This window comes from Taurulus bubalis (assembly GCF_910589615.1).
Source record: "Taurulus bubalis genome assembly, chromosome: 17".
Taxonomy (NCBI): domain Eukaryota; kingdom Metazoa; phylum Chordata; class Actinopteri; order Perciformes; family Cottidae; genus Taurulus; species Taurulus bubalis.
In genome coordinates this window covers 14,680,389-14,749,616 of record NC_136605.1, presented here as the reverse complement: position 1 = coordinate 14,749,616, position 69,228 = coordinate 14,680,389, and the positions used below count along the sequence as shown (strand labels likewise).

General features: G+C 41.9%; 10 protein-coding genes across 11 annotated transcripts; 7 read left to right on the top strand and 3 right to left on the bottom strand.

Moving 5' to 3' along the window:
• Positions 1–204: 204 nt before the first annotated feature.
• drc3 (dynein regulatory complex subunit 3) lies at positions 205–3,569 on the top strand (the record flags this gene model as incomplete). The annotated part of the gene is made up of 12 exons (XM_079233632.1): positions 205–328; positions 404–520; positions 664–830; positions 976–1,122; positions 1,292–1,372; positions 1,499–1,614; positions 1,654–1,855; positions 1,952–2,083; positions 2,402–2,487; positions 2,741–2,867; positions 3,233–3,364; positions 3,474–3,569. 12 exons carry the CDS (start codon positions 205–207, stop codon positions 3,567–3,569), a joined length of 1,527 nt encoding a protein of 508 aa, XP_079089758.1.
• Positions 3,570–5,502: 1,933 nt separating this feature from the next.
• gid4 (GID complex subunit 4 homolog) lies at positions 5,503–7,890 on the top strand (the record flags this gene model as incomplete). The annotated part of the gene is made up of 6 exons (XM_079233342.1): positions 5,503–5,727; positions 6,238–6,297; positions 6,966–7,073; positions 7,388–7,489; positions 7,592–7,722; positions 7,827–7,890. 6 exons carry the CDS (start codon positions 5,503–5,505, stop codon positions 7,888–7,890), a joined length of 690 nt encoding a protein of 229 aa, XP_079089468.1.
• Positions 7,891–12,422: 4,532 nt separating this feature from the next.
• noxo1a (NADPH oxidase organizer 1a) lies at positions 12,423–15,560 on the top strand. Its single transcript, XM_079233355.1, has 8 exons — positions 12,423–12,539; positions 12,657–12,737; positions 12,824–12,896; positions 12,995–13,178; positions 13,564–13,754; positions 13,856–13,978; positions 14,144–14,261; positions 14,367–15,560. Exons 1-8 carry the CDS (start codon positions 12,480–12,482, stop codon positions 15,118–15,120), a joined length of 1,584 nt encoding a protein of 527 aa, XP_079089481.1. The 5' UTR covers positions 12,423–12,479; the 3' UTR covers positions 15,121–15,560.
• A 111-nt stretch (positions 15,561–15,671) lies between these two features.
• Positions 15,672–31,626, bottom strand: tbl3 (transducin beta like 3). Its single transcript, XM_079232786.1, has 23 exons — positions 31,517–31,626; positions 31,340–31,391; positions 31,055–31,150; positions 30,590–30,637; positions 30,303–30,444; positions 30,107–30,191; positions 29,308–29,478; positions 29,104–29,179; positions 28,876–28,972; positions 28,539–28,738; positions 28,238–28,379; positions 27,546–27,604; positions 25,949–26,055; positions 25,696–25,831; positions 21,883–22,122; positions 21,564–21,634; positions 20,917–21,073; positions 20,432–20,490; positions 19,462–19,565; positions 18,500–18,571; positions 18,207–18,365; positions 17,648–17,741; positions 15,672–17,010 (listed from the first exon to the last, which is right to left on the bottom strand). The coding sequence occupies exons 1-23, from the start codon at positions 31,546–31,548 to the stop codon at positions 16,635–16,637; spliced, it is 2,775 nt and encodes a 924-aa protein (XP_079088912.1). The 5' UTR covers positions 31,549–31,626; the 3' UTR covers positions 15,672–16,634.
• Positions 31,627–31,651: 25 nt separating this feature from the next.
• LOC306750234 (RING finger protein 151-like) lies at positions 31,652–34,279 on the top strand (the record flags this gene model as incomplete). The annotated part of the gene is given in 5 exon segments (XM_079233629.1): positions 31,652–31,684; positions 32,752–32,921; positions 33,036–33,132; positions 33,813–34,256; positions 34,259–34,279. Coding segments are annotated over 5 exon segments (765 nt in total).
• A 637-nt stretch (positions 34,280–34,916) lies between these two features.
• On the top strand, positions 34,917–37,106 carry rps2 (ribosomal protein S2). The gene is made up of 6 exons (XM_079232672.1): positions 34,917–34,928; positions 35,217–35,375; positions 35,486–35,575; positions 36,065–36,172; positions 36,276–36,609; positions 36,874–37,106. The coding sequence occupies exons 2-6, from the start codon at positions 35,220–35,222 to the stop codon at positions 37,044–37,046; spliced, it is 861 nt and encodes a 286-aa protein (XP_079088798.1). The 5' UTR covers positions 34,917–34,928; positions 35,217–35,219; the 3' UTR covers positions 37,047–37,106.
• Positions 37,107–37,971: 865 nt separating this feature from the next.
• Positions 37,972–40,006, bottom strand: ndufb10 (NADH:ubiquinone oxidoreductase subunit B10). The gene is made up of 4 exons (XM_079233516.1): positions 39,800–40,006; positions 39,336–39,474; positions 38,314–38,453; positions 37,972–38,112 (listed from the first exon to the last, which is right to left on the bottom strand). Exons 1-4 carry the CDS (start codon positions 39,945–39,947, stop codon positions 38,024–38,026), a joined length of 516 nt encoding a protein of 171 aa, XP_079089642.1. The 5' UTR covers positions 39,948–40,006; the 3' UTR covers positions 37,972–38,023.
• A 765-nt stretch (positions 40,007–40,771) lies between these two features.
• On the top strand, positions 40,772–44,489 carry LOC306749772 (large ribosomal subunit protein uL3-like). The gene is made up of 10 exons (XM_079233100.1): positions 40,772–40,792; positions 41,373–41,565; positions 41,861–42,029; positions 42,130–42,265; positions 42,821–43,007; positions 43,109–43,269; positions 43,415–43,516; positions 43,823–43,918; positions 44,080–44,199; positions 44,321–44,489. Exons 1-10 carry the CDS (start codon positions 40,790–40,792, stop codon positions 44,378–44,380), a joined length of 1,227 nt encoding a protein of 408 aa, XP_079089226.1. The 5' UTR covers positions 40,772–40,789; the 3' UTR covers positions 44,381–44,489.
• A 113-nt stretch (positions 44,490–44,602) lies between these two features.
• On the bottom strand, positions 44,603–51,564 carry LOC306749771 (testis-expressed protein 2-like; the record flags this gene model as incomplete). The annotated part of the gene is made up of 11 exons (XM_079233099.1): positions 44,603–45,298; positions 45,457–45,577; positions 45,667–45,876; positions 46,221–46,358; positions 46,467–46,599; positions 47,101–47,200; positions 47,871–48,071; positions 48,586–48,773; positions 48,976–49,255; positions 49,665–49,865; positions 50,365–51,564. The coding sequence occupies 11 exons, from the start codon at positions 51,562–51,564 to the stop codon at positions 45,152–45,154; spliced, it is 2,919 nt and encodes a 972-aa protein (XP_079089225.1). The 3' UTR covers positions 44,603–45,151.
• A 9,479-nt stretch (positions 51,565–61,043) lies between these two features.
• LOC306749905 (methionine-R-sulfoxide reductase B1-A-like) lies at positions 61,044–65,144 on the top strand. 2 transcript variants are annotated; one of them, XM_079233262.1, is made up of 4 exons: positions 61,044–61,183; positions 62,655–62,797; positions 63,057–63,171; positions 64,474–65,144. In XM_079233262.1, the coding sequence occupies exons 1-4, from the start codon at positions 61,168–61,170 to the stop codon at positions 64,491–64,493; spliced, it is 294 nt and encodes a 97-aa protein (XP_079089388.1). In that variant the 5' UTR covers positions 61,044–61,167; the 3' UTR covers positions 64,494–65,144. The 2 variants fall into 2 exon arrangements, with proteins under 2 accessions (XP_079089388.1, XP_079089387.1); XM_079233261.1 differs by lacking the exon at positions 61,044–61,183 and adding an exon at positions 61,785–61,878.
• Positions 65,145–69,228: the final 4,084 nt, after the last annotated feature.

The window sequence follows — 69,228 nt, the reverse complement described above, 5'->3', positions numbered from 1 at the left end:
ATTTTGTGATTGTCGGAGGTAAATTTAGTTAGTTAATGTTTGTCTGGTAAACTCATTCATTCATTCTGTTAAAAATCATCTAGTTAAAATAATCTTAGCTGTTACACCATCAAATGTGTTTTCTTGTTGTTTAGCATCATCAAATAAGATAAAAAATCACAATATATAATCTGTTTATTCATTTAGATGGAAAAGGAGAATGTGATGGATGAGAAGATGCTACAGAAGGCGATAGTGGAGCAAGCTGCTCAGGATCAGGTTGGACTTATTGTCAAGGCGGAAGGAATCCACTTCAATGAAATACTTAAACTACGACTGGAATACAGAAGTGAGAAGGAAATAAAAATTTAAAAAATGAATGTCTATGTGTATGGGTTCATGTATAAATGTTGTTTGTTTACAGACATCCTGATGATTGACCACTTATGGGAATTCACATCTTTGGCCAGACTGGATTTGAACAGCAACCTCATAGAGAAGATCGAGGGCCTGGACCGTCTGATTAATCTAACATGGCTTAGTAAGATGAAGCGTCTTATGTATATTCGGCTCATGCTTTCAGCAATAATGGTGCATGTATTGGCAAAGATGTAGAGAACATCTTTAAATATGAGTGCAGACACCACCATTCATAATTACAGTCATTCTGAATGTGTCTTTCAGATCTGTCATTCAACAGCATTGAGAAAATCGAGGGTCTGCGGTCTCTGCGGAAGCTTGAAGTGCTCAATTTGTCCAACAACAGAATCTCTGTCATTGAAAACATGGACACACTTGAGAAACTCACTCATTTCTTCATCGCAAACAACCTAATTGGACAGTTGGACAATGTAACAAGAGTTTTTTGCATAGATCTTTCACACATTGTGTCATTTCATGCTGTACTGCAAGTATTATGCAACATTTGTGTTTTGCATTCTCAGAATATAACATTACATAATGTTGACATGATCTAATACACCCTGCATTTTAAAGGTGCTCTATCTCAGGAAGTTCAAGAACATGTTCACCGTCAACCTATATGGAAATCCTGTCTCTCAGGTAGACGATTACAAACTTTCCATCGCAGCATACTTTCCAAATTTGCCATGCCTGGACTACAGATTACTTGACGAGAAAACCGTAAGTATAGAGTGTGTTTGCAATCTAGTGTCTTTCCCTTTTAAGCATTTTTTATAAATCCTTTTCTTTTAAAACATGACAATGACCGTTCGTTTTGGAAATCCCACACAGCTATTTACAATTTGCAGAGTTGATACTGCATCACTGAATCGCATGTGTCTCTGTACAGAAAAATGAAGCATCTATAAAATACAGCTATGTCCTCGACAAGATCAAACGTGAGGAGCTGCACAAGAAACAAGCTGAGGAGGTTAAGCAAAACCAGGAAGCTCAAATCAGATTATACACGGTAGTAGAATCCTCAACATTATTTTCTACTGTGCACTCAGAATTTTGAATACAGACTGTGTGTGAGTTCTGTTATTCTTCCCCACAGGATGCCTTTGTGGAGGCCCTGAATGGCTCCGACCTGTTTAAGAGCATGCTCAAAGACGACCCAGAGGCTCTGCACAGTGTGCCTGAAGCGGCTCATCTGCTTCAAACATATCCTGTGTAGTCTTCACTTTTTAATCTATGCGGGTGAATTAGTAGTAATATGTTCCTTAATCCTACACTTACATTGGAATGCCAAATGGTGGAGCTGTGTATGCAGTTATTTGAAACAGGTTTGGCAGAACATAAGCGAAGAGAGACAGAAGTGAACTCCTTCTTCAGTGGTCAGAAGGAGGCTGTGACGCACTACCAGCAGAAAGCATCGCACATATTGACAGATTTTGAGCAGCGACGCAAAGTGGTGAGCCGTTTGAACCATAATGTTTTCAAAAGACCTGCAGTAAACCTGCTTTTTGCGATTAGTATGAGGATGTCTCTTGTGTTCCCACCTTTCTAGAGGATGGTGGAGCTGCAGCAGTCATCAGCCCCGGACCTCCTGAAGGTCAACATCAACCACTGCAAGGAGGAAATCAACCAACTCTGTAACAGCCTCATGGCACTGGAGTTTCAGCTGGTCAGCCAGCTGGAGGTCAGTGTGTGTGTGTGTGTGTGTGTGTGTGTGTGTGTGTGTGTGTGTGTGTGTGTGTGTGTGTGTGTGTGTGTGTGTGTGTGTGTGTGTGTGTGTGTGTGTACACCTTCTCCACTTGGTGAAACACCTCCAATCTGGTTACAAAGAATATTCAGAGAAAATGCGGTGTGGCATTTCATTTAAGCCACTTCTCAATTCTCTTATTTAAAATAATGTTGCATAGTTTATTATAGATTCCATTGCTACAGATTGAATACATTCCCTGACATCTACATGTCAAAAACAGTGTTCCTTTTTTCCCTTTCTGTTTTATTTCAGGATAACATCAAAAAGTTGGACATCAACATCTCAGACATGATTGGCAACTTCAGTGAAACTGCTCAGGGCATATATCCTTTCTCATTGTGCATCATCTGAAGAGCTTTCAATCATTTCCATTAACACTGGTTCATTGCTGTTCTCGGGGTAAAGCTACTGCACTTCCTCATTTGGTGATGCAACTTGCTCCCAATCCAATTTGAATGTAATAAAGTCTGCTTTGAGTGGTCACTAATCGAGTCATGTGGAGACGTCATCGTCTGAGATGTCACAGTGACACACACACAGAGTTTGAGTGCAAAATTAGTGATAATTTAGTTTAGACTTTCCATAACACAGTGGTACATTTGCACAATGTCGGGATCTGGAGGATAATTATCATGAGAATGTGCAAGTGATGGCAGCAACTCTGGAGAATGTGGCTAAGGACAACCGGGAGGAGGACAGGCCAGATCATGATCAAATGGTGAGTGTTATCCCCTTTAGACCAAACCGGCATATCTCCTAAATATAGGATAGAATAGTTAAACTGTTATTAAAATACTATCAACGACTTCTCTCTCAGTTCTGATCTATTTAATCTCAGAGATAACTGAACTGTGACCAAAATTAAGAAATTAAACCCACCCAAAACAATGAGTGTCTCCACATCCTGCTAGTGTAACATATGTAATGAAGTATATACTGTATATTATTGCAGATATAGCAGAATAATAAGAGATTAGCCTGACATGAGATGACGGAGATTAACCTGAACAGGTCAGACGAGGTTGGGACATGGTTAATTACCATTGTCAGTGTCCTCAGCTGTTCACTGTTGTCTCTGTGTAGCTTCTTGTGGACAAAGACATTGTGATGGATGCACTGGCCACAAGCCACGACAACCACCTGCTGAAAATCCATGACCGAGAGACACAGCTGATGATACGTGCCGATGCCTGGAAGGTTGCTCTCGTTAAAGGGGTAGAGAGCTGAAGTTACCCAATTTATATTTTTATATGGATGACGCAATTCTCTCCTGTATTTTACAGTCTTGATATCGTTTGCTTTTTGTCTTTACGGGTAATTACAGATTGAAGAGAAAGAACTTAAGCGGAATCGCATGCGAATCTCAGACATCCACAGATACGCGGACCATTTGTTGGAGCAGTTGGAAGATTCACAGTAGCATCATCTGTTAAACATTTTACCCCGCAAAGTTTGTCTATGTATTTGGTTTAATAAAATGGAACAAGACATGTATTCAACCCGACTGAACAACTTTACCAAATTAAAGTAAAACATATTTGTCTTTTAGAATTTCATTTGTACACAATAAAAACATAATAATTATAATTGTTTATCTGTTTCTTGCGGCATATTTTTTAGGTTGAAAAATGTTTTTCAATGATCTTTATATTGTTTCAGTGTCTTCCCTTGTTCCCCTGCTTCCACATGCTTAGGATCAATGTGGTACACCTATAGTAAGAATAACATCAAAAGCAACTCTGCACAGAGTGCAGACCAAAAGCCGAAAATAAAAATATACAATATGTGTTTTTGGAAATTAAATGATAAAAATTAAATGATAAAATAAGCTAATTAAGTCTCTCCTTCCACCATGAAGCTGATCAGCTGTTTCCTTGGTTCACAGACATTTTCAACACCCTTACTGGAGACATGCCACATACCAGCTTGCTTCAAGGCCTCCACCCACAACCCTGTCCCCAAAAAAAACAAGGATCACAGGATTTTATCCCTACAGGCCTGTCGCCCTAACTCATGGTGATGAAGTCTTTGTAGCGCCTTGTTCTGTCCCACCTCAAAACCCTCATAGCCCACTCTTGAACCCTTCTGCCTACAGAGCCAACAGGTCTGTAGACACAGGACCTCCACTTCATACTCCAGCATCTGGACTCCTCAGGAAGCTATGCCAGGATTCTGTTTGTGGATTCTGTTGCAGCTCCGCCTTTAACACCATCATCCCGTCTCTGCTGCAGGACAAGCTCTCCCAGCTGCCTTCGCTCGTTACTGTTAGTGTAATTAAACATTTGCAAGTAAAAAGCAGATATTTGATTAATACATTTGTTTAACAATTAAATTGGCTTTGTCCGCAGTCCCTTATCCACCACCGCTATGTTTACACAAGCACAACAAGAAAACTTGCCATTTTTCTGTTCTGAGAGTATTTGGTTTTAGAATTCTATATGTGTTTTTAAAAGCAGTTATTTGATAAGTATTGATAGGAGTCGCTCATTGTAGTAATAACATCATAGAGATACCTATATATTGACCAGAGGGCCACCATAGTTCTCTGACACTTTTGGAAAGGGAGGGATGAATGGAGGGGTTTGTTGTTGCTTGCAATCTGCAACCTCACTGCTAAATGTCCCTAAATCTCACTCTGTTCCTTTAAACAAGGGAACTTTGGCCTAAAATATGTCAACAAGGCAGGTAACTGACAGGCTCTTACAGTTTTAAAAAATCTGTTTTAATAAATTATTGTAAATTGAGTACTATTTATGCTTGCAATCTGCAACCTCACTGCTAAATGTCCCTAAATCTCACTCTGTTCCTTTAAACAAGGGAACTTTGGCCTAAAATATGTCAACAAGGCAGGTAACTGACAAGCTCTTACAGTTTAAAAAAATCTGTTTTAATAAATTATTGTAAATTGACTACTATTTATCCAAAATCTCAATTCAGTCTCGACAGAATTGTACCAATAATCACACAAGCAAATTACTAGTACTGCTACTTCCTGGAACTAGCTGAAGTCTTCGTGAGTCACGTGACAATCGTTCAGCGTTTTGAACTTTTGACGTTGACGCGGTCCTCCCCTCGGCACGGCTCTGGTTGTGCTGTGAATACAACTCCCAGAATGCACTCGGAGTACATTAACCAATACGAGCGTAGCTCAGGCCAAGCACCAGTTTCCAGCCAATGCACTCCACGGTAGTTGGAGTCTGAAGTGAAACGTTGCAGAGTGAGTCCCTCCTCGGCAGTCGGTCCATGGACAGCTTACACGATTGGGCAAAGTTTTGGGGCGCTCGGGGGATTTGATAGACCCTCCGTCAGGACCCGTCCTCTGTCCAGCGCTGGTGCTCTGAGCCATAAAGTTAATGACGGTCGCTGACGGCGACACGTTAGCGCTCATCATGCCTGTCCGAGCAGAGTGCCTCAGTACCACCGGCGCGGCCTGCCCATCCTCGGCCTCGCTTGTTCCCCCTGCCCCGATCAACACCCTCCAGCCGGGGGTAGCCAGCTCGCTGCTATACAGCGGCTCACAGTTTCGGGGTTATCAGAAGAGCAAAGGCAACTCCTACGACGTGGAGGTTGTTTTGCAGGTAAATCGTTATTGACGTTCACTTGTCCGTTAACGTCAGTTTGTTACATACATTGCAAAGTCAGCATATGTGTAGCAGTAGTTGCTAACTTAGCTGACGTTAGCTCGTGAAAATGTTTTTATGGTTGTCATTCAGTCCGCGGACCCAATTTATTACTAATTGACTGTTTCTACTGTGACATCATTTTGACCTAATTTAATCCATTAACGTTATAGTCTATTCTGCAGTGACGCTCCACATACCAGCCAAACCTACACGTTAGCATCTTGTGCAACTAGCAGCATAAATGAGTGGAATTAATCTAGTAGAATTGACTTTGACAGCAATGTCAGCTGCCTTACTGACAGAACATGTCATGTCTGACTGCAAACCCACTTTGTACGGGCTGTCTCTCTTCGACCCCTCTTGCGCTTTAAAAAAAAAAATCATTAAAAAGAATAACTATTTTTGTACCTGTGGTTTCAGGCCACTTGAGATGCATGACGATATTTTCCCTCAATGTGTTTGCAGCATGTGACTGTGGCGGACTCGTATTTGTGTGGATACCTGAAGATCAAAGGTTTGACTGAGGTGAGCTTTGAAACTAGTTCACAGGTAGTAAGACTGACCTTTTATTCTGAGCACTGACTGGTTTTTACATTTAAGCGAGTGGGAACTGGTTTCTGCTTGCTTTATGCAGGCTGACTGTAAACAAAAAAAAGTTTAGAGGTATTGTGGTCCGACTAGAATTAACCTCATTTCAGGTTTGCACTATAGTTGGTAGTTTAAGTGTGTCAACTGTATACTCATTACATCATACACTATATTGAGGGCAAAAGGTCAGCAGGTTCCAGTAGTGAGTTTTTTTTTTACTTTCTGTGGCATTGTAAAGTAAACGAGTGGCAAGAAGTCATATTTAAACTTGCAAGTTGTTTGAGAGAAAATTGTAAGTCAACATGCATAATGATGAAGAGTCTCCACAATGTGTGACTTGTAGCACAGTATAAGTTTATTTTAAAATCTAGATATTTAAAACGTGGGAAAACCGCTATTAAATCTGTAAAACTGTTGCATCCCTTAGTGTAATTTCTTAGTTCAAAGTCTCGTAAAATTCAGAAAATTTAAATTATCCTCATGTTGCACAGTGATGGACGAAGCACCTTGAAAGGATTTCAAAAAATATGGTTTGTAGGCATAGACTTTTGAAGCAATGCTGAACCACAATAAATGTGTCCACTTTCTCTTTCCTGTCTTGATAGGAGTATCCGACTCTCACGACGTTTTTTGCTGGTGAAATTATCAGTCTAAAAAGGCCTTTTTTAACCAGGAAGTGGGACGCAGATGAGGACGTGGACCGAAAGCACTGGGTATGTCCGGTTTGACTTGTATTTAGGTTGATTACTAACCAATTGAGCCGACTGTTCTTCATCTAACCAGTTCACTGACACTTTGTATTCTTACGTCTTCCAGAAAAGACCATTAATTGTAAAAAATATTATGTTTCGTCTTTTCAATTTTGTTTGGCTGTCTCTCGACGAACAATAGATGGAGTTTATGTTAAGAAACAACGGACATCTCTGTATATTTATAAGCATATAGTCATGATAACCGAAAAGTAGTTGTCTTGTCATCCTCTCCGTAGTTTCTATTTTCTTATCAGTATTTTATGAACTCTTACCAGGGCAAGTTCCAGCCTTTTTACAAATATGCCAAAAGCTTCAACTCGGACGACTTTGACTACGAAATGTTGGACAACAGTGATTATGTCTTCATGAGGTGGAAGGTTTGTACATCCTCTTACAAAATCTCTCTTTCTGTCCTTGTTTTGGCTTACAGCTCTAACCTTCACTCTTTTTCTTTTCTTTTTTTTGTTCTGCACCCTCAGGAGCAGTTTTTAGTCCCAGACCACACAATCAAAGACATTAGCGGTGCCTCCTTCGCTGGCTTCTATTACATCTGTTTCCAGAAGTCCACCGCCACTATTGAGGGCTATTATTACCATCGGAGCTCAGAATGGTAACGACCAAACATTACAAACTGAGACAATCTCTTTTGCCACATTAGTGTCCGTTTCTTTTGCCGACATGACTCTCAATCCTCTTTTCTACTTGCCTCCGTAGGTACCAGTCTTTAAACCTAAACCACGTTCGAGAGCACAGTATGCCTATTTATGAGTTTCGGTGACAAACGCACACCGGAGTACCGAGTCGAGGAGGGGACAGTTCATGCGGCTCTGTGGTTCAACGGGACGGGAACAACAGAGAGTCCTTTAGTGCCGAGATCGGAGCGGACCCGGTTCCCTTCCTGCAGGAACAGAAAACGCTGTCAGACTCTCCTGTGGTGGACTGACGGAACGAAGGCACAGAGAAGGACGAGAGAAAGATCAGTGGAGGACGGCCGGTTCTTGCGGTCACTGTAGAGCCTCATGTTTACCTCAGATTTCTTTTTTTTTTTATGGTATTTTGGTCTGTCTTTTAATTTGTGCCACCTGATTTATTTGCGCTCGTAAAGGATCTGTCTTCCTGTTGTCGGACATCGAAATATGTTCCTGTTTTCCTTCAGTGGAGAATCACAATTGCCTTTTAGCGAGGAGTGACAAAAGAAATGAGTATAAAGGGTGTGTGTTTGTTCAGTAAAGCTTAATTTAAATCATCTAACATCACTTTGACACCCCTGCAGTGTTTAGTGCAGAGTATGATAGTTGTGTTTTTTTGTTTTTTTTGCCAAACGGTTGTAGAGAGTAGCAATGATGAGCAGTGGTCTACTTTTTATGCAAGGTCTTTAAGACTGTAAGTTGTGGATCAGGCGTTCAGGGATGGCGTTTTTTGGGCAATACGTGTTGAAACCAACGAGTTTGGATCACAGCGACGATGACCTCCAACAGGTTAATAACCAACAACCATTCATTTCCAAGCTGCTGCTTTTTCAAACGCAACATGAAGTCTTCAAGTGGCTTCATGTCAACGTTTCTCTATGCAAGCCAAAGGTCATCAATAGGTCGGCTTTCTAAGAGCGCATGACTTGTTTTTATTTCCAGACAATTTAGCTTCCTTCTATTTATAGTAGAACTGCAGAAGAAAAACAAGACTGATAAAAAGATTTAATAATAGTAACCAGCATTTGAAGCTCAGATATGTGACCGTACATTCCAACTCTGTTAGTTTAAAAAATGAATAAATTGTATCTTAGGTATCGACAAATGTGGCACATGTGGAGTTAGACTGACTGAACTGACTGAAAATGTTAAGATGTGATGACAAAACAATGCTGTGATTTGAATGTTAATCTTCAATACAGTCTGTGGATAAAATCTTAGTTGTCTTTAGTTCTGGTCACATTCATCCTTTTAAAAATTATTTCCATCTTTAGAAGCGGTTAAACGTGGCTGAATGAGGAAGACGCAACAGTTGAACGTAACAAAAAAAGCTCCACACAACATGCCCATCTCCAATGTGTTACCGTTCCGTCCTCAGTGAAAAATATTCTGTCAAAAAGCACTTTTTGTGACTCATGGAGAAAAGTAAAGTAGGAAGATTATCAACTCCTTTGATGCTTAAGGGAAGAAAAAAAACCTGCTGCCTTAAAATTTTAAATGTCCATAAATCTTTTTTATTTCAAAAAGACAAATGATTAGGTTAGTCATGTTTTATTTGGAGAGAAAAAATCGTGAAAGTATATTTCCGTGTTTGAGAAGTTTGTATCCACCGCCTGAGGATCGTGGAAGGGGTCGCATCAAAGCGTGCATGTACTCCGCCTGCCTGTGTTGCTTTTAGGCTTTCAGCTGGCTCGGTCGCTGCTGCATGACCAGGGGATTCGATGGGCTGTGGGAATAATCCTTTTTTTTGTATTTTTGTGGATTGAAAGTGTTGCAATCCGATTTAAAAAATAATTGCTGTTTTTTTTTATCAATCATTTAACAGAATGAAAATGTGCAATGTAAGAAACAGATGTTTATTTGTGAGTGTGTTATTACAAGTCTTGACTGAATACACTTGATTTAAAGATGTATGATAAATCAGCCTCATTGCGTGAGGGGAAATAAAGAGTGAATTATTTCATACCTCGTCGTATGTAATTTTATTGTATTTATTTATTACTATAATTCATTTGACAGTGCAGAAGGAGTCGGGAAACATTTGGGAGAGAGATAATAATACTTTAATTGCATATAGTGCTATATATATATATATATATATATATATATATATTCCTTTTAATTCATACTCATAGGTCCATAAGCAAAAAAACACACAAATACAACAACAATATATGAAATACTATACAATACAATATGAGGACACGGGTAGAATCATTGCAGTTAAAAATACCTCGTATCACTCTGTGTTGGCTCAGTTAAGGCTTTTATGATTTCATTTTCTGAGTCATTTAATCTACATGTAAATTTGTAAAGCACAGCATGGAAAATGGGAACATTACGGGTCACAAACATGACTTTCACTGGTCCATCTGGGAAGCTTGAGTAAGATTCTGAAAGCATCATTAAATGCCACCTGAATTTTTGTTATTTTTGCCTTACTATAGCATACAGGGGCTGTATAGAGAGGGGTACAGTAGGCTCTAAAGAGAGCAGTTTTAACATCCTCTGTACACATGTGAAATTTACGTGCCAACATATTGGCTTGTGCATAAAGTTTGAAACACTGCCGCTGCCCATCGTCATCATCGCTTAGGTCATTCCTGATGATGTGACCCAAGTATCTGACTTTGTATGACAGAGACAAACATAACAAAGCAAAAAATAGACAATGGAGCAAACAAAAAAAACAGAAAAAATGTTGATAAAAAAGAAACTGGAGAAGCTGCAACGGAATGAGTCCTATAGTGGAGGGTCGACCTTGCAGTCGTGTGGTGATGTGTGCATTTGACCTTGAGGCTCAAAGTTTAGTTTAACTAGCAGAACAGGAGTTCAGACCACGGAGGTCACAGCAGCCGGCACTAGATGTCAGTAGTGGACAACTAACGGGTTTGAGTCCTTCTCTCTCTCTCTCAAGCACTCCTCAGGCTCTGAACTTTCCAAACATCTCAGCCTTCTGCAGCAGTTAAGGTCACATGATGCGTGGCCAACTTTGTATTGTCTGACACAGTGGCGGTGCAAATAAGTAAATCAACAAGTGGTGTGAAAGAAAGCATCGGGCAGCCCGTTGCCTGCATACGGAGTCAGTGAATAGATCAAAGCTCTGAAGTTTAATCTCCATAAACCATCAGTCACCTTCATTCCTTTATGATCAGGTTGAATTCACACAAAATAGTTTTGTGTGCAGCGTTGTTCCAAAAATACTTATATGAGAAACAATACATGGTTTTGTTTTCTAAAGGTGAAGAGTATGTTTTGTTTTGGGAGTTCCTTTGCATGGTTACCGTCAGGCTGATGATTACTCACCATTAAGAAAAAAAAGTCAATGCTCCGTAAAAGTGACTCATGTTTGGTGTACGTGCTGCAGGAAACATAGAGGGAAGGAAACAGGTTTTAGAAAGAAATGTGAAAAAAAACATGATATGGGCAATAACTTCCTCATCTGGCTTTAACAATGCTGGCTTGGTAATCACTATCATAGACTTAATGAAATGGGATACAGACGTGTGTACGTGTGTGTGTGTGTGTGTGTGTGTGTGTGTGTGTGTGTGTGTGTGTGTGTGTGTGTGTGTGTGTGTGTGTGTGTGTGTGTGTGTTAGAGTTAGATGAGTGCTGTTCAGATACAGGGGTCAACAAGAATATTTATTTAATTTTGAAAAGGAAGAAATATGCCCTTCTCAATGTGTGTCCGATGTTTCATATAAAGCATATATGAGAAGGGCAATAAAGAAAAGTAGAATTAAATGATGTAGACAAAGAAAAAAGTGATTTATTTTTACTGACTTTATCCTTCTACCATGACACAACATAAACAGTAACATAGAGATATTTATTATACACAGAAAGAAGCACCAATAAATAGCGCAAGAGCACAGGTTGAACGGACTGAAGATCTTTTTCAGAGAATGAGTCCAGGAATCCTAAAATAAAAGATAAAGGCTTAACCTGTTTGTGACACCCCTGTTGTTGTGAGACGTTGAACTTTCCAGCATATTGTGTGTGATTGTGTGTGTGTGTGTGTGTGTGTGTGTGTGTGTGTGTGTGTGTGTGTGTGTGTGTGTGTGTGTGTGTGTGTGTGTGTGTGTGTCTGAGAGACGGAAAGAATCCTCACTAAAGTGATGTATCTTTCTGAGTAAGGACTAAATAATCCGATCAAAAGTATACTGCAATTCTTCATAATATATGCATGTACGCTGGCATTTTAAAAAGGATAAGATATACTGAAACTTTGTTACAATATTATAAATCAGCAAATGGTGCAATTATGAAGTTATTTATTGACGCAGTATTATAATTTGCATTGTATATAACATAGAACTGTTTTTACATCGAATAAGTAACCGAGTTATAGCTTTCTGCAGTAACCTGCATGTGTGTGTGCGTGCGTGTGTGTGTGTGTGTGTGTGTGTGTGTGTGTGTGTGTGTGTGTGTGTGTGTGTGTGTGTGTGTGTGTGTGTGTGTGTGTGTGTGTGTGTGTGCGCGCGCGAGTGCGTGTGCGTCTTTTGGATTGTCCCAGTGACGAGGACGTATCGTCTACGCGTCTGACGCAACACCCGCAACTCCGGTGGAGGCGCAGATATAAACACACCTGCAGAGCGTCTCTGCTTCAGTCACCAAACCAGAGCGAGGCTGAGAGGATTCATACCGCTTCCAACACACACGTCTCTGTCGACTCATCATGGAGCGCTATCCCTTCAGCGTCAGTTTAATCGGAGTGCTGCACAAGGAGAAGTGCAAAGTAAGCGCATATGGAGATGTTTCTTCTTTTTTTTTCCACATTTTTAAGGAGGTGCCACATTCAAAATCTGCTTTTCTCAGTGTGATTAATTTACCATAATTCTTTTTTTCCCCCCAGATGTATATGACCTCCGTGCTTTGGTCGGACCAGAACGAGATTGTAGTTTACAGGACTTATGCGGATTTCAAGAAAGTGCACGTAAGTGTAAAATGCTACAGCTCCTCTGTGCGTTTGTGCGGTTGTTGGTTAGTAATAACAGTTGTGTTACCAATTTATTCTGACAGAAACAACTGAAGAAAGCATTCCCAACGGCAAACAACATGAAAAAATCCGACAGAATCCTTCCCAAGTTTCGAGGTACGTGTTGGTGAATTACAGCTGCAGCTTGTGCGAGTTACAAAGTGCATTACAGGCTGTTTGGATTCTGACTTCCTGAGCGTCCCGTGTGCTTTCAGACAAAAGGGTGACTGCTGGCACGGCGAATAAAGGTCCAACCAAGTCCCTACAGCGCCTCAAGTTCTTGCAGAAATATTGCAATGAACTTCTGAGCTGCAACCCGCAGGTCTGTCAGTCTGCAGACCTCATCCAGTTCTTCCACCCCAAAGATGAGGACCTGCAGCCGGAGTTTGCCAAGAACAGGTAGGCTGAGGATATGTATAGTACATTAAAATACATCATTTTGTGTGGGAATGCACTTTTGTCTTTTTGAGGCCATTGAGCCCAGAGCAAACACTAAACACTAAATTATCCATTAAAGCAAATTCTATCAAACATGCATGAAAATAAGGAAACAATTATTTGTAAATGTACTTCTTATTCTTCCTGGTTTTCCTTAACACTGGTAGTACAAGATTACTGCATATTATTTTTTGCATAAACATGTAAAAGGATTGGGAAAAAAGACAATGTGAGTTTCTCTGCAATCTCTGCAAAACCGAGTTGGGATTAGATTTGGGCATGAGCTCCTCTGTGTTTTTCTGAAGAGAAATGTATCTCTAAATTAACCCGCGACCGTCCTCCTCAGCATCATGATCTTGCCATCAGACGATGAAGTCAGCCCCATTGCCGGAGAGGTCAAAGGTGGAAACGTGACCCAGCCGTTCGTCACGGAGACGTACAGATGCGTGGCCCCTTACGAGACCAAGGACACCAAGAACAAACCTTTCAAAGTGGCGTTGGACGAAAAAGTAGACGTGCTCATCAAAGACCAAGCAGGTGAGCGAGCTTCGGTGCTCCCAGTGTCCCGTTACGGGTTTGACCTCATCGACCCAATGGCGCCGATGCATGTTGTGTAACATGTGGTTGTGTTGGTTCAGGGTGGTGGCTTGTGGAAAACGAAGACAAGAAGATGGCCTGGTTCCCTGCCCCCTACCTGGAGAGCCTTGATGATGATGAAGATGATGAAGATGAAGATGACATAGATGGGATGCCTGAACGAGGTATGTGCACAGATGCCGGTTCACTTACTTAATGCTCAAGATATTAGGTAATTAACGCTGGGCTTATTTATATAAACAATGCACGCCCGTTTCAAATTCCTCAGTGGATTAATGTCAGTCACGATGCTACGATGTTATGTATTAAAGCCCCCGCCTTTCCCTCAGGAGCGCTGTACACTGCAGTCAAGAACTACAAGGCCACCAAGGACGACGAGATAACCGTGGCCATCGGTTCAGTGGTTGAGATCCTGCAGAAGTCTGCCAACGGCTGGTGGCTCATCAGGTATTTAACACTGAGGCTTAATCTTGTAAAGAACATTCCAGCGGCACAAAAGCTCGCATGTCGCAACAACATTCCTACAGCCTTCTCGTCTTTGTCGTTTAACAGGTACAACAGCAAAGCAGGCTACATCCCCGCCATGTACCTGCAGCCTTACAACAACCCTCATGTCCGCATGACAGCCAACCATCAGGCTCGCCGGTCCTCCTCCCCAAACCCCTCTCCAAACCAAATTCCTTCCCCAACCTTGGGGCTGCAGTCCAATCAGCTCAGCCTGTCGCAAGGAACCCTGCTGCAGCTACCCATCAGGTCTTCAACACCTAACCTGCTCCCACAGAAAAAGCGATCTCACTCTTTCAACAGCCAGTCTGAACAACGTCCCTCTCGGCCTGCAGCTCACACCGTTGCCACTGCTGCCAACGTTGCCACCTCGCCCACAAAGTCCGACCCTCCACCCACGATCATGGTGGAGATGGACGGAGAAGAGGAGCTGCGTGGCATGAGCTCGAGACAAGATAGCCAGGGAAGCTTTTCGAGCGACAGCGACTTCAGCGATGACCTTAATTCTTCCTGGACGAGCTCCGTGTCCTTCAACCTGAGCAAAAGCTACAACGAGGACCAGCTGCGTCTCAGCCGTACGCCTCCTCCTGTGCAGAGCAACCGCTTGAGCCCGACGAGCATCACAGAGGGGAGAATGATCCCCAGTGTCTCCGACCCCAACCTCTACAAGGGCCCGGCGGCACCAAAGGTGCCACCCAGACCGAAGGCTCGGGAGATCCTCACCCGGTGCACCACCGTCACCCGCAAGAACGCAACCAAAGACAGAATGTCACCCACTCAAACAGAGATAATTAGCTGCTGAAGTGAACACTGATGGGCAGTTTTATCTTCATTATCAAGGATCTTTATCTCTGCTGTGGCTCAAGGATGTAGTTCTGCTAATCACAATGCAATTGGGAAATGAAACTGCAGAAATTGAACTAATGAGTTGCAGAGTAGTCAAGTAACATATAAACAAGCTTAATCACTAAACTCACCATCTTTTTCGAATGCTCATTTATTTTCCATACTGGAAACCTAGTGTTGTGCCTTATATGCATTTTGACTGTCTTTGTGAGGGCAGCAAAAGTAAATGTTTGTCTAAACGAGCATGCAGGTTGTTTCAGTTCCGGCTAAAGCCTGTGAAAAGCAAACTCAACTCGACAAATGGGATGTGGGTAAATCTCACTAAGTATACACTACAAAGTCTGTCCATGTAAATTCTATGTATTCACATGTTACTGAAGTAAATAAAACATTTTTTCCCCCAACTTTATTTCATCATCAAATGTCTTGATTTTAATTGTTGTTTTCAGTCGCATCACAAGTTAGATGTTGGGACATTTAATTTAAGATTCATTTTGTTGATGGATTAACTGTTTCACCTCTACAGTAGTGCTCAGTTAAGAGCAGATTAATGGTTACAACTAGTAGAACATTGTCAGTTTGTCTTGTAGTAATCTTTATATACATTATCCAAACTTGTTAAAAAACATTTAGAAAGGCTGGACAACAAACACATCAAATACATGTTTTGCTAATTGGAATCTAATCACGTCTCAGATTACATTTGCGTCTTGGTAAAGGTTTGGATAATGGGCCATTAAGTCATTCACTAGTCTCAACTGTTTACTCCAAAGCATGCATACCTTTGTTTGATTGGGGCAAAAATATCTTCCTAACCAGCCCCACCTGAGCTTTACTGAGCTACGCTCCCACGAAAGCCCAAACCTCAACAAACAGAGTTCCACTCAGCACTAACGTTTACCTTTCATGAATAATATGGTGCATTACATTAAACACTTGTTAAATCACAGAGAACAGATTTGATTCATTTATTAAACATTTGTAGTCATTGAATATAAAAAAAAACCCTATGCTTGTAATGTAAAGCCACCTGTGTTGTGGTTGAACCGGTAGATCAGGACGACTCGCATGGCAGAAGGAGACAAAGGATGCAGCTGGTGTCTACAGTGGGGGAAGAGAACCACGGCCTGAATGTTCATGCAGCTCAGTCTCTCTTCATTCACTCCTGTTTCCCTCCAAAATGTCCACTTTGTTTGAGGAAATCAGGTTGGTTAAGTTTATTTTTTTATTTTTGCTCAAACTCAAAACTGACACACAATCAAATTACTGGCAAAAACAACCTGAAACTGTTTACGAGCTGCGGAGACGGGGAATGTACAAAGAGGCCTATTATCTGTTTCATTATCATCATCACTCCACACCTGTCTCGCCTGTCACTGCCACACAGTCAGCGTATCACTCCACTTAATGATCTGTGCTAGGACAACCCTTTAGGGAGTGAGCCGCCCGTTAAGAGCTCAGAGATCCCCGTCAGCTGGCGAAAGTCTGGCCTTGTAGAACGGAGGAAACCGGGAGACATTTCATCACTCTCACCGTTTGATCTTCTTCCAGGTCTTCCTCATCTGAGCTCTCCTCACTTTCAGAGTGGTGGTTACCATTTGTTTTGGTGCTCCCTCCGTTTTCTACTAGCCCGTCGTTGGTGGAGGCTTTCTTTGAGGCACTGACTTCATCGTCCTCCTTCTCCTCTTTTTCTTTAACTGGGCAATTTGGATCGTCACCTTTTTCGCAATCACTCTCATTGCCATCTTGTTTCTCCTCATCGCCACATTCCATTCCTTTCTCCTTTTCAATCATAAAGAAAGGCTGTGCAAGAGGAGTGGTATCCATTTCTTCATCTTGGCCCATGCTAGAAAGGATATAACAACAATAATTAGAGTCATAAGCTGCATGAATGCTTTCATAACTTTTCCATTTGCCTCTATCATTTCCACTCAGTATCACTGAATTAGTTTCACCTTTCACTGAACTCAACTTGGATATACTCGATAGAGAATGCTGCTCTGCAACCTTTCCCTCTTCTGTATTCATGCGAGACAGAAACAAGACATCGGACATTGTGTTTGTTGGAGACCTTGACTAGCTCAACCACATACATGTCATATTGGACACACATGGTGACACTATTTAGTTACCGAACAGAGGTAACAGAGTTTTGCAGAACTGATTGCTCTTTTTGCTGTACTCAGTGGAGAAGGCTAAGGAAGTTACTGAGCGCCAGTCTGTGAGAAAGAGGTTCAATAAAGCGTGTGAGGCTCTAAATAGAGACCGTCTGTCAGTGCACAGAGGGTGTCAAAGCACAGCGCTCTAGCAAAAAAAACACTGGTCTCATTGTATAAACGGCTGCACAGTGTTCGAGCGTCAGAAAGGCCTTTTGGTGAAATAATCTGTTACTCCAACTTCGCATCTTAATGTCTCACCGGTACCAGAAACAACATGGCCCCCATTAGCGCAGCCCCGAGCGCCGCTTTCGCCTTCAACCTCACCTGGATGGTGCTCCGGCCACTCTCATCTTCTGCCACATGTAGTTCAAGAACATGGACGCCTGCAGTAGATTGCCAATCCTCTGCATGTGTCTCTCTGTGGGGGAACGAGTAAACAGCCATTCATTTCAGCTCACATGTGAATTTAGGAACCGGAGCTTTAACAGCAATGACGAGATGGGTATCAGGGAAATTAGGCTTGATCGCTTCTATACAACACTTTCATGTTTACATCACTAATGATGCTAATAAACTATAATGTACTCGGTGTATCTTGTGTAGGTGTGCCTAATAATGACACACCTATCTAATAAAGGAGGGTCAGGCAGGTTTGTAAGTAAGATGATTGCATCATTTGAGTATTTAAATTATTATTTGAAATCACCTTGGCACGGAGAGTTATTTAGTTCAGTTTAGCTTTTGTCTCATGATGTCTGGAGAGGAACCGTGTTCACGTACACTTCCATACTGTGTGTCTTTTACAATCAGTTTGTCTCAATTAGACGCACGCACGCACGCGCACGCGCACACGCACACGCACACGCGCGCACACACAGCTGACCTGTGTATGGGATGAGTCCCTCGAGGTGGGCTCGGGCGCCCTGGTATTTCAGCAGCTCCTCAGGCGGCAGGTGTGTGAGGAGCACCTGTAGGACGGCCTGGGCATCCTGACAGTTTCTGGCGTTGGTGTTCCACACAGCACAGTAGCGCAGGAGCGACTCTGAGTGAGGTTGAAGTCAGACTTCATTAGTTTTACTCTTTTTTAACTTCTTCTTCTTCTTCAAAACATTTATTTCCCTTTGTCGTTTATGTATTCCATCATAAGAAGGTTTACGGACATCATTCATCCTTTACCTTTCTGATCAACTCGTAGTTTCAGGACGGTCTTCTCCAACAGCTCGTGGCTATTCTCCACCTGACGGATCGCTAGAAGCAAGAGAGAACAACATGTCAGAGACATCAAACAGTCAGCTTTTGGGGCATATTTGTTCATCATATTTAATGTCCACATATGTATTGTGTCACATTATGAATGGTGCCCATGTAAAATGAATGAAGAAAGTCTAAATGAAAGATTTGTGTGGCTATATTTTTGTTCTTTAGTTTGTTTACGGAGTTTTTTCACTGAAAACATAAAGCATTTAAGAGCCTTTGGATTAGCAATGGCACATCTTCCTTTTCAAAAGATAAACATCTCACATTTATTTATTATATATAATTATAAAATTAACATTGGTGGGTGGAAACTGTGACACATACTTTCAGGAAAATCCACATGTGCACAGCTGAGATTGGCTGAACTCATATTCTTTCATAACTAGGTGTGATGCCACTTTGGATTATTCTAGAGAACTAGGAATGTGTCTGCCTTTTGTTTGGCATCTACTGAATGACATGCTTACTGATCCGCCCTCTCCAGGACTGCACATGATTGATGTCTGTCCTCCACTTGTAGCGTAACGTCAAGTGTTATTATTGCTTGTATCTCTCATTAATATGTAAAGGTATAAAAAAAAAAAGGGAAGATTCTGGATTCATGGTAAAATGTTTCCTACTATAATGCGATTTAAACTGCATTTCACTTTCCAATGCTAAAGTGTCAACAATAAAAATAAGTTATGCAACACTAATTGTAATAATGAATCCGGTTTGTGATACATCCAGGGAACTAGTTGTTCTTGTGTCATCTACCATTGTGTTGATGACAAAATATCACGACAGTTTCGGTAGGTTTGCGGAAGGTTTAAAGCATCAATCTTTCCTTCAGTACTGAAGTGTCACCATAATTGCGCAAAAAGAGTTGTAGCACAAAGTACCTTTAATCACAGTAAGCACAGTGCGGGGCTGGTCCAGTGAGATAGCGAGACCCAGGGCCTTCAGGTACTTCTTCTCATGGAGCAGGTTGGACAACTCCTGCTGCCTTCAGACACAAGAAGCACACAAACACACAGTTTCATAAATAAGCACATACTAAAATGTTTGTTCCTCAATGTTCACGGCAAATTAGCTCAATGGTAAATGTCCCCGGAAATGAAACACAACTAAACTAAAATGTAGTTCCTCGACTGTGGACCGAAAGTCTATACTAACATTTAAAAGGTTTGACAGACGAGATATAAAATCGCATTACCTGGATGTTCAAGCCCTTTGTGTGGATTCAACTTTAACATGAAATACACTAAAGTGAAATGTACGAAAAAAACATTTACTTTTCACATAAAAATGTCTTGACGAAATCGACTTCTTTCACTACAATAACAAAGCATTCCAAAATATTTTACTACAAGAAATCCTGCCTGATAATAATCGATTTGTTTCCCATGATGGAGTCAACGTGAACACTTATGTCTGAGTCCATCTGTAAGTCAACATATACATTCATTAAAAACATATTTTTGGAGGGATTCTTTTCCTGAGGTGAGGATGTCGTATGTGTACAGATTGTAAAGCCCTCTGAGGCAAATTTGTAATTTTGGGCTAGACAAAATGCATTGAATTGTATTGAAATTGAACATAATCAATTGTCTGAGACCTGAAGTTTCCTCCTTCTATATAGAACATAAACACACAAAGCCACGCCTGACCTGTGACCCAGTGAGGGTTACGTCCACCTATCACAGTCTGTTTAATTATCAGGCGACATGATGTCACAACAAGGCGGACCAAAGATGACCAGACTTTGTTTGTGCACCACTTCAGTTTGTGTGTTCAGTCAGAGGATGTAGTGCCGAATGACATCAGCCGATGCTGTTGCCTCTGATCAAATGTATGTTGTGTGTAGCGTACTTAAGTATCTGATCCTCCTGCTTGGCCTGCTCCTCCGCCAGCTCCACCTCAGTCACATCCTAGCAGTTGACAAAAGACAACATTTTTGTGGATATACATTGATTCCTGCAGCGGAAATTCCCCCATGTTCCCTCCCCGAGAAAGATCACAGTTAAGAGTTAAAGGTCAGCTAAAAATAACCAACTAGCTAAGATGTGGACAAAATATTTAGCAAAAGGTTGCCGCAGAAGGTGAGATACACAAAGACCCAAATATATAGCTGATGTCACCTCCGTTCTAGCTGGATGCAAATACTGACCGAACGAGCCAGAGTGCCCTGTCGAGTGATTAAAGGTCATTGTTTTGTCTTGCTTATATTTAGTGATTTATCAGTATTATTAGGATAGTTTTGAATGAAGACGAGAACAACTATTTTTTAACTGCTAATCGATGCAGCTTCATTCTCTCTACGTTCGCGTTCAGGTGATCAATCGCGTCACACTTACCACCCACACGGTGATGTTGGAGTCGGCTGAACCAGTCACCATCTTGTCATCTTTGCGGTTGGCGTGGAGACCCCACACTTTGTCCTGGTGGGCGTCCAGCGTCTTTACACACTCGTTGGTCTTTATGGTCCACAGCTTCACTAAACCATCCGAGCCACTGAGGACAGAACGCCAGTTGGGAGAGTTGAGTTATTATATTATATACTCCATATATTATATATATTATACTCCATATTTATACTCTTCTAATGAGGATGTTGGTTTCTTGTAAACTAAATGCAATAACGGTCTACAATAAAGATTATTCAATAATAATCATAATGTGTGGGAATTGGACACAGTTACAGTTTACGTGTTGTGTTTTCCTATTTAATATAATTTTCAAAAATCACAAAAAATTATTAATATGAACAGTCCACTTGAGCCTAAAGCTAGTTTTTGTTCAGGAAGTCAGAGAAATAGAAAAATCAGATCAAACATAAGCACACATGAAGGTTTGGAGCTCACTTTTCCAGATGCACAGCACAAAGTGAGGCTCAAAGTGAGGGTTAAAATGAATTGACACGGCAAAGTGTTTCCAAAACAAACCTGTTAATGCAATGAAAAAGGGAAAAAAAAGGAAAAGAAACTTTTTGCATGAAGGTTACCCGGTGAGCAGCTGAGTGCCTCGGCTCACAAAGACGACCTTCAAAACCGATGCATCGTGACCCTCAAACGTCTAAAATAAAAATCAGAGAAACAAACAACAAATCACATCATTTTTACTTTACAGCCACACAAATATCCCAATTACAATCAGGTATGGAAAAATAACTAATTCACAACTCAACAACAAAGAGAAAATCACCTGTGATGTATTTGCATTATAATGACACTGACAAGGAAGGGCACATACTGCACAGTCTGTACAGTATGTACAGAATGTAAATGGCACCCTGTGGCAGATGCACACTTCTCGTGGCTCACCTTAAGGCAGGTGAAGTCTTGCAGGCTCCACAGTTTGGTCGCGCCGTCTGCGGAGGACGAGGCCAGCACTTGGTCGATAGGAGAGAAGCAGACGGCCCAGACGCCGCGACGGTGGCCCCTAAACACGCCCAGCATGCCCACGTTCCCGTCCCCCGCCAGCGACCACAGCTTGGCCGTGCGGTCCTGGGACCCCGAAGCCAGCAGCTTGTCGTTGGGAGACACCGCCACGCTGTTTACATCCTGGAGGAAGCAAGGGCAGGAGATGAGGATGAACCTTTTCAAGTTAATGAGATTTTAGTAAATGAAAGTTTGAGAGAAGTAACTTTATTGGACATGAGAAGTTTTCCTTCAGGGCTTTCTACCAGAAATCTTCTTTGGTTTAGGCAACAAAGATAATATCATGTTGGGTCGAAAGGCAAAATTGTCTATTTGCAAATGTTTTCAAAAAGGAGCCTTGCTGAGAAACAAGATGGAAAAAAAATATATATATTCTTTCCAACACGGTAAAGGCATAAAATAAAATACAAATCTCACAAATCTGTCCTTTCATGACACTGCCTGAATGTGTTACATGACAACAAAAGACTAGTAAAGTAACACAGTCCTGCTGATGGACAGATTGTTGTATCTTACACCGTTGCTGTGTCTACGGTGTATAGAGCAAAAATGTAAGTCGCTTTGGATAAAAGAGTCAGCTAAATGAAATGTAATGTATTGTAGCTTTTCTGCTCCACATATCTGGAACAAGGTCCCTGAGAGCTGCAGGTCTGCTGAGACCCTCAGCTCCTTTAAGTCCACATTGAAGACTTTTCTGTTTGCTGCTGCCTTTAATTGAACCAGATTCAATTACTGCATCTCATTACTGCATTTTATTTCTTAAACTGCACTGCAACTTTTATTCAACTTTTATTTTGCTTTTTCAACTTTTATTTTTTATTTTGCTTTTTGACTGTTTTAATGTTTTCTTAACTGTTTTTAAATCTGCATTATGTTTTGATGCTTTTAAGGGTTTTATGTGAAGCACTTTGAATCGCCTTGTTGTTGAAATGTGCTCTACAAATAAACTTGCTTTGCCTTGCCTAATGATGTACCAGGAAATCATAGCGTGTGAAAACTTGACATTCCAGCAACTAATATCTTCAGAACTTCCTTAAGTTAAGTGTCACCTTGCATGGCAGGCGACTCTTAACTTGAACAAAGACCTGGCTGAAGACCGAGTGTGTGTGTGTGTGTGTGTGTGTGTGTGTGTGTGTGTGTGTGTGTGTGTGTGTGTGTGTGTGTGAGTGAGTGAGAGAGACACGGAAATAATCCTCACTAAAGTTATATATCTTTCTGCGCAAGGACTAAATAGTCTGATCAAAAGTATACTGCTATTTTTAATAATATATGCATGTACACTGGCATTTAAAAAAAAGGACAAGATCTACCTGCTGAACAATCAGACTATCTGTGAAAATCTGACACATTTGCACTGGGAGGAAAGACTTTGCACTCTCAGTCATGCATCCAAATTCCAGCCGTAACCTGATGGGCTCTTGTTCCGTGAGTAAATGTTAACAATGACTTTCCTCCACTATATCCGAGAAAAAAAGGCTTAGCAGTACGTCAGTACATGAGACGACAGAAAGACCTGATGACAATGCCGGGACGTGTCAAAACTCTTTCTTCAGCGCATGCATTATGCAGAAAACAGGAAATACAAAATAAAAATTGTAAAGAAAATGTATTCTCAAACTTCCGCTGGTTTTGATTGAACAAGGACGCAAGGTTTGAACATCCAATTCATTGTTGTCACCTCTGACGCGAAAGTCAACCGTTTGCAAATCTAAGCAATGCGTGCTGCGGTTCTAAAACCACATCATGAATGCACAAATTTTGACATTTTGTCAATCATACGTCATTTATTAAATGGGTAGACACACCCAAATACACCTTATTTGTGTACTTAGTTTAACCTCTCAGGATTTGATTTTAATTATCATTATTATCGCTGCCAGGACATTATGTATTTGGTCATGTGTGCCTGAGTGTGTGAGCATCTCCGCTAGGGCTGCAACTAACGATTATTTTAATAATCGATTAATCGGTTGATTATTTTTTTGATTAATCGGATAAAAAAATGTTTTTATTAAAAAAAGCGTTCATTTTCAACCCTTTATTTAAAAACAGAAGTGACAGTGCAAAACATCTTCAGAAAGTGCACAAACAGGTTGCTCCTTGAACATCCCTGAGCTGTTAATTAAAACAACAAAATGGACTAACACTAAAAACATACACATCTATGCTTTACATCTGCCAAATGTGAGCCCTTTTTACTGTAATTGATCCCTCCAGAGGCTGCATTTACATACCCTGCGTTATCAATATGTATGAAATACTGGGACAGAGGGAAGCTGTGCTGCTCCATATAGAGCGTCCTCTTCCTTAAACTCTTTCATTCTGGGTCTCTTATGACCACGACGTCACGTTGTTGGCTAAGCCCAACTACGTGATTTGCTTCATTCTACTTTGAGTAAAAAAATTTAAAAAAACCTGCAGCCAGATCCGCCGGTGTGCCGGTTTAACGTTAACGAGTGACATCGTGAACTGAACCAGACCGGGGGGTGACGGCATGTTTCATCACGTTACGTTTTTTTACAAGCAAGACTGAACTGTAACGGAACATAACGTAACTTTAACGACAATACACAACACAAACACGTTAGCTAACGCGATAGCAAGCTGACTAGCTTCCATTAAAAACAAGTTTGAGCAACATGAAGACGCTGATTGGCCAAGACTCGACTTGTCAAAGATCTTCTATTTTTGAGAACAGCACAACCTCAGCTTTTCTCGTGTCTCACTCCAATCTCAGAAACGCTGGCCGGCCAGTTGCTCTGCTGCGCTCTTTTTTTTCTTCTCCGCAACTTATTGCCCGGCGTAATAATCGCGCGACACACTGAATCGATAATGAAATTCGTTGCCAACACTTTTGATAATCGATTTTTATCGATTTTATCGGTTCGTTGCTGCAGCCCTAATCTCTGCGTCCGCCTGCCTGTCCTCAGAAACTTGGATAGTATCATGCAAGGTTTTGTATGTGAATGTAAATAAGCTCAAGGACCTCTTGTGGTTGCAGTGATTCACATTGTTGAACATTTTTTGGGGACCGTCATTGAATGACGACTGCTTACGACTCTTAACTGGCTGGTAGAGGGAGGCTGAATAACACTGAGCAGCAGAGTCCTGCAGTGTGTTTGATTAACAGAGATAACAAATAATACAGGTAACAGAGCCAACAGACTGACAGTTTCTGTTCATTGGAAGTGTTAAACATTCACTATGACGCATTATACAATGAACAGCAGTTTAACTGTACAGAGCCGAGAAAATGAGAGCTGTGTGTCAGTCGTGTACGACATGTCTGATGTAATGTGGTCATTGCTGACACATCTGGACACCTGAGCTCTACTAAGTGCACTTTTCTACTTTTATTTGCGGCCAACTGAAAGTGTGGCTGTTTTTACTTCTATCCAGTTCACAAAGAAAAACGTCAATTTCCGCACACACTCATCATCTCGGGATTCAACTCATCAGGCACAAGGACCTTTCTCAAGACCGAAACATCGACCCCATTTTAATAAATCAATGGAGAAGTGATGAGGGTGCTATAATTTACTTTTATCTTTGGAATTAGATAATCAGGGGACTTGCTCAAATGTATTCTAATGACATCTAATGAATGATAAATGCATTGGAAATAATATTGAGCAGGATGTTTAAACGTTGCTCCTTTCTTCTTCCTGAACTGTGTGTAGAGTTTTGCGCTCGTACCTTGTCATGAGCCTTCTCTGTGGCGCGGGGACTCAGCTGATGTATGTCCGCTCCTGTTGTAGACAAGTCTTCCGGTAGATCCCACACCTTCAGGGTACAGTCCTGACTGCCAGACACTATGAAAGAAGCTTTCATCCTGGACACAAAGATGGAGAATCATTATCGTCACACAGACTCATTAATGTCCTTCAGTTTACGACCAATTCCTGCCGGCACGTGACAAGAAACACGTGCGTGTTTGCAGGAGTATTACCTGGAGCAGGTGATGGAGCCCACAGCATTAGTGTGGTTGGAGCCCTGAGCCACACAGTGCACCTGCCCACTGTCACTGTCCATCTGCCACACACGCACTGACCTGTCCTAAAGACAGAGACACAACACACACTTTACCTAACATTTAAACATAAACTGATAATCATGAGAAATCATACTACCTCATCTCAGGCACTACTTTTACAAACTAAAAAACATTTGGTTGCTGATTTCTAACTAATTTGCTCATTCGCTAACCGTGGCTAGAGGTGGAAGCTGAAACGCTGATGAATGTACAATGTCCCAGGTAAATCAATAAATGTTATTGTTGGCTTAAGTGTCTTTCAATAGTGCCAAGTGTGTCACAGATCCACAGTGACCTTCAGGAAGTAAAAAAGGCTGTATTGTTTTGGGGCTACTCTAGAAACATAGTGGTGTAACATGGTGGACAACAATTCATAGTTTCATGTCATTATGAAGTAGGGCTGCAACAACGAATCGATAAAATCAATGAAAATCGATTATCAAAAGTGTTGGCAACGAATTTCATTATCGATTTGTTGTGTCGCGCGATTATTACGCCGGGCAATAAGTCGCGGAGAAGAAAAAAAAGAGCGGAGCAGAGCAACTGGCCGGCTAGCGTTTCTGCGATTGGAGTGAGACACGAGAAAAGCTGAGGTTGTGATGTTCTCAAAAAGAGAAGATCTTTGACGAGTCGAGTCTTGGCCAATCAGCGTCTTCATGTTCCTCAAACTTGTTTTTAATGGAAGCTAGTCAGCTTGATATCACGTTAGCTAACGTGTTTGGTTGTGTATTGTCGTTAAAGTTACGTTATGCTCCGTTACAGTTCAGTCTTGCTTGTAAAAAAACGTAACGTGATGAAACATGCCGTCACCCCCCGGTCTGGTTCAGTTCACGATGTCACTTGTTCACGTTAAACCGGCACACCAGCGGATCTGGCTGCAGGTTTTTTTTTTTTTTTACTCAAAGTAGAATGAAGCAAATCACGTAGTCGGGCTTAGCCAACAACGTGACGTCGTGGTCATAAGAGACCCAAAATGAAAGAGTTTAAGGAAGAGGACGCTCTATATGGAGCAGTACAGCTTCCCTCTGTCCCAGTATTTCATACATATTGATAAAGCAGGGTATGTAAATGCAGCCTCTGGAGGGATCAATTACAGTAAAAAGGGCTCACATTTGGCAGATGTAAAGCATAGATGTGTATGTTTTTAGTGTTAGTCCATTTTGTTGTTTTAATAAACAGCTCAGGGATGTTCAAGGAGCAACCTGTTTGTGCACTTTCTGAAGATGTTTTGCACTGTCACTTCTGTTTAAAGGGTTGGAAATGAACGCTTTTTTGATAAAAACATTTTTTTATCCGATTCATCGATTAATCGAAAAAATAATCAACCGATTAATCGATTACTAAAATAATCGTTAGTTGCAGCCCTATTATTATTATTATTTTGTAATGTAAACACAGTTATGAATATTAAATTACACATCTGCCAATAAACTTCTTCCTACACACTGCTCCTTTCACAGAGTTCTTTGTGAACAATAGTTGAGGGCAGGAAGATGTTTAGATGTATGCTCACCTTCGCACAGCTCGCAAAGAGAACGCCCTTTTTGAACACGTCCAGTGAGAGGACAGTATCTGTGAACAATAAACAGAAATAGCAGTGACTGTTAGAGCCGATCATCTTCTCTGCAACCTGCTCAGCAAGTCACTTGCTGATACCATGAAATGGCGATAAGGTGATTATGTCAGATTCTTGGATTCTAGTTCCTCTTATGACAACCCAAATTTTCACTAGACCTGCTATGGTTTTAGAGCCTGCGTGCTTAAATGTTGCATTATTCCTTATTTATGTCTTTTGAGTTGAATTTTCTACAGCATGTAAAGCTCTTCACATAAAAGGTTATTCATATTTATTTGATAATATCAATATAGTTCAGCCTCAATACAAAGCAAACTTATTTTTCTTTGAGACTAACCATTATTCCCAGGGTGGTAATATATCTGCAACTGTTGCAAGATTTTCATTCCCAGTCATCCACATCAAGACAGGAAAAACTTAGACTGACGAATAACTGTTTTTCTTACATGTATTGTTCTTAAAGTTTCTAACACAGGAAGATTGGTGTGGAAAAAGACAGATAAATGAATAATATTAATACATTTAAAAAAAATTGGAGACTTTCTGCCCTCTGGTGATTAAATAAACACACTGCTTTGCGTTTCACATCGGTACTTGTATACACATGCTGCCCTCTGCTGGTTACTGACCTGTGTGTCCGTAGAGGATCTGGCAGCTGTTGGTGAGCAGCTCAAACACCTTCAGCTGGCAGCTGTTGGTGGCAACCACGATGTGGCTGTCACCTTTACCCAAAAACTTCACGTCCAGCACTTCGTCATTGTATCCCACAAACTGGGAGAGAGAACAACAGAAGAGGGCAAGGGTGACCATTAATTATGTATAGATGATAATAAAAGAAGCCCTGAATGGCCGGAGTCTCTAGTTTGATGATCGAGTTGTCTAGAACCATTTGCAAGGTTAAACCCATTCAACCTCCACCTCAGTACACACCTGCTGCTGTGTGGTGAGACCAGGTAGCTGGTAGAGCACAATGTTGTGCTCCGCTGTGACTGTGGCAAGTCTGGAGGAGGCAGGCAGGAAAAGGAGGTACGTAAGGCTGCGGGGGTCGTCGTCCTTCTCTTCCTCTTCCTCAGAGAGGATCTGGGCGTAGACACAACGCGCCGTGCTGGCTTCCCACACTCGCATTACACCTACAGGTGAAGAAGGGAGAGACAGAGACATTTAAAGAAAAGCTCTGAGGAATTCAGTTCACAGGTCAGGTCACACAAAATATGGATTTGTGCACGGCAACACAGATTAGATGTTCAGGAGAACTCAAGAAGCGAACCTTTGCTGCCTGCTGTAATGAAATGCAAGTCTTTGCTCTTCACTCCAATCTGAGACAAGTCCTCATTCTCAGGCAGCAGCACCACACCCTCCACAGCCTGACGACAAAGACAACACATACAGAGAATGAAGATGCCGTATTCTTCCAACATGAAGACTACAAAAATATGTATTCTTTCTTAATCAATTAAGACATGAATATCTCCCAGTTCTCCACATGCTGTCTTACCTCGTAGACCGGCACAGTTCTCTTGGCTTTCCGAGCCTTCAGGTCCCACACTGTACAGATCTTGTCTCTGCCAGAACTACAAATAAAGATTGGCACACAATTACAGCAGAAGAAGAAGAAAGAAAACACTCCCTGTTAGATGCCCCCAAAAGTTGGGATGTTGTGAATAACAGCCCGTCCATTGGGTGGCTGAGTGTACGGTACCTGACCATGGTGTCACCATCGGGACTGAAGCTGAGGGAGGTGACAGCGCTGTAGTGGCTCTGCAGAACACACACACACTGACTGGAGCTCAGGTCCCACAGCCGAATGCCACAGTCCAGAGAGGAGGAGAAGAGCTGCAGCTTGCTGATGTCTGGGTGGAACTGGACCAGGCTGCAAAGACACACACACAAGTATGCTACTGAATTTTCTTATTTGATACTCAATAAGTGTAACTAAACCTAAAACCTGCAACTTTCAAACTTTTTATGGTACTCCACCTAAAAAAATATTTACTATACGTTATTAAAGAAATATTAAAAGTATTTTTCTGATTTGGAATATCTGAAAATCAGATTTTACTGGCCTTCAAATCAACAAAGTACATCAGAATCAGCTTTATTGGCCATGTGTGTGTGCACATGAGAGAGTTTACAGTGTTTTTCGCATCTCTCTGAACAAAAAATTCAATAATAGCTAGAAATAAGGTCAACAAAGACAGGATTGTTATGTACACAAGTAGTTAAAAAGCAGTAATGACCAACCGGGAAAAAAAAAACATGATTTAACTCAAATACATTGCTCAATCCTATTAGTTACTTATACAAATTTATGGCAGATAAAAACAAATATTTCAAGATAATACTTAAAGCAATTCTGATTATTTACTGATTAATTTCTTTGTAAAAAAACATGTTTATGGATCTCAAAATAAGATAAAGGGAGAAAAAAGTAGGACTGACAAACTAACCTTGAGTATACAAGTTTTTAAACGAAGAACTCGAGAGATATTTAAACTTACTGAACAACGCCAGATGAGCCTTTAAGGTTGTGGGTGCAGTACTGCTTTACCACATCCCAAAGCTTTATAGTGCCATCACAGCCACCTGCAAGACAACAGGAAGACAAACACTGAAAACTGTACAATGTCTATGTAGCAGAGATAAGGCAGAAACACGGTACACAAAAGAAACAACTTATTGTCAATAATTGCTGACCTGTGGCCACGAGTGTGGAGGTGGAGTCAAAGGTCATACTGGCCACAGGAACAGTGTGAATGGCCCTCCAGGAGCGAGTGCACTGAGCTTGCCTCCAGTCCCACTGCTTCAGCAGCAGAGCTCTACTAGCTGTTACCAGCATCTGTGGTGGAAAGCAGAACAGAGACATACATGTATACTGAATACTTTCTTACAGACCGAGAGAAGAAACTCCAGCAAAAAACATCCAAATTCACACAATGAAGTCTGACTGACGTGATGACTGGTGCTTTAAGTGTTTGCTTTACCTCATCATCACAGCTGAGTGCAAATGATGTGATGTCCTCTTGATCATCCTGGAAATAACAATATGGACAGACAAGACAGATTGTCAGGATTGTTCAATCAACAATATCGTACAAAACAAATATTTACATTTAAGAAGCTGGTACCAGAACATGTTTGACATGCTTTTTTTTTTTTACAAATGTTGGTCAAATAATTAATCCATCCTTTGAACACGAATTATACTACCAATGCAATACATATTTAATTCATCATAAATAAAATCAATCAAATATGTGATTAGTCTACATAAAGCACATACATTACTTACATTTTGCAATTTTAGGCAGCACAGAAAACATAAGGAACAAGTACTGTATACTCTATTGTGCTGGGCATTATTCTATAGGGCTTCTGCTTTTGCAAATATTAATTTACAAAATATACGGCTCGGTCCTTCAAAAGGTAACCACCCACTCAGTACTCACATGCTCAACACTGTGGACAATCTTCCCTGTGCTGATCTCCAAAACGTTGACGCGAGATTCACAAGTGCAAAAGATGTACTTTTCATCTTTGCTGATCTGGAAAACAATCAAGATAGAGAGGTTAAGGACCATCGTATCTGGGGTCAGATATAGGTCACCAGTCAGTCCCCAACATTTGTCTCACTGCAATAGTCAGTCAGTGGAGTCCTTTGAGATAATTTCAGGCTGTTACAACATGTTAAAAACACTGATTGTGACACTTTTGACACAAAACAGACAACTCACTTGCACTTTTCCTCCTTTGTAAAACGGCTCAATTTTGCTGTCAACGACATAACTGTAAGAGAAAAAAAACATAAATATAACTGTAAGTTGCACACACTAACATGACACTATAGCCTAGCTTGTGCTAGCCAGCTAGCAAGGTCTGCAGCCTGCACGTGCGAGACGTCAAAAACTTACTTCGTCTTGAACTGAAGGTTGGTATTCGCCATCTTGCTCACGTTGAATGCCAACAATTAAATATGTTTGTCCGCTACAGTGAAGTTAATTTGTTATTTCTCACTTCGCACGTTGGCTGAAGTCAACACATTCCGCATGTTGGTGGTTGATACCCGAGTCGCACCCAATGTACGTCATCTGAGCGCACTGAGCTGTGATTGGCCAAATGGTTTTTGCTCATAACACAGCATCTATTTTCAACATGTAAACAAACATTAATTATATTTAAAAAGCGCGTAAACTAATAGTTTTTTTGGATGGGGAAACACGTTTATAAGTAATACGGGTGAAATATATGTGATCATTAGAGAAACAGTGACTTTTATATTTAGTCCCCGAGGCTCTCAACAATAGAGTCAGCTGGCTCATTCATGTCCACAAGGTCCTGTTTGACGTGGAGGCTGAACTTTGGTGCTAGAACAGCAGGGAAAGGACGCGCTCCATAACGAGCGCCATTATCTCCCTTCGTTTTCGTAATTTTCTGTTTCCATTTGTCTCCACAAACTCACACGCGCGGAGTCCCTCCTTCACGTTGTGTCAGGAATGTTCATGTGTGTGTTGTATTGATAACGCGGGTGTGTGTTTCGCGTGTGACATGTGAGTGGACCGATATGGAGTAAACCAGCGCCGGGAATGGAAACACGGTGAAGATTATCATGGTGAGTACACAACCGCTTTTGTTTATGTATGTATTTGTCAGTATAGTACACGATACTTAATCACTATTACACATCGGGTTATATCCTTAATATGGGCACAGAGCTGCTTTCCTAATATCTTCAGTGAATTTGATTTCCCTTTGATGGGTGTCATGTTACTTTCTATTATTAAATAGTATAATTATTAACTAAAAATGCAATTATTTAGATAACGCCAAACATCATGTGTTTGGATTTTATAATCATATTTTTGAAAGATTACAATTGCTTTTTGTTGTCATGTAATCAGTCATATGACTTTCCAGAACAATTTAGTATTGTCTTCACTTGCTTTTATGTTGAAAACATTGTGGATGGGTTATTGGCTGCCATGGAGCCTGTTTTACAGCTGGAGAGAAAATACTCTCCTGTTGGTACATCAGGGGTCACAGTTTTTCCTCAACTGGCACAACTATACCCTTCAAAGTCTCCCTGATAATATGAATACAACATTATGATAACTCAGAATGAAGTAGTATTTCTTTTGGCCACATCCAGGCGGACCCAGAGGTGTCAACACAGAGTGGGGGCTATGATGTGGAGCTGTTTGTGGACACTCCAGACTATGATCTGGTCTGCACCATATGCCAGGGGGTCCTCAAGTGTCCAGTAAGAGCTGCATGCCACCACATCTTCTGCAAGAAATGCATCTTACAGTGGCTGAAGAGGTACTGAACATGACATCTATCAATGAGAACCGTTATAAATTGTACTGCATTTGACTGTTATTCATGTCTGGTCCGTGCAAAGGATTATAACTAACTGTTTTTTATCCCCTAAAGGCAGGAGACCTGCCCTTGCTGCAGGAAGCCTGTAAACTCAAGCTTGATCTTCATCATGTTCAAGCTGAGCAAATCTATTGGACGCATGAAGATCAAGGTAGGAAATGGAAAATATAAGTTGGACGTTTGCATAAATTGTGAATAGTGTAGTAAAACATATGTGTACTGTAATTGTGATTCGCTCATTTTAGTAATTGAGTAGCTACATTAGAGAAAAAGGAGAACTCCACCAATAACGTGGCCCTACATTATCTAGCCTTGAAGCTCTGGGGATGGGGTCGGTAAAGAGATCCAGTGTAGATGGGTGTTTTAGTTTAAGAAGAAGAAGAAGAAGAAAGTATCCTTTATTAATTCCCTTGGGGAAATTATTCTCTGCATTCAACCCATCCTTAGTGGTTTTATTAATGTTGAATGGTTGTAGTCAATATTTGGCTCTGGTCTTTTAATGATAATATATGTAACTATAGTGTGACTAACGTTATTTTCAATTAATATGCATTATTTTGTCACTTAATCAATTAGTCTATACAATGTCTATTAAATCACTTAATACAGTTCACGAAACAGAATGATGTCATTTTCACACAATTACATTTTTTGACAGCATCAGTTATTTTTTCACGCAAAATAAATGATGAGCTTGTTTGACTTCTCAACAGTTTGTAAGATAAAATAAAACACTGGTTGAGAAGGATGTCATGCTTCAGGTATATGTAAACCATGTGTTTTGTAGCTATACTGACATGTTCATGTTTCTCTGTATCCGGCTGCTTACAGTGTAAGAATGAGATCCGGGGTTGTGCAGAGATCTTCTCTCTCTCGGAGCAATACTGTCACAGCATGAGCTGTCTGTACGAGCTCATCCCCTGTCCGTTCCAGGGCTGTCGGGCACAGCTCCTCCGCAGGGACCTGGACACCCATGCACGCCACTGCGAACACTGGCGTCAGCCCTGCCACATGGGCTGCGGGACGATTCTCTCCCACCGCACCCAGGCTCAACACAACTGCTACAAGCAACTGAGGCAGGAGTATGAAGCCAGGCAGAGGAACCACAGGGCCATCGCAACTACCCTGAAGAGGAAGATGAGAAGGATGCAGAGCACCATGGCCCACATGAAGAGGCAGATAGGGCTGATCTGTGAAAGCCTGGAAGTGATGGACGATCTGCACGAGGTGGAAGAAGAAGACCTTGGAGAGAGCAGCAGCTCTAGTGGGACTCCTATAGCAACAATAGCAACGACTGAGGGACAATAATTGGCTGCTGCTCTGTATAATTTCAGCATTTGTTTATTTCTTCTTTTTAATTTTTTATATATAGATATATAAATAAAAAGAGTGAATTAACAATCTTGTGCTGTAGTTTCATCTTTCTTGTTAATACAGTATTTACCGTTCACACTGTCATACGGATCACCATTCATGAGAATTAATGATGCATCTCTCCAACAAAAAATAAATCATGAGGTAAGGTCAGGTTTTATTTTTCAACAATTTTACTGAATAATGCAAATCAAGGTTCAATGCAAATTAGCATAAGCAAGTGACTGCATACAGAATAAATATATAAAGGCAGAACAATTATAAAATGTTGGCCAATCAGTAATATGCAAAATAATATAATAATAAATATAATATGTTTAATGTTTCAGAGCTTTTAACTGTAAGGAAGCCTCTGATAATGGCAGATTGTTTTATTTATTTAGAAATGTATCTCAGACTGTATGAAACAAAGTCGATAAAACTATAATCATTATGGCATAGTTATTTTCCGAATAAACTGCCGCTAGGGGCAGCAGTGAGCATGTTTTGAGAAAGAGGTAATATCGCGATAACATCTTTGACATAAAAGCCGGCGAGACTTCATGTCGGTCTTCTTCCTATTCAAACGATCACGTAAGTTGAATGCAGACGAATCCCTCCCGATCAAAATCGTGCTTTATCTCACGCATCCTTCTGCTAAACACACTCGTCAAATCAACCAAATGTCTCTTGAATATGTTATTGCTAAACCCTGCTAGTATTTACGAGAATGACGTGACAGAGTTTGAGATATTATTAAATCTTGAACGAACGATGAACATGGCGGGGATGCTCGTTTTGTGTGAGATGCTAACACAAGCTAACTTGAGCTTTAGAGGGTTATGAGGGATATTATATGACCTGTATTTTTTTTTTCTGCAGCAAATGGCGGACGACGCCGGTGGTAGAGGAGGGTTTCGCGGAGGTTTTGGAGGGGACCGTGGCGGTTTTGGGGACCGTGGTCGCGGCCGGGGCCGTGGACGCGGTAGAGGCCGAGGCAGGGGCCGCGGTGCCCGGGGCGGCAAGGCCGAGGACAAGGAAGTAAGTTGAACGTTCACTAATGTTTATCAAATGATTGTTGTGAAACAATAACATAATCATTCCTAATATCACCAACTATTATTAACCGAGATGCTCTTGGCTTTTGCTAGTGGATGCCCGTCACCAAGCTGGGCCGCCTTGTAAAGGACCTGAAGATCAAGTCCCTGGAGGAGATCTACCTGTACTCCCTGCCCATCAAAGTAAGGAGGGTGTGAGGATGAACAGCGACAGGCTGCCAACTTTTAGACTGATGTTTTTTATACTAACCGGGTGATGGGTCTGTTGCATGCAAATAAGTGCATTCGTGGTCTTTTGGTGTGTATCATTTGCCCCAATATGTGCCATCATCACATTGGAGTCAAAGAGACACAGTTTTGAAAGTGATTCTGAGAGTTTGTTAAAACCCGGGTCCTTTAACTTTCAAGTTGAGACATGAGACACTTTTTATTTTTAAATGAATGATTTACTGAGTATAAAATTACTTACCTGGTTAATAATGGAGTTCACAAATACAAATTAAACAACCTCTGGATTTATTTTAGAAGTGATTCTTGGCTCTGTGATTTTGAGTATTAATGCAAGTATAGTATCGTCTATATTATGCATATGCAGTTGTATTATAATTAAGGGTGTGGATGTGGCATCAGGATACACTGTTAAATGTGTTTTTTTTAACTCTTTTCCTGCAGGAGTCTGAGATCATCGACTTCTTCCTGGCTGCTGGTCTGAAGGACGAGGTGCTTAAGATTATGCCCGTCCAGAAGCAGACCAGGGCTGGTCAGCGCACCAGGTTCAAGGTGAGTGTCATTCATTCTGTAGTGAAGGTCTTATTGTATGAGTTATGTTATTGTGCCATAGTGTTGCTGGCCCAAATGTGACCTTATTGGCTTTTGTTTACAGGCCTTTGTTGCCATTGGTGACTACAATGGTCATGTGGGTCTGGGGGTGAAGTGCTCCAAAGAGGTGGCTACAGCCATCCGTGGTGCCATCATCCTAGCCAAGCTTTCCATTGTCCCCGTGAGGAGAGGTTATTGGGGTAACAAGATCGGCAAGCCCCACACCGTGCCCTGCAAGGTGACTGGCCGTTGTGGTTCCGTGCTGGTGCGTCTCATCCCTGCACCCCGTGGTACTGGCATCGTGTCCGCCCCCGTTCCCAAGAAGCTGCTCACGATGGCCGGTATCGATGATTGCTACACCTCGGCCAGGGGCTGCACCGCCACCCTCGGCAACTTCGGTAAGAGTCTTATGATCATTACGTATCTGAAGCTGTTTATCTGTGTTGCTGGTTGTCTGTCTCTTCGCTCTGCCCAGCTTCATCTCTGCAGTGGTGTCGTTATCGGGAGAGAGAGTATTGCAATGCACGGCAGTGAGACTGTTTCAGTGATCTCCTCCATCCCCCTTTGCAGTGCTCAACAATTTTACCCAAACTACTGCAACCCTTATTATGCATGGAGCTCTATATTAAACATCTCATGGTTTATTTTTATTTCTTCATCAGCCAAGGCCACCTTCGATGCCATCTCCAAGACGTACAGCTACTTGACCCCTGACCTGTGGAAGGAGACAGTCTTTACAAAGTCTCCCTACCAGGAGTTCACTGACCATCTGGCCAAGACTCACACCAGGGTGTCTGTGCAGAGGGGAACACCTGTCCCGCCCCCGACTTCCTAAACTTTTTGTACAAAGAATCGTTGAATAAACGTTCTGAAACAAAATGAAACCTATGTTTTTGTTATACTTGTGCTGAATTCATCTCAGAGCGGGGATGAGAGGAGATTATTTTATCATGGCCTCGGTTAGGTACAGGTGGATGTGTAGGAATTGACTAGTATGCAATATCACATTGGTGTTGACGAAAACAAATGGCTAATGGTATAAACTAAATGGGATTTTTTTTTTTAGCAAATGAATAAAAATTTAAAGTCTTGCTTGTCCACATTAGTTAAATGGATCCCACAAATGAGGGATACATTTTATAGGTGGAAAACTATTACTGTAAGCTACTCTATAGCAGTGGTTTTCAAATGGGAGGGGGGGGGGGGATCCATCACAAAATAATTAAGGTTGACAAAAACATCATGTAGAGATTGGGATGATATTGTTTGACAATAACTACTGATTGATTATAAACTTGAAAAGTCTGATACAAATACAGCAACGTTGTCAACACACAGCTGTGATTTTGGTCAAAAACAAATCTCGTTTTATGAATTTGTCATTGTACAATGAGGCTTCAAAAACATTACATTAATGCTAAAATTACTTATGGGTGACAATGTTATTAAAGTCCTATTTCATAAACTGAATTTGAAATATTCTCTCATCGGACACTGGCACTATCATTTTCTTTCAACCTAAAATTCTTTGCACTGGTTAAGGTACTTTGCTGAAAACATTTCACAGGTGGTATGTCACTGAAATAAGGTTGAGAACCACTGCTCTAGTATCTGGTTGTTTTAAGAAACTTGTGCAGGGAAGTCACTTTAAGGTATAAAGCTCCTGCACCAGCCTTCAGTTAACGGACTTTAATAATCATGCAGTCATAGATGACCGCTGTGCAGCATTTTGTGAATGATGGAAAGGCACCAACAAGAGTATCACATTTTATTTTACAATTATTACACAGGACAGATAGTAGGGAACTGTTCTTAAGCACTCGGAGCCTGAGCAGCCATCATCCGTTCTTTTTGCTTCATTAGACATTTCCTCCCGCTGGCGTACGCTCCCAGGTCTCCATCTGTAAAGAGGTTAGGAATTTAAAATGTGGTAGCCAAGCGACACAAGACATGCCAATGTCAAAATAACTTAATTTATTAAAACATAAGATTTCCCAAAGGTGATTTTATTTTGTTCAATAAAAGCAACATGACACGTAGGTTTCCTGAATAATTCCACATTTTCTTCTCTACACCACATATCCAAAGTGCACAATACTTACAGCGAGACTGGAAGTTGTGGGTCACCTCAGTGAACTGCTGGATTTCATTGGCACAGTTCTGCTGGTAGCTGGCTCCTTCTCTCTGCTGGCAGGCCCTCATACGCTCCTGAACCACCTTCACAATCTCCTGGTCCACTTTGCTGTGAGGTGAAAAACACCACACGGTGACACTTTGATAGTGGCACCCTGACATGTATGTGCATGAATTCACTATCGAGTAATTTTAATAAAACACTTTTTTTTAAGCCCACCATTATCTCGTAATGAAAGAACTATTAAAAAAAGGCATGACAAAAAAATTGTGGGTTGCCTAACGCTACACCTATACTATGTGTAGCAAACACATGTGCACTTTCGAATGCGAAGTGTCGCCACGAGATGCTGCTATAAATTTGCATCCAGTTCATCCCAAAGGTGCTGGATGGGGTTTAGGTGAGACCTCTGTGCATATGGAGTCAGATTGATGAATGCACGTAGTATAATTCACAAAAGTATTTTGTGATTTTTATATAAATTACTCCACAAAAAGTTATTTTATATAAATGTAAACAAAATCCTCATGAAAAAAATTCACAAATAAATATCTGATGCGCACACACAATTATTTCTTGTTTTCAATAAATGTAATAGCAATCGACAAATATGTATTTTAAAGGATTTGAAACTTTGAAACTCTTTGAAACTCAAAAAAATTATATTTGGCTGTAGATACATTTATATACAAACTGCTTGTCGTGTGAATACATTTGTAAATCTGTTTTTTCTTCTACTATTTGTGTGCAGAGATGCAGTTATATATATAAAAAAATAAATCACAACATTTGTGAATTCTACTGTGTGCAATAATTAATATTGAGATATTCAAGAGATATATGGATACAATTATCTACATTCTTAGCCCTGTAGCCTTCAAGTGTCCATCAGGTACTGTGCACACCTCTGACAACACACAACAGCTCATTATATTTTATAAAAAGCTCCAGAAACTACAACATGCCCATCTTATTTAACCCTTTACTCACTAGTCTCTCCTCCACTGCATCTCAGCCTCATAGTAGCAGAGGTAATCTCCCTGCTGGCAATCCGTCAGGTCAGGAACACGGCGGAACTTCTGGTGGTAGTAGACCGACTTGTTGTTGGACCGAATACTGTCAACAGCACCTAGAACAGAGAGAGAAAACACATAAGCGTACAAACATAGCCAGCGTTAAACCTTAACGGCAGACAAGGCCATGTGATGTGTCCATGAACGATGCTAGCTAGCATAACAGCTAGCTGAGCCTAAGGTGCATACACAGCTAGCTAGCTCACGCTGTCCGTTACTGCCTCACATCACAGCCCTGTAGTTTATTTGGTGTGATGTTTTGCAAGCACACACCGATGACAGCAGCGTTATGAGGTCAAATATACCAACAACACGTCTCCCGAAAACCTGTGTTGCTGCGCTGTCCTGTGAGCCCAGTTAGCTCTTGTTAGCTTCGGTTACCTCTAAATGTGGTGACAGGCAGGTCCACGGAGTAGTAGAAGAGTTTGGACAGAATCACGGCCGGGTTTGGCAGCGCCGTCTGTTTGTCCACAGCCGGAGTCTGCCGAGGAGGCTCCGGATATGCTCCTTTGTCATAGTCTGTCGGCATTTTGCCTTAGTTTGACCAGGACTCAAGATTTCCTACAATTCGACCTCGGCAATTCTCCTTTCGAGGTGGCGCATGCGCAGAAGACACAACACAATGGCGAAATAGAGGTCAACAAAAATGTAAAACCGCAATGTTATCTAGATACGTTTCATTCTCATTATTAAATTAATTGACATTTGTGACAAATATTATACTAAACGAGGAACTCAGCGCAAGTTAATTTACAGCATTTTAAAGACAACGTTCAGAGGGTAAAGGTCACAGGTGGAGGTGTTGTACCATGGAAATGCAGCAGGTGGTAGTGCATGGCTGACTATCAGCCTTCTTAAATAGTGCTCCATTATTGCTATCAACTAGTTGCCAGATAATTCCTGGAACTTAAAATGTGAAGATATAAACACACTGAGGAGAGAATGAGTGTGATGCTTTAGCAACATGGCACAGCCAAGCCAGGAGTCTCAACAACTAGCGTTAGTTGCACTAAGCTTTATTGCTTTTTAAAGAAAGAGAAAATACTGTAGCTGTCCTAAAGCAGACCAGGTGGACGTTAGTCTTGTGACAATGGACACTTTCTTTTTCCTTTCTGTCTCCTTTCATGGGCATGTGGTTCCTGTCCACTGGGCTTCCTCACCACCTCAGACCGCAGATAGTAACCTCTTCCCTCCTCCTATCTTCTCGTGTCAAAACTTGGCAGAGACTGCCTTGTTTGAAAGAGAATACAGCTCCTCAACTGGGCCAAAGACCAAATTAGAGCCCTTACACTCAGTGTCATCTTATGTGTGACCCTTACTTCAGCACTGGCCCCTCTCTCTTTCTATTCCTCGACTGGACAGAGTGTGGATATGGTCAGTGCTCCTTATACTCTTTTGCTCTTTTTTTACTATAAAGGACACATTTATTTGGAGTTTTTGTCATCTACATGTGGGTGTGGTTTATCCCTTCTTTTTTTATCTGGGTTTTTGAGGGAAGATACATATTGAAATGTAATCTTGTCATGGCTGCACCTGAGGAGACCACTTGGAATACTGAAATGCCGACTTTCTTTTTATGTGGCATCCCTTTGTTTAAGTTTTGTTTAGGATTCGGCCTGTGCTGGATTTCTGACTCACATTCAGTGTGTTACATAGAAACCAATGTAGGCAAAACACATTAAGATTAATGGACTTGACTCTATGACAGTGTATTCATTTGAAGTCCTGTTTCATTTTATTGGCATGCTTGGAGGCTCTTAATATCAGAGGATTTTAATATCTGAAGACATTTGGGATATTGGGACAAAAAACTGAGCAGAGGGTTGATTTTTACAGGACAGGCAGCAAGCATGAATGTGTCTCTTCTTAATCTACTACTGTAGTTATTGTGTTATTATGTTAATGATGTTTCACATTATTAAGGAATGGCTCTGTGTGGCTTATGCCTTTACAGTCTCATCGCAAATTCCACGCACCCCGGCATGGACACCTCGGGTTCCTGCCCCACAAGCGTTCCAGGAAGCATCGGGGCAGGGTGCGCACGTGGCCCAAAGATGACCCCAGCAAACCTGTCCATCTCACTGCCTTCCTGGGTTACAAGGCCGGCATGACCCATACGCTGAGGGATGTGCACCGCACTGGCCTCAGTATGTAGACTAATTGCAACATGGATTCATGGGAGGATTGAGAAAAAAACCTTATCTTTGAGTTGGCTGTTTGTTTGTTTGAGAGGATACTGGGCTGATAAGATCAAGTGTTGCTTGGTACCCTACAGTGTTCTTTACATATTACATACAGTTTAGCTGGAAGCATGAAACATGCATTGTTACAGGAAGTACTCAATGGTTTATATACAATGAAATGCCATATGTGTCAACTGTTGATGAATACTGACAGTTAAAATATCTCAAAAGATGAATATATTCCATTTTTCTCCCACAGAGCAAGCAAAGCGAGAGCAAGTGGAGGCGGTTACCATCATTGAGACTCCTCCAGTCATTGTAGTGGGGATAGTGGGATACATACAGACTGTCCGTGGCTTGCGTTCCTTCAAAACCATCTTTGCTGAGCATCTTAGTGACGAGTGCAAGCGCAGATTTTATAAAAACTGGTGTGTGATTAAACATTGTTCCCTTTTATGTGTGCATTGAGTAGTTGTTGCCTTGTTGACAGTTTTTTTCTTTCTTTACTGTTTCTTTTTTGTATTTCAGGTCCAAGAGTAAGAAGAAGGCCTTCACCAAGTACAGTAAGAAGTGGCAGGATGAGACAGGAAAGAAACACCTGGACAAGGATTTCTCTCATATGAAGAAATACTGTTCAGTAATCAGGGTTCTGGTTCACTCTCAGGTAATCCAGCTATAGTTTACACCTACATTTAAAGCAAAATCCAGTTTTAGAGACACACTATGCCATTCCATGTCAGTCAGACTGGTCTAATGATTGGATGCTATTCACCTATTGGCAGCTATTGAATCCACCTGTGCAAAAGGGCAGAGGTGTCAGAGTTATCCGCTCGACCACATGCAATGACAAGAAAAGTTGCCACATACCAAATCCCCCGTGCTAACTCTGACTACGACACTCTGAGGGGAGCAACTGGAAGGGGCCGCTTCAAATAGCAGTTTAAAAATAAATCTCAGGGCAGAACCTGGCTGCTCACCAGGGGTTTGCCGAAAGGAAACCTTTATGTTGCCAGCAAACTCAACTCTTAACTGTGGTGCAGGGACGTTTGTCTGTGCAGTTTTCAGCTTCAGAAGTGAGAATAAGATCAAGATGTGCCCAAAATACTTTGATCCTGTGCTAAATAATAAATCTAATTATGAAAAGACTTTGGAATTAGAACAGCTTTTTCTAGATTTGAGGACTTCCTTCAGTTGCAGTTACGTGCGTCTCCATTTCCAGATGCGATTGCTGGCCATAAAGCAGAAAAAGGCCCACATGGCGGAGGTGCAGCTCAACGGGGGAAGCGTCGCTGACAAGGTGGACTGGGCTAAGGAGCACCTGGAGCAAGCTGTGCCTGTCTCGACCGTCTTCTCCCAGGATGAGATGATCGACGTCATTGGAGTCACCAAGGGTCGCGGCTTCAAAGGTTGGCAACATGCTGTGACTATTTGTCTCGGTCCAAGGGCTTGTACGATAAAAGCAGTATTACTAATGAATATATTTATTTCTGTCTCTTTTGTGCGATAGGTGTGACAAGCCGCTGGCACACGAAGAAGCTTCCCAGGAAGACTCACAAGGGTCTGAGGAAGGTGGCCTGTATTGGAGCCTGGCATCCGGCCCGTGTGTCGTACACTGTAGCTCGTGCAGGTCAGAAGGGCTATCACCACCGGACTGAGGTCAACAAGAAGGTTCGCTCATTGATATTTTCACCCATGAGACTTCCTCTTCATCTGTTCTTTTGCAAATACGCTTTTTTTGATAATCATAGGCAACATTATTATGAGTTTATGGTTTACGCCATGTGGTCATGCTTGACGTCCTCATTGTCCTCAGATCTACCGTATGGGCGGGGCAGTGCAGATCCGGGATGGAAAGGCCATCCGGAACAATGCCACCACTAACTACGACACCACCCAAAAGACCATCACGCCCATGGTACTCTCATTTCTCAAGACGTAATATGCACTAAAAAAAGGGCTCGCTAAGATTCTGTATCTATAATGTAATAACCACACCTGCACATCACACTGCAGCTCTGCACATAGCAAGCATCATGATATATCACTGCTGGTATTATGAGTATGATCATATTTAATATATTCAATGTTGCATGAAAGAGGTTATGGTGCTCTCATTTAGTGCATGTTTTAATACTGCAAGACTTCATAGAAAATGATAGGAAATGTCTTCCTGAACACTCAATTACACTCCATTCTTTTTTATTGCCACGCCATCCTGTAGGGAGGCTTCCCCCACTATGGTGAAGTGAAGAATGACTTCCTCATGGTGAAGGGCTGCGTAGTTGGCTGTAAGAAACGCGTCCTCACCCTCAGAAAGGTACAATGTGAAAAGTCAACTTTTAGAACTCACAGGCATCTTGCAGTTTAAGTACACATCTAATGTACTGTCACAGTTAAACGCAAGATTATGTTTGCATTATTGCAGAACATGTACTGTATGTGTACATCTTTGTGTGTGTGTGTGTGTCTCCCCCTCAGTCTTTGCTCGTGCACACGTCTCGCAAGTCCAATGAGGCCATCGAGCTCAAGTTCATTGACACCACATCAAAATTCGGCCATGGCCGCTTCCAGACTGCCCAGGAGAAGAGGGCATTCATGGTGAGCGCGAGAACAGTTTGATGCACACACAAATCTGATTAACAGGAAATTCTTCAGGGGGGCATAATCACAGTTGACTCCGTCTGCACTATTTTAACACTGACCTTTGGTTTATCTGCAGGGGCCGATGAAGAAAGATGTCGTGAAAACACTGACGGAGCCTCTGACAGAGGAGGCTTGAAAGAAATTCTCAATTCTCATAGAGTAATAAAACAATATTTTGTTGTATTTTTTGTACTGTATGTAACAATACAGTAATAAAACACAGAAACACAAACATTTTAAATACACTGTGTGTGATTGTGTCATGTAAATGAACATTGGTGTTACATAATTGATGTGTATTTGTCTTAACTGGATTCATTATACATTTAAATTCAACAATTACCATAGATTTAACAGGATTTTATTCGCTGATAATCTACGAGCATATTTACATTGTTCAGAAACAACATGCAACATGAAAACTTGATCCTCATTATCATCCCCATGTTTTTCACAACCCGTAACAGGATGAGTGGATTAGAAAAGGATTTCATGGATAGTTTGTTAATTCAGCATTCTTTAACAGTGGTCATCAGCAGCACATTGTTTTGACGTGCATCTTTTATCAGTGTTGGCATTAAATTAAAAAAAGTGCTCTAACTGGTGTACAGTTCAATCATCTTCACGGTAGGGGGCACTTTAGCACCATTCTCAAAGTCTCAAGGTCGCTGCCTTGCTCAGCTGCATTGCTCAGCTGCATTGCTCAGCTGCATTGCTCAGTTGCATTGCTCAGCTGCATTGCTCAGTTGCATTTATCCTGCACTAGTTACAACCAACACACTCAAGATAAACACAAAGCCGGTACCCAGCAGCAGTCGCCTCAGAATCCATGCGAAAGTCATGGCAATAGCAGCACAGGGCCTTTTTTTAACATCGACATAATCTCATCTGTGGCCTTAAAGGGGCACTACTCCGACAGGTACTCCTGGGACTCCATGGAGGACTGGTGGGATGAGGAATGGATTGACGATTGGTGGGATGCAGGTTGGTTTTCCAGGCCGGATGTCATCAGGGGCAGATACAGATCATCCATATTGGGCATCACAAGCACTTTCTGTTGAGGGGCAACAAAGCCATATATAATATTTGGTGTCACTGTTTTTAATGACATGGAAAATGGTACTTCTCATACTCCTATACCATCACAGAGTATGTTTGAAATGCTCGTTTTGATCTTTTTCTGAACATCGACAGATTCACTGATGGACTGACCTGGAACTCACACTGCAGTTTTCTCTCAATCCACTCAGTGACATGAGTGAAGGTGACCTCCCGCTCCCCGAGTGTGGGTCGCACATGAAGGTCTAACCTGGGAGGCACACGGAAACTGTACCTGAGAGGACAGAATGATAGAAAAAGACTGTGTGAGAAAAGAAAACAACTTTTAATTTATGGCATAAAATTACTCTGTAAAGTGAGTACCATATCCTATCAGTAGGGGGAGGTGGGATATTGATGGCCAGAGTGCCAGAGAGCTCCAGGACCTCAACGCTGAGCATCAGAGGCATGTTAGACACCTCAGCTATCTTCTTCCTGATGTACTCGTTCTCAGTGGCTTTCTGGAAGTACTTGGACTTCGCTATCTTGTCCACAAATCTCAAGATCTTCCTACTTGTGCTGCCACCAGTGTGCCTGGATGAAGGATTAGGACAAGGGCAGAAATGCAGTGTAGGGCTGTGAATTTGAAAATGACTGGGATTAAGGCAAACACATCAGGTGTTTTCATATCATATGGAAATCACTTAATTTACAACAATTTCTTGGCTTGGAAATTACTAATTACTTCAACATGCAAGTGGTTATTACAACTGTCAAGTTTTTCGAAAATCTACAATATATCCAAATATGCATTCCTGACTTTGAAGGACTCCACGCACATTCACACATAAGACTCTTGGTAAATAGGATATGACCACAAATTCAGCACACTTACAGGTGTATAATCCATGATGTATTTGATCTGTGTGATAATTTACCCTTCAGCTGCGACCACTGTGCTCTTCTCCCCTAGAGACGCCTGCAGCTCAAAGGGGAGGGCTTCCTCTTCATCAGACGAGCCTGCACTGGATGACTCTTCATCACTATCTGCCAGTACACACAGCCTGGGCTTAGAGCTGAAAAACACACCAGTAGTACCTCTTAATGCAAACCACTGAGCTGAGGAGACTCATTCCTCCTCAAGCTTCATCTATTGAGGAATATGAAATGGAGATGGGCCTCACCCCACTTGCTTGGTCTCTTGGATGCTGTGAGCCTCGTCCTCTACATCTTTACCCAGTTTACAAAGGTTCATCTTAGTCTCTAGGGACATCTGAAGGCAGCCTGTGTACATCACCTCCATCTCCAGCCACAGGCCTTGGAGAAAACAAGAGGGCGACAGAGGGAGATAAACAGGTAGCAGGTAAGATCAGATCTCTGAACAAGCATCGCGTCTAGATCTGGCCTGGCACAGTGTTGTTGCAGAAGGGACATTAGACCAACAGGGGATAGCTCGGGCGTGTTTGTTAAGTAAGATCCGTCAGGGCCAACAGGATTGCTAATCTCAATGGAAATCTTTTAGGGTTGGTGCGATAAACTAATAAAACTAATGTGATCATGGCCTGAGCTGGCTGCAGGTTTGTGTCTGAGAGAAGAAATTCAGGTAGAGACTGTTGGGTTAACTTTATTAGTTGACCCCTCCACATACAAAGTGGTACAAAAAAAGAAAGACTAAAGAGTTTACAGCCAAGCTGGTGGGTTTGTTGGGCTTTACTTAAGCACAGCGATGCTTTGAGCCCCCCATCTAACATGGCGATCATGTATAAATGAGTACTTATTCAATGCAATATGTATGGGTGTAAGTACACACAACTGTACCTCTGCGGTCAAGTGTTGGCGTGGAGGTGCTGAGGACTTGAGGTAGACAAGTGCCCATGTCCAGATCTGCCAGCGTCAGCTCATTCATGAAGTATGGCAACTTGAAACAAGACAAACACCTTTAGTGAGTAAACATGCTGCGTTCATGTCAGACATAAAATCAGCCATATGAAATCTGAGTAAAACAAACAGAGAGGCTCCACAAAGGAAGCTAATTACTTAAAAAACTAATGAGCGAGCAGTATAAAACCTGCACTGTGTGTGTGTGTGTGTGTGTGTGTGTGTGTGTGTGTGTGTGTGTGTGTGTGTGTGGAACAATATAGTAAAATGATGGTGTGTGTCAAAGAGAAGCGCAGGAAATGAGAAATGAGATGCTGCAGTGGCATCACTCCCACCTTTGCAAACAGAGGGAGTGCATTATCAGCACACACACACACACACACACACACACACACACACACACACACACACACACACACACACACACACACACACACACACACACACAGAGTAAAAGAGAGCTGCAGCTAATGTCACATCTTATGACCTTGTGCACAAACCAGCGTTATTGGTCAGGCTGTAACATCGAGTCGAGAATCATCTGACCTAAAGTACACTCACTGTAGCCTGGCCGTGTCATTAGTCAGCGTGACCATGATGATGCTGCTGCTGATTGTGTAAATATGAAGATGAATGTGTATATAACAAAGACGAAGAGCATCAGTTAAACCAATCATTAAAAACTAATCACCGTCCTCATCCACTCTCACCTTGATCTTGCTGAGTTTTTTCTGGATCTTGTGCGCCACCTGATCGGTCCAGTACCTCTCCCGCAGGAAGTCCCAGAAGATCCGTCCCACCAGGGAGTTGACCCAGGTGGGCTGGCCCTCTGCAGAGTGTCCCTCTGCCACTGAACCTGCACTGGGCTCCTCTCCTGCTTGACCTCCAGATCCATGCTCTTCATTGTGAGTCTGCAGTGAAAGCATTTATGTTTGCCCATGCATCTTTCAGAGGGTATATGACCCGATAGGACCGAGATGCAAGGTACCATTTCTATGCTAATACATCCTCTAAACACCAGCACAGACTGCCTCTATGTGGGGTGCCAATCCCGAACAACCCAAACCAGGATTAGCAGCTCTGCACTCAGTTCCTATTAATATCCTTCCAGGCAAGTGATACCTGATATTTCTGCACACTGACATTTGGTCTAGTCAGTAGGGATGTGTTTGGCTGAGCCAGTGTCCTAGACAAGACTGGTTTAAGCGCAGAGCAGTACAGATAAACAGTAGCCGATATTGACCTGCTCTGATCAATGTGAGGCATGTAGAGTATTAGCATGACAAGCAGAGGATCAGTAGCTCAGAGACAAAGTTGTCATACCTGCTCAGGCTGTAAATGAAACATATGGACAGTTATTTTCCTGCAGTGGAAGCTATACCTGATACTACATCTTAAAAATACATCAAAGTGTTGCTCATTGACCTTCTTGTGGGCTGTGGGGCTTCCCTTGTCACTGTTGCAGGGGCTGGGGGTGGGATTGCAACTCTGCGGGCCAATCATTTGAGTCATGAAGGTGCTGTACTCCAATAGCGTTCTTGTTTTCAGAGCTCCCGGCAAATCGTGCAGCTCCTCTGTGCCTTCTCTAGCCACGTCTTCAGCACATGGCATTTCTGAGTGACAGAGAAAAGACAAGCACAAAGTGAGTGGGAGGAAGGAGCTGGTATATATAACGCAAGGACTCACAGAAACAGTCAAATTCTGCATGATCATCAATCTGTCCTGAACTTGATTCAACAATGAATGTAAGTTTTAAACAAGGAAGGGATGTTGCAGAATCGCTCCCAACCACCATGCATTCAAACACCGTCTTACCTGCATTCTCCTCTCTGCTCACACTGCTCTGGGCTCCAGCCCGGGAGGCAGACAGGAAGTGCTGGAACCACTCCTCCTTCTCTCTTCCTGTGCGGCCAAACAGGTACAAGGTGACTGGAAGCTGGTGGTCCGGGGCCGTGTGTTTCTCTGGCCTTTCTTCCTCCTCCTTCCCTTCGACCACGCTCTCCTCCCCTACCTCCCCCTCAGCCAGAGTGACGCAGACGGGGTACTTCTTGTTCCAGATCCTCTTACGAGCCAAACCGGGTGGCAACAGAGACACCTGGGATGAAATGAAGCAGAAAGAAATGATTAAGGAAAAGTGTCATTTTCTTTTTATCAATGTTTTTCTTTCTACAAGAGATGCCGGCAGCCAGACATTGTGTTGACAGTTTGTCATTGCCAAAGAGCTCCCCACATTGATTAGATTGTGAGCTTTATTCTATCACCCTACTGGAAGCGACTGTAGTCTGCTTCAATATGATTCTGGGACAGCGGCCGGGTCAAGTTTATTCAGACTATCAACACTTTGGTCGTAATCCTTCAGGTCTTTCACCTCCGTGTTAGATGACAATGTGGGTGCTGAGAGATGAGAGTTCAGGCGAGAGGTCACCTTCTCTTTTTCTCCTCTCTGAGGAACATGAGGACCCAGAAATTAGAATATTGTGTGTGTATATATGTAACGTACTGACCTTAGAGTTAGCCAGCGTGTAAGTGCGTGAACGCAAAAACACTGCTTCGTGGGGCGTCTCGTTGAACGCTGCCCACCGGGGGATGTTGGTACGTGGGTATGCCAGGCGCAGCTGGCTGCCCTCCAGGCTGACGTAGACGGAGTGTGTGATGGAGGGGTGGAAGGTCTCAGGGTCGTAGCTATGTGTCTCATTCATCCAGCCCTGGAAGAAAATGATGACCCCAACACAGTCACAAATCACCTTCTTCCTTTCAAAATGTATATTATGAGCTGGCTATATTTAGATGTGTTTTACTGACTTTGTGTTGTTGTTTTTTTAAGTGTAAATCTAGCAAAAACTCTACTCCGGCGAATTAAATTCACAAGAAGTGCTTTGAGAAAGCTATTATCAAAATAACGCGCTCTTTAGATACCGAATCTGCTATCCAAAAAGTAATTACGTAAAAACAAATCCATTAAGCACCACTGACGGCACTATCATTAGAGCTCACATGGCTGCTGTTGCTCGTTGTTTTGATCTCTCAAACATTAGAACTTGAAGCTCATTTCCATGTAGCCAAATCTGCAACCGGAAAACAGAAAGAGGCTTCTGGCTCTGTGCTACACTCACATGTGTAACACACTCAAGAGAAACAGTGGAAATGTCGCCGTGTCACTTTTATGTTTACGCCTCTCTCTGTTGTGTTTAACTCATTCGTTACCTCTAGGATTTCTGGATCTGTCAGCTCTCCATCCGGGGGCTCCATGTTCAGGGATCTGGATTTGCCTAAACCCTTGTTGCTTCTGGCAGACGAGCGTCGCGGAGCAAACATGAACACTACCACCAGGCCCAACATAAAGCCACATGCAACCCCCACGGACAGACCCGTCACATAGGAGGGCAGGGGCAACACAAAGAAACCATAAGCCAGAAGACCCACAGGGAAGAGCCAGTGAAGAGGCAGCGAGGAGCCTGGCACTGTGACTCGAGACTGGGTGTAAGTTCTATGTGTCGTCCCACTGGATCCATTCTGGAGCTCCACCACCTGAATCACGTCTCCAGAAGTGCAGATTTCTAAATAGCTGTCACCGCTGTGGCATTCTGGGGAGTCAGAGGATTTTGTCGAGGAGCTCTTTTGGAGTCTTCTCAGAGGCGTGTCACACACACCCCTGAGCTCACCTTCAGCTCTCCTTCGGCACCTCAGGTCTGCATCTTCGCTGCCACCGTCTCTCCCACAGCTGCCTTGGGAGGACGGTGAGTCTCCGCCACCAGAAGCCCTCCCTTGCTTTGGGCTGCCGGAGCTTTCGTCCCCCATGATCTTACTCAGCATGCTCAGCGGGTCCTGCATGGCCTCGGAGAACCTCCTCCGCGTGTCCTCTAGCTCAGCAATCAGCGAGCTGCCACGGGGCTCAGCGGGAGGCATGCCGCCAGCAAAAGGAGGCAATACCCAGTCATCATTCTCATCCAGCTCGTCTGCTACCGGCCTGGCTTCTGGGATTTTTGGATGGGTCAGCTGCTTCCAGGGATGCAAATGCAGCTTGGAGTCTGACTTGGAGAGGTTGACCTCTGGCTCGACCCGGCGGGAAATCTCGGTGCTCAGCGACTTGACAAGGCTGAGCAGAGGTTTGCCGCGCAGGGAGCTGCTCTCCCTCGGCTCCAGGTCTGTGGAGGAGGATTTCACAAGCTTGGTGGTGACGAGCAGGTCTGCCGATGATGCCGATGGGTCCGCTAAAGAGCCCGGGGATGAGGGGGAGTGAGACAGAAAGGGAGGCTGGGAGCGGTGACTTAGGCTCAGGTCCAAATCCATCCCCAGGCTGAGGTCAGGCTGGCTCTCCCTTTTGCGTTGCTTGTCTTTGCAAAAGGCCACGATGGGACCGTCATCGTGGCCGTCCAGGCTGAAGAAGAGCTTGCTCTCTTCCATAGCTGGCCCTCAATCAGGAGCTACTGTGGGGATGTGGTCGACCAAACGGAGTCCCTAAAGACATGGCGCATGGCGCTAGCACTTGGAGTCTTTAACTGCATGTAGACTTGTAACAACATCCTCTGGTATCTTATAGTAAAGCATGTTGATGAATGCTGGATGTGTGGGAAGAAAGAAAAAAGGTTGGTGGTTATTTGAGCAACTACATTTCTTTTTAAAGGACATCACAACATTTTACATCTGCTGCTCTAACCTTCCCCCGTTCTTTCTCCTTTGTCCTTTTTACTAGTGTATAGTTCACACAAAGTATGAGATAAAGTAGGGGTGGATGATGGCTTTGTTTCTGGAATTATCCACAAGTAGTCATTAGCACAAAGACTTTAATCCCACAATCGGAGCTAATCGCAAATTAGATACAGTGATCCAATCTATCATCCTCATTTGTGCCTAATTGACACAGTTGTCCTATCCGAGGAGCACTAAAAGATACAATAATCTTTTCTCTTGTGCTCCAAGCCGTAGAAGACAGTTTCTTATTTACATCTTTGGACAAGATTCTTGCAGATGGTTCAGGGATTAAAAACAGCAAATCTGCAATCACAAGATCACGTCTCCCTGATTTAAATAAACAACAGGAGAAAGACAACAACAACCCGCCGCACCCCTCAAGATGAACAAATATATTTTTGCAACTTATATTTACACCCCGGACTCTCTCACACAGTCCAATTGTCGTCACTCGGATAGCAAATGATCTGTTACGACCAAGTAAGTAAGTTACAGTTATTATTAGTAAGGCTTAAGCTTCAGCATGTCACGACTATAACTGGGAAAACAAGCGTCCTTTTTTCAACCACACCCTAGTTGCTGTCTATTATGCCTTCGAAAGCATAACAATTAGACACTTCCTCTGGGAAATCAGGGTGTATGGATCTAGAACGAGCCCTTCACAGCTTGTGTCCATGTGACATCAACTGTCGTTTGTTATGGCAACAGTGACGCTATGATCCAGACAGAGAGGGGTTTAACTGTAATCCTCCATACTAAAGAGGTTTTGAACAAGAAATTAAGACACTTGGGACATGAATTCAACCTGATGAACAGGTGTCTTTCAATTTTAGAAATATTTGCCGATTCCTTGTCAATCACTTGTTCAAGCTGTCAGCCACACGCACGCTTAATGCGGCGCATGTAGTCAGAAACTAGCTTCACGAGTAAAGGAAAGTGTCTGTATGCAATTAGTAAGACACTTCAGCAATTTTCCATTATTAAGTATTATAGATTCCCGCCCTGACTTTGAAAAGCCGCAGATTATCTTTTGTTAGCACCTAATTCTCACCTAATTTAACTTTGTCATTGGCTCCCATCTTATCTCTTCCCTTCTCTGCACACTGTTTATAAAAGGAGCAATGTTAATTTTCAGCACCAACCTGATGCGCTCTTTGTGAAATCTAATTAACCAAAAGTGCTGCTCTGCCAGTGCTTAAACTGCTCCAGACAGTCCTGCATTACTCTAATCAATTTCTGCTTCGGAGTCAATTTGGATCAGTTCGTGCTGAAAGGGAGAGGAAAACCTTTGCTGCTCGGTGGAATACGGAGTCAGCAGGGATTTGGCAGCTTTCCAGTCAGGACTGTGGATGAACTTCTGCAGGAAGGAAGAAAAAACATCCAATGTCCGAAGCATGGAACCCCAGTTTTTGGTTTGTTCCCTTGAGAGGAAAGTGGAGCAGATTTTGCTACTTCATATGGTAAAGGAAAATGTCTTAATCATAGTTTTAATGTTTATGACTGAAAGGTATGTAAAAACAGTTTGACCCCCCCTAATTGAGGTCAGATGGCAAGGTCTTAATCTGGTCTAGTATTGCTGATTATTTTCTCTATCAATTGTTGAAGAAATGTCAAAAGATTGTGAGATGATGTCCATCACAATTTGCTTGTTTTGTTCGACCCAAGAATGAAAAAAAATATTTTTTTCAATCATATAAAACAAAGAAAAGCAGCAAATTATCACATTTAAAAAGCAAGAATCAAATAATATTTGGCATTTCACTAAACATTGATTAATGGCTTATCAAAAATAGTTGCTGAATCATTTTCTGTCAATCAACAAATCAAGGAATCAACAACATTTCAAAAGAGAAGCCCCAAGTGATGAGGGCCACTCAGTGTGGATGAAAAGGTGAATGAAGTTCAATGGAGTCTGCCATTCTTGAGAACAAGCGTGGACACGGCATTGCTATCAGGAATAGTTAATAACTGCATGGTTTAGAGGTTCAATAGTCTATTAATGAGTAGACAGTGGTGGATTACTCTAAATGGATTAAAAGGTAGAGGAAGAAATGACGTGAAAATCCCACTTTGATCCCGGACGTCTGCATGAAATTGAATCAAGTCCATTCCCACTATGTCCTCTTCTTGACCCTCCTATTCTGGCCAAACTAGAACAATTAGATCCAAGTAAAGATATTTGTTTTCTTCCTGTGAGTAACCTGAACATGAAAACCCAGTTGGATATGATTAAATGTGACTGTCTTTGCAGCCTGGCAGCACACGTTGTCACCGGCTTAACGCATTTCCCCAAACTACCACTTGACCCTGATGACTGACACATTTGGCACAGCGCTCTGTGTTTGTCTGGGTATCACATGGGCAGTGTTAGTGCAGCTGTACTTCATCCAATTAAGACAATCGTTAAGGCAATATCTCCGGGGCTAAAATAGGTTGACAGTTAATGGACAATGTCGGCCAAACCATCCCCTCAGAGTCCCGTGTGTCCCTTTTAAACTTTCCAAGAGATGCGGAACCCTACCCTCACCTGTGGACATCTTTCACAAGTCCTATATTTAAAATTAAAGGCATCTATTCTACGGCACAGACTACAATAATACAGGCGCTCCCTGTAAACCCAGAGCTCTTACCTGGATGTGGCATGTTTTGTCTCGTGATATCAGTGGCGGAGGTTTGTGCAGAAATGTGCTCCACGTGCAGGCTGCAGTCTCAGTGTAGATGCTGCAGAGCGCGGGGACGCGCACCATGCACCGGCCGCAGGGAACACATCTATTCACTCAACTTTACTCGGATTGTCGCCAATCTTCGTTGCAAAAAAAAAGAACAACCACACACGTCCCAACTCCGTGGAATATGTTTATCTAAACACACAGTTCAGTGGGTAAACGCGTCAGCAGCGTCATACGTCGCTTTCTTTCTTCCCTTCCGCGTCAGGAGGACTCGACCCAATGCAGAATAATGTGATTATTGTGAGTCGTGGCTGCAGACCGGACGGAACTGTAATCCAGATTAGACTGGAGAGGCCAACAGTGACTCCTCTCTGCCGCTGCGCTCAGCGCCAAAACACAGAAGGAGCTCATCTCTCCTCCTCTGACACCGCAGTCCTGAACGCTGCAGACTTATTATGTAATTGCAAGAAGAAAAAAATCCATGCTCAAAGTTGCTGCTCAAAAGCAAATGCATTTCAAAGACGGAATGCTTTGTGTGTGTTACAGTTATAAGGGATGGAGATATCTGTGGGAATTCCCCTCTAATTAAATTAATTTCACTTTTTCTTAATGAGCAGTAACAACATTGTTAATGACCATACTTTCTTTCTTTATTATTATTATTATTATTATTATTATTATTGTGGTTTAATTTCCCAAATGAATACACTCTGCGGTTTTGTTGTATATATTGAGTTGTGTTGTATACATTGAGCATCTTTCATTCCTGTTATTTTGTGTCTTGCTACTGTGACAAACAACTTTCCCCTTGGGCATGAATAAAGTATCTATCTATCTATCTATCTATCTATCTATCTATCTATCTATCTATCTATCTATCTATCTATCTATCTATCTATCTATCTATCTATCTAACATTAATCTTGTATCTCACCTTTGGGCCTTAGTTGTGTTTTAAATATGAGACATATATCTATGATTTTAGTTGTTACATCTGGGATTGAAAGGAACTAAAGCAGAGAGAGAGAGAGAGAGAGAGAGAGAGAGAGAGAGAGAGAGAGAGAGAGAGAGAGAGAGAGGGAATAGAGGTAAGGGAGGACAACAGCTTTTGTCTTTTAGGATCTGTATGGATTATTGTTGTGTCCTCTCAACCAGCAGAGCAGCAGGGGAGCTGCCAGACACCGACCTCATGTGACCTGACATTTAGCTGCACACAATTTCATGGGACAGATTTATACACTTGGATTACCATATTAAACATAGTTGCTGTTGTATTCTGCAAGCAAGAGTTCATGCAAAAAACAGAGATGGATTGTGCTGTCTGACAGTTGCTTATATTTTGTCGGTGGGTTCTTTGGAGCAAACGATGGAAAATATATTGTTTATAGTAAACCAAAATCCTAACTCATGAAGAGTATCTTGCTAAGTCTGCTGCCACCTGTTGGCCAAACTGCGGAACACATCTTTTAGAGCAGCAGGGTGATGCAGCCGCCTGTCCTTCATTGGAGGGATACACATCCACAGATTTACTGTATTATTAACAAACTCTGGCTCAGTAGATCCTGACATGCTAACAGTCAAATACAACTTGGGAAATGGGTTTAAAATTTTGCTCACATTTATCATATTTCAGGCGTGAACAGTAGGCATTTGAAGCAAACGTCTTCGTATTATGCGTTTAGAAATTCACCAGACTGTGGAGATTACAATTGATTTCAATCTGAATGTATTTAATGTGATCGGCGCATATGTTTGGATCCCATAGTGTGAACAGAACCTGATCTGGAAGATGTTGGCCCTGTAACATGAGGTAGCATGGTGCCTGGGATTCATCCCAGTTAAAACTCACCTCAGGTAAAAGCCACTGTTAAAAACTCCGTTAAAAATTAACTTTTGTGAGAGACTCAAAAAAGAGAGAAAAGTCCAAATAGAAGCAGCGGATAACAAGATAGGCTGTTTGTTTTTTATAGTTAGGGGTCAAATACTAAACAAAATTAGCTCCTGCCAATCCACCTCTTTAACACCCCATCTCCTGTTTGCAAACTTTATGAACTTCAGTGAACTTCCCTTTTAAGCCCAAAGTCAGCTCACTAACCGAGCCTGATGAATCCATTTTATGGACGACAAAAATGACCTGACTTTATTATATGAACCTCTGTGGAGTTAATTTAATGACACTATATGCACGGACATCTGTTCTTCATTTTGTCTTGTGGCTGTGAACATCTCACCTTTTTTTTTCACCAGCTGCTAAAATATTTATAACAAGGTTGTGATCCATAAGTAAAGTGACTTCCGCTGTTAAGAAATCTTTTTTGTTCTCATGTATCTCCATTACAATAGGGAGAAGATTAACTTTTTACCGTTTATCTGATCAATTATCAACCGATAAAACAACACATATGGACAGCAGTAATATTATGATCTTATCTCTTATCTGTCCAGATCTTGTCCTTGTCCTGAGCAGATATTCATATTTTTGAGTAAGTACATTGTGAGAGATGCAAAAAAAATTGTAACTATTGGCCAAATAAAGCCGATTCTGAATATCTTAACCGTTTGTTGTAAAAGGCACAACCAAGTGGTGCCTTTTACAACAAAGAAAAGGTTGTATCCATGTTTTTTCCACACATATAAAGGTTACGCTGCGCTCTCGGCTGTGTGCGTTCTTACGTCGTATCACCCGTCCCCCTTTGGCAAAACGTTTTACTACAAATGTCACGTGAGGAGAGCTTTTGTCCTAAAAGAATGCTTCATGTGCGCTTTGAGTTGACACGCAGGTGGAAAATAGTTTCCGACGTGATCCACAACAATACTCTCCTGTGTGTGTCCTTTTATGAGCTGAGAGGTTATGGCTCTGAGTGAATGTACTTCCACAAATACTGTAATGTTTATAGTATGTTTCTAAATGTAGAACCCAGGTAGACTATCTGTGGTTTGGGGCACCGATAATAGAGATCATATAAAAAACTAATTGTTATTGTGTCTTGTTAGCTACAGTAATAATAGACATATATATATATATATATATATATATATATATATATATATATATATATATATATATATATATAGTTGTCTGATATAAATACCATATAGGTAGCTTTATACTGGATGAGTATTAGATGTTTGGACTGACTGAAGAATAATACTGGTGTACATATTTTTAACTGGAGGCCACAGCCAGGGAAAGATAAATAGACTACTGGAATGTGATATGACAGGATATTAAACTTTATTGTCCCCCACATGGAAATTGTCCCCCACATGGAAAACATTGGAAGCAATAACACTGAACAGCATGCAATAATAAAAACATGGAATGTGTAAAAAGAGCAGCTCCAGAGATGCTGCTCGGAACTCTGATGGTCTAAGTGATACCTGTTTCTACCTGTGGGAATCATTTAACTCTCTTAAAAAGTGGTGACATATTTCAGCAGTCTAGGGGTCCGTTAGACGCGACTCTCAAAAACGCGTCGCTACCAAAACCATTGTTTTCCTATGGTACAGCACGTCTCAGCTCATCAATGTCAGTGTGTATCGCCCGGTTGCGCACGCAGGCCTGCTCCACAGGTTTTTGACAAGGTCTGGTGTGATCGGCCCCTAACACATATCAACCCAAACCTAAAGGTATTCACAAACATATTTAGATTGTGTTTTTTTCTTTCTGACAGCAAGTAAAAGAGCTCTTTCAATTATTCCCCCAAATTCATCTGACTTACTAGTATTTATAATTTGTAATTGAGCTCTGAGATCATGTGCCTGTTTTCACCCAGTGAGGGACCTTTTATGAGTTAGCAGGTGCACCTTCAGACTAGGGGCACACTTGTATCTAATACCACAAATATGGCAGCCATATGGCCTCTCTCCTGTGTGTGTGATCTTATGTCTAGTCATCTGTCCGCTTTGGGTAAAACGTTTACCACAAATATCACATGAGTACGGTTTTTCCCCTGTATGGTATCTCATGTGTGTTTTGAGATGATTGCTCATGTTAAAAAGTTTGCCACACAGGCCACATTGATACGGTTTCTCCCCTGAATGGCTTCTTTTATGAATCGTTAGGTATTGGCTCTGACTAAATGCTTTCCCACAAATATCACAGCGATAAGGTTTCTCCCCGGAATGGGACCTCACATGCACGGTGAGATGCTCGTTTCGGTAAAACGTCTTGCCACATTCTTGACACACAAACTCTTTTTTGCCTGCGTGTATTCTTTTATGTGCTCGGAGACAACGGCTATCGTCGAAAGTCTTTCCACAGATGTCACAAACAATGTTTTTGTTGTGACATTGGCCTTTCACATGAGTTATCAGCTCTTTTGAAGACAGGCATCTCGCCCCACAAGCGGTGCAGTCAAAATTGTTTTCATGTGATTTTATGTGCTTCATCAAAGAGCCGATGTACTGAAATCCCTTGCCACAAAAATGGCAAAAACTGCGACCCTTTTCGCTTTTAACTGGACTTTTGTCATTGGTTAATGCTCCTTTGTCCTTCTCATTAGCGCTGCTACTCTGCTTTGCTCTTTCGCTCTGTTCTTCTTTGCTATTCACCAACTCATCGTCACTGTCATGGTTCTCACTCTCAGCTGCAGAGCCGTCTGACGAAATTGGCTGCATTTCATACAACGCTTGTGTCTCTGGCTGATCTTGCACACTTTTCACAATTTCGGAGGGTGGGGGGGACATCTCCTGTGTTTGACCGTCACCCCCAAGTTCCTCCTGCTCTTCTTTTATCTCCGGCAACAAGAAGTCTGTCGGAACCAAGCAGTATTTCCAGTTATTATGGTCCGGCTCTGCACTGGTTTGAGAGGCTCCCGGGACCTCAGCACCCAGACTGGAGTTTGACGCTTCTGGTGTTGAGGGTCCTGGGTTCTCCTGCAGCAGTGGGGAATCACAGTGGTTTACACGTTGCCCTGTGCTGCTGCTCAGTGAAGGCTCTGCAGCTGCAAAAAGGGACAGGAGCAAATGTTAATGTTAGGTCAGTAAGTCATTTTCCAAAAGATACACCCAATATAAAAGAAACCCTCAAATTTAGAGTTCCAATACTGTAGTATTAGTCATGTAAACATGATTATTGTATAGTATTAGCCTCGTAAACATGAATATGAGTGTATTATTAGTTATGTAACTATGATTATCAGTGTAGTATTAGTCACGTAAACATGAATATTAGTGTAGTATTAGTCAAGTAAAATCATTATTAGTGTAGTATTAGTCACGTAAACATGAATATTAGTGTAGTATTAATCACATAAACATGAGCATTAGTGTAGTTGAATATTAATGTACTATTAGCAGAGCTAACAACTCTCACGGTTTCGCCGTGTGACACACGCTTTTGCATGTTTTCACACGCACTCACGCCACACAACCAATTTCTCACGCCAAAAAAAAATTCAGATTTTGGGTCGAGGTGCGTTCGTTCCTTTTCAACCTCCCCGACGATAGATGGCGCTAAGGAGCGCATCTGTAACCCTATTCGCTGCATAGACATCCTATTTGCCCCAAAGTAGGGGTGGACTGGCCATAGGGGACAGTAGGCCGACGGCGTTGGGCCGGCCCACCTCCGTCATCAAGCGGCCCTGCCTCTGAGATCGCCGGCCACCACTATATTCTATGGCTCAGAGAAAACGTTAAATCGACTAAGAGGCTCAGACGCACAGACGGATGTATCCGGTCATTTTTCAAAATAAAACATATTTTTCCATTATTATTATTTTTTTCATTCTTTCTGTGCGGCCATGTACTAAGGGGATCTTGCGTCACTCGCTCGCAGACGAAGCCGCTTTTGAGTGTGTTTGAGTGTGATTCGACAGCATGGCACCAACACGTAAACCTTTAAAGGAGTATACTGATATTGTTTGTATTACCATGTGACTGCACCTGGGCCGGCAGAGTTACTTTAGGTTCTGTTACTTAACTTATTGTTTTGTTATGCACCTTCAACCCCCCCCCCACACACACACACACACACACACACACACACAGCATGCAACACTACTGATACCACTGATGTTCACACCCCATCATATATTCTGTTCTACAATACAGTTCATACTAATTCTAGCCTCTGATTCCAGTTTCTTTATTGTGTGGTCTTGCTCTGCTGACGTGTATTCCTTAAGGCTCTGTAGTTATACGTATCATCTGATACTAGCCCAGAGTTAAGCATTTTCATCTAGCAAACTATACCTACCTTTTTTTGAAAAGTTGGCAGCTCTGTATTCGTCATGTAAACATGATTAGTGCAACTAAAGCTACATAGCATCAAACATATTTCGACTACTGTTACTGCAGCTGAGTTTGTGCAGTGGTTGTGCGCGTGCGCGAACAAGAGGCGCGCAGCATCTTCATCTAACGCTTCTTCTTCCGGCGCTACACCGCCATCTATATGTGGAGGTTGGTATAGCAGCGCGAGGCCTACTCGCTGCTAAACAACACATTCAACTAAAGTTCCGAACCTGATTTATTTCGCAGGATTTCCAGCTGGTTCCGCAGACTTTTCGCCTCCTCTTTGGACCGAGTAACTTCTGCTTCGTACATGGCTAACGTTATGGTTTTCTCCACCTCTACGAGGATCTCCTCCGCCGCCGTGTACAGCCGCTGATGAACGAACGACCTCAACTGGAACATCGTGGTGGCCATGTCTCCGGAGAGAAGTACAGCACACAACCATGCACGATAGCAGCCCAGGGCGAAAAGACAAATTCGGCTAACCTAGCTCGATCTCAGAGCTTGTGGTCCGCTAGCGGTCAATATAGGACTTCCGGTTTGCAATCCTTCAGAATAAAAGGGCCAATTCCAAATAAAGGTGAAAGTTAGTTTACAGCAACCAAGCCACACAACAACATAAGGACACTGAAGGATGGATATCAGAAATAATACTACAAAAACATAAACTCAATTTACTGTCATTAAATATAAGCTGAACTATTATTGAGACTAAATTGAAATTCTTTATATGGTATAACACATATGTTCATTGGTGGTGGAGGTTTAACAACTTCAACATGAATCATGGAATGGATTATGACAAGTACAGCTACTTTACATTATTGAACTAATCGTCTAAGGGACAAAGTAATTTTGTATTCATAATGTCATTTTAAAACGTACACATCTACGACCGCACTGTTATTACACAGCCATGATTATGGGTCACGCTTCAGCTCTGTCTTTATTTTGAAGGCTGGACTCTCAAACCGGAAGTCTTATTGTTGCCAGCCGGAATATTTCTGATGGTCCAGATAACTTTTCACTGCTTCAAAGAGGAACAAACGCCGTCTGTAGAGCAGAGGGATGTCGTTTTGTAGTTTTTTCGGTGGAGAGGTCTATAAAGACCATTTTAAACCAGGTACCTTTATCACTTTAACTTCTTGTACTTTATTCAAAATGTCTGCTTAATTTGTTTCCGTTCAGCAAAAGTGTATCTAGTGCTAGTTAACCATCGCTCGCCACTATGAGCTATTCATTGTAATGCCAAATAACTTTGTTTCGGATTAAAAGATCGACTCCTATCCACGTAGGCTGTAGCCACCAATAAGAAGGGTGCGAAGGGGTGGGCTCAGTTCACGTGGTCACATACAACTAGACATTGATGGGAATAACGTAAATAATCAAAAGCTTGTGAAGTTGTGTAACCCATGCTCAGGTTACACATTGACTCTGTTACAAAACCGGTTGTTGTTTACAACACAAGTCGACTTCCTCTTCAAAAAACCCCCTCAAACAAATACAAATGCAACCTTATCAATACATATCATTAGTACTAAAACATTAATAATGTTAAATATGAATATAACATATCCTTTAAAATACAGTAGTAACACAACATGGTCATATCTATCAATGATAGCAGAATACCAACACATTGCCACTAGTTGGTGCTAACTTGATGTTAGTTCTGAGGTAGGCCTAAAAAATAAATAATCAGAATCAGCTTTATGTGTGTTTACACACACATGGAATTTGACTCTGGTTTCACGTAGCTCTTCGTACTTATATACGTACACAATATACAATAAACAAGATCAATATAAAAAAGGACATTAAAGACAGCAGAGACAAAGAGACAATTAAAGGCCAGAGTTGTCAAACTAAAATCCTCATCTCCCATCTTTTACCCCTCAGGGGTTTACGCCTGCTCCAAGTGTGATCACCAGCTGTTTAACAGCCGCTCCAAGTACGAGCACTCGTCTCCCTGGCCGGCCTTCACAGAGACCATCCATGAAGACAGTGTGTCCAAACATAAGGAGAGACCTGGGGCATATAAGGTACAATCCAAAGAAAAATAGATTTCCCTAATGTATTAACCTGTCAGAGGACCCTCAACGCAAGTGTACCATATTCATGTCTAAACCAGCTGCCACACATTTTCATACTTGTTTACGCAGCACAAATAACGACTGTATGTCACTAGCTGTAGGTAAACAGGATGCGGCCCTCGAGAGACTATAGTAATTGTTTAATGCATCAACTGCTGGCCGTAAAGAAATGTATAAATTGCTGATTCTGATGTCGAATGTTTTGCAGGTGCAATGTGGGAAGTGTGGAAATGGACTTGGCCATGAGTTTGTGAATGACGGGCCGACCAAAGGCGCGTCTCGCTTCTGAATATTCAGCAGCTCACTGAAGTTCGTCCCTAAAGGTTTGATCATCCGGTTAAAGCACAACACCAGGTTACAGCTACTGACTTTGTGTTATGTAGGCCCAAGGAATGCATATTTACCATTTTTACAGCAAATAAGTAAATCAACTGGGCTAATATATCAATCTAAAATTTGCATATTGCATATATATCCGTAGCGGCATCAGCATCAGGGTTTATTTTAGGCGGCATGACATTTTGCCAGTATCAGATGTAGATTTTTCCGAAATTATCAAAATGTCTGTTGGGAAATATATCAGAACTAACATGTTATTAAAATAATCTCTAGAGTCTGTGCCCTAGTATGCAATTAGAGATGTTTGTGGTCGAGCAGCACGCCGAGCCCCGTTAATCAGAGTAACAAGCACATTTTATATCTTAATATAATAATTTTAGAACCATTTTCTTTCCCCATATCTATCCTCCATATGGCTGCTCACCAAAACATTGCTTTGTGCTCCATATGAGTAATTTATTAGTACGCGTTGTATTGAATGCCAATTGTCTTTATACATTCAAAGCTTCTATTGATGTTTTCGCATGAAACTTTCGTATTTCGTTGGTCATATTCTATGATGTCACCCTAAAAAATATGATTTTGTGTTAATGGGAGTATATAAATATAATGTATGTTTTAATACAGGTGGGTAAGGGAGAGTAAACTATTTTTGAACGCAGTGAAAATTATGTTTTTGAAAGGCTAAATGGCAACAAATATGGATTGAAGCAGGTTGTACATTTTGGAAATAATAACATCTCTCTTTTTCTTTTGTGAATCTAAAATAAGATAAAATAAGATAATCCTTTATTAGTTCCGCAGTGGGGAAATTGCAGGATTCTTTGAACTGGGATTGAGATAATTACAATAGTGAGGACTAAGCACGCAGCTCGCTGTGTGTTTGAGAGAGATAAAGGGGAAGAGAAGGAGTTTGATTTGAATGTCAATGTTATGAATGAAGCTTCAAACTATTCGGTACAGAACTACGAGCAACACAACACTATTTTGAATTTGACAAATGTGTAATTCAGACTGACCGGCCTATTATTTCGTTTTTTAGACCATTTCTTTATTCCATGTTTTTTCAATGTATTTGATTTAACACGCTTAGAATCAAAGACATATGTTTAATGTGGGCTAATGTCTATATTTAATCGACAATAGTAAGACTATTTGTTTTATTTTATAAATGCACAGGAGCCTTTATGCACTTCTCAGTTTGTGAAGATTTCATTTTGCTGACTTTTTATTTCTTGGAACTTAGATCCTAATGTTTGTGTTTCTGTTCTCTCGTCTCTCCACAGATAAGGTTGATGGACAGTAAGGTGAGCTGGTAGAGGGAGTGCTGCTGGACTTGTAGACGTGTCTCTGTGATGCAGGAGGTGTGGACGGCGGATGAAGGGTTCTGGGATAAATCCCATCTGGGAGCTCCAGGGCCCTGATGAATGATGCCACACTGGACAGCAAGAACAGAAGACTGGTCTCAACTCCTTTATTTAAATTTAGCAATAATCAGCATCTCAGGAAAGCCTCACTGATTACACAATCACTAGTTTTAGATGTATTTATAGTAACTGCGCTTGTCTGACTGAGAATAGCATTCTTATGATTCTATAAGCTTTTTATTACTAAGCGATGAAACACGTCTGTTTACTTACCTTCAATGAATAATATGCAAACTAAAATAAATATATTTGAAATAAATATAACACAATGCTCTCGCTCTTTTTCTATTGTCTGAGTAGTTTTGAACTTCTTCAATGGTAAGATTCTGGCTATTAGAGACAGGATCGGTGATCTCCTGCCCTCGACTACTGCTGATCCATCCTCAGGTGGGATGGCCATGGAGGAGACTGTGGGCCCTGCTGTGTGTCTGGATGGATTTTTTACCATCAACCTCGACCAACTGTCTTCAATGGTTTCTACTTCTAAATCGTCTACCTGTCTCCTGGACCCTGTTCCGACGAAGCTGTTTAAGGAAGTTTGACCTTTAATTAGCGCCTCTCTACTAGATATTATCAATGGGTCTTTACTAATGGGTCATGTACCACAGTCTTTTAAAGTGGCTGTAATTAAACCTCTTATTAAGAAGCCCACGTTTGATCCAGAGCTGTTGGCTAACTACAGACCTATATCTAACCTTCCCTTCCTCTCTAAGATACTGGAGAAGGTAGTCGCAAATTAGTTGTGTGACTTTCTACATAACACTAGTTTATTTGAGGACTTTCAGTCAGGATTTAGAAAGCATCATAGCACAGAGACAGCACTAGTGACAATTACTAATGACCTTCTAGTTGCATCAGATAGGGGACTTGTCTCTGTACTTGTCTTGTTACACCTTAGTGCAGCGTTTGACACCATTGACCATGACATCTTCTTACAGAAACTAGACCAGTCGATTGGTATTAAAGGTACAGCACTAAGCTGGTTTAAGTCGTATTTATCAGATCGATCTCAGTTTGTATTTGTAAACGATGAGGCCTCGATGACCACTGGTGTTCATCATGGAGTTCCACAAGGTTCTGTGCTTGGACCCATTTTATTCACCTTATATATGCTTCCTTTAGGCCAGGGGTCGGCAACCCGCGGCTCTTTAGCCCTTCTGTTGTGGCTCCCTGAGACGTTTTTTTATTTTATTCTTTTTTTTTTTTTGCCCAGTGGAAAAACTTTCAAAGGGAATTCCTCTTATCTTGGAGTTTTAGGTAATATTGGGTCACTAAAAATCTAAATAAATGTTTAAAGATTTCTTTAACTAAAATGTGCGTCACATCCTGTCACGTAGCTGTCAAGCCTCTTTCCCTGCAGGTGGCTACTCGTGATTCAGAGCCCCGCCCTCGCTAAACTATCAACGGTAAATAAAAATAAATAAAAAGTCACGGAGGAAAGTGGAGCGTTTAATTCTGCGTGGACGTATTCATTTGCTTTCACTGCCAACAATGCTGCTGACCTGTCTGCTAGATATGTGGCGAGAAATTAGCAAACAACAAAACATTTAATGTTGAAAGACTCTTCCAGAACAAGGATCTGCTGAAAGGTGTCAAGCTGCAGAAGAGCGATTCCTCAACTGCTGCAGTAAACTGAGCAAAGTAAATATACACATATACTCCACAGGCTTTTGACAATGCGTTTTAGAAGCGGCTGCACTTTTAAAAGTCGCGTCTGGTGTGATCGGCCCCTAACACATATCAACCCAAACCTAAAGGTATTCACAAACATATTTAGATTGTGTTTTTTTCTTTCTGACAGCAAGTAAAAGAGCTCTTTCAATTATTCCCCCAAATTCATCTGACTTACCAGTATTTATAATTTGTAATTGAGCTCTGAGATCATGTGCCTGTTTTCACCCAGTGAGGGACCTTTTATGAGTTAGCAGGTGCACCTTCAGATTAGGTGCAAACTTGTATCTCATACCACAAATATGGCAGCCATATGGCCTCTCTCCTGTGTGTGTGATCTTATGTCTAGTCATCTGTCCTCTATGGGTAAAACGTTTACCACAAATATCACATGGGTACGGTTTTTCCCCTGAATGGTATTTCATGTGTGCTTTGAGATGACTGCTCGAGTTAAAAAGTTTGCCACACAGGCCACATGGATACGGTTTCTCCCCTGAATGGCTTCTTTTATGAATCGTTAGGTTTTGGCTCTGACTAAATGCTTTCCCACAAATATCACAGCGATAAGGTTTCTCCCCGGAATGGGACCTCACATGCACGGTGAGATGCTCGTTTCGGTAAAACGTCTTGCCACATTCTTGACACACAAACTCTTTTTTGCCTGCGTGTATTCTTTTATGTGCTCGGAGACAACGGCTATCGTCGAAAGTCTTTCCACAGATGTCACAAACAATGTTTTTGTTGTGACATTGGCCTTTCACATGAGTTATCAGCTCTTTTGAAGACAGGCATCTCGCCCCACAAGCGGTGCAGTCAAAATTGTTTTCATGTGATTTTATGTGCTTCATCAAAGAGCCGATGTACTGAAATCCCTTGCCACAAAAATTGCAAAGACTGCGACCCTTTTCACTTTTAGCTGAACTTTTGTCATTGGGTAATGCTCCTTTGTCCTTCTCATTAGCGCTGCTACTCTGCTTTGCTCTTTCGCTTTGTTCTTCTTTGCTATTCACCAACTCATCGTCACTGTCATGGTTCTCACTCTCAGCTGCAGAGCCGTCTGACGAAATTGGCTGCATTTCATACAACGCTTGTGTCTCTGGCTGATCTTGCACACTTTTCACAATTTCGGAGGGTGGGGGGGACATCTCCTGTGTTTGACCGTCACCCCCAAGTTCCTCCTGCTCTTCTTTTATCTCCGGCAACAAGAAGTCTGTCGGAACCAAGCAGTATTTCCAGTTATTATGGTCCGGCTCTGCACTGGTTTGAGAGGCTCCCGGGACCTCAGCACCCAGACTGGAGTTTGACGCTTCTGGTGTTGAGGGTCCTGGGTTCTCCTGCAGCAGTGGGGAATCACAGTGGTTTACACGTTGCCCTGTGCTGCTGCTCAGTGAAGGCTCTGCAGCTGCAAAAAGGGACAGGAGCAAATGTTAATGTTAGGTCAGTAAGTCATTTTCCAAAAGATACACCCAATATAAAAGAAACCCTCAAATTTAGAGTTCCAATACTGTAGTATTAGTCATGTAAACATGAATATTAGTCTAGAGTTAGTCACGTAAACATGATTATTAATATATTATTAATCATGTAAACATGATTATTGTATAGTATTAGCCTTGTAAACATGAGTATGAGTGTATTATTAGTTATGTAAATATGATTATCAGTGTATTATTAGTCACGTAAACATGAATATTAGTGTAGTATTAGTCACGTAGACATGAATATTAGTGTAGTATTAGTCACGTAGACATGAATATTAGTGTAGTATTAGTCAAGTAAACATCATTATTAGTGTAGTATTAGTCACGTAAACATGAATATTAGTGTAGTATTAATCACATAAACATGAGCATTAGTGTAGTTGAATATTAATGTACTATTAGCAGAGCTACCAACTCTCACGGTTTCGCCGTGTGACACACGCTTTTGCATGTTTTCACACGCACTCACGCCACACAACCAATTTCTCACGCCAAAAAAAATTCAGATTTTGGGTCGAGGTGCGTTCGTTCCTTTTCAACCTCCCCGACGATAGATGGCGCTAAGGAGCGCATCTGTAACCCTATTCGCTGCATAGACATCCTATTTGCCCCAAAGTAGGGGTGGACTGGCCATAGGGGACAGTAGGCCGACGGCGTTGGGCCGGCCCACCTCCGTCATCAAGCGGCCCTGCCTCTGAGATCGCCGGCCACCACTATATTCTATGGCTCAGAGAAAACGTTAAATCGACTAAGAGGCTCAGACGCACAGACGGATGTATCCGGTCATTCTTCAAAATAAAACATATTTTTCCATTATTATTATTTTTTTCATTCTTTCTGTGCGGCCCTGTACTAAGGGGATCTTGCGTCACTCGCTCGCAGACGAAGCCGCTTTTGAGTGTGTTTGAGTGTGATTCGACAGCATGGCACCAACACGTAAACCTTTAAAGGAGTATACTGATATTGTTTGTATTACCATGTGACTGCACCTGGGCCGGCAGAGTTACTTTAGGTTCTGTTACTTAACTTATTGTTTTGTTATGCACCTTCAACCCCCCCCCCCCCCCCACACACACACACAGCATGCAACACTACTGATACCACTGATGTTCACACCCCATCATATATTCTGTTCTACAATACAGTTCATACTAATTCTAGCCTCTGATTCCAGTTTCTTTATCGTGTGGTCTTGCTCTGCTGACGTGTATTCCTTAAGGCTCTGTAGTTATACGTATCATCTGATACTAGCCCAGCGTTAAGCATATTCATCTAGCAAACTATACCTACCTTTTTTTGAAAAGTTGGCAGCTCTGTATTCGTCATGTAAACATGATTAGTGCAACTAAAGCTACATAGCATCAAACATATTTCGACTACTGTTACTGCAGCTGAGTTTGTGCAGTGGTTGTGCGCGTGCGCGAACAAGAGGCGCGCAGCATCTTCATCTAACGCTTCTTCT

Excerpts from the sequence above, each read along its gene's own strand:
- tbl3 (XM_079232786.1), bottom strand. The coding sequence starts at position 31,548 with ATGGCGAATACCAACCTTCAGTTCAAGACGAA. Across the intron at positions 28,380-28,538 it reads GTCTCACCACACAGCAGCAG|TTTGTGGGATACAATGACGA; the intron begins GTGTGTACTGAG and ends TCTCTCTCCCAG. Across the intron at positions 27,605-28,237 it reads GATCCTCTACGGACACACAG|ATACTGTCCTCTCACTGGAC; the intron begins GTCAGTAACCAG and ends TATTGTTCACAG.
- rps2 (XM_079232672.1), top strand. The coding sequence starts at position 35,220 with ATGGCGGACGACGCCGGTGGTAGAGGAGGGTTTCGCGGAGGTTTTGGA. Across the intron at positions 35,376-35,485 it reads GCAAGGCCGAGGACAAGGAA|TGGATGCCCGTCACCAAGCT; the intron begins GTAAGTTGAACG and ends GGCTTTTGCTAG. Across the intron at positions 36,173-36,275 it reads GTCAGCGCACCAGGTTCAAG|GCCTTTGTTGCCATTGGTGA; the intron begins GTGAGTGTCATT and ends TTTTGTTTACAG.
- LOC306749772 (XM_079233100.1), top strand. Across the intron at positions 42,266-42,820 it reads GGGTTCTGGTTCACTCTCAG|ATGCGATTGCTGGCCATAAA; the intron begins GTAATCCAGCTA and ends CTCCATTTCCAG. Across the intron at positions 43,008-43,108 it reads CAAGGGTCGCGGCTTCAAAG|GTGTGACAAGCCGCTGGCAC; the intron begins GTTGGCAACATG and ends TTTGTGCGATAG.
- ndufb10 (XM_079233516.1), bottom strand. The coding sequence starts at position 39,947 with ATGCCGACAGACTATGACAAAGGAGCATATCCGGAGCCTCCTCGGCAG. Across the intron at positions 39,475-39,799 it reads GCCTGTCACCACATTTAGAG|GTGCTGTTGACAGTATTCGG; the intron begins GTAACCGAAGCT and ends TCTCTGTTCTAG. Across the intron at positions 38,113-38,313 it reads CCACAACTTCCAGTCTCGCT|ATGGAGACCTGGGAGCGTAC; the intron begins GTAAGTATTGTG and ends ACCTCTTTACAG.
- noxo1a (XM_079233355.1), top strand. The coding sequence starts at position 12,480 with ATGGAGCGCTATCCCTTCAGCGTCAGTTTAATCGGAGTGCTGCACAAG. Across the intron at positions 12,540-12,656 it reads TGCACAAGGAGAAGTGCAAA|ATGTATATGACCTCCGTGCT; the intron begins GTAAGCGCATAT and ends TTTTCCCCCCAG. Across the intron at positions 12,738-12,823 it reads CGGATTTCAAGAAAGTGCAC|AAACAACTGAAGAAAGCATT; the intron begins GTAAGTGTAAAA and ends TTATTCTGACAG.